Genomic DNA, 72,089 nt, shown 5'->3' with positions numbered 1-72,089 from the left:
GAGGAGGAGTCCTAGTTAAACTTACTGTACGCGAGCAAAACTGATAGCCCTAGTAGATAAGGCCACGACCAGGGGCCCGAAGGAGGGGTCCTAGTTAATCTCACTGTACAGGAGCAGAACTGATAGCCCTGGTAGCGAAAATCACGATCAGGGGCCCTAAGGAGGAGTCCTAGTTAAACCTACTTTGCTAAAGCAAAACGGATAGCCTTGATAGCAAAAGCCGCGACCAGGGGCCCTAAGTGGAAGCCCTAGTTAAACTTACTTTGCTCAAATACAACCCTAGTAGCGAGAGTCACGACCAGGGGCCCCTAGGAGGAGTCCTAGTTAAACTTACTTTGTTCAAATACAACCATGGTAGCGAGAGCCACTATCAGGGGCCCCAAGAGAAGTCCTAGTTAAACTACTAGTTCTCAAGCCGACGAAACAACCTGGTAGCGAAAGCCACGACCAGGAGCCTAAGGAAAAGTCCTCGTAAAACTAGTCGTGCCCAAGCCGATGAAACATCCCTGGTGGCGAAAGCCACGACCAGGGGCCAAGGGGAAGCCCTAGTTAAACTCCGAAGCTGCTCAAAAAATCAATTATACAGGCTAACTTGGGTTCTGTTTTGCAGAAGGAATTAGTAAGTTAGGTCATGCTAGAATAGGTATAACTTAAACTTTATTTTTTGCAGAGCGATCATTTGGAGCAAGCGTAGTAAGCTAGGAAAATTGCATTAGTAAGCTTAGGATTATACTAACCCACTAACATCTTTGTTTAAATTGAGAATTATTATGTAGAAAAAAAAAGTTCAATGAGACAACTTCCGGTTCATCATGAAAGCACATCAATCAGAAACTTCCATGGTCGGTCACATTGGAAAGTATGTCGTTTAACAACGAATTGATAAAGTCATAAAGAAATTGCATAGCGGAGAAGCCCGCTATAGCCCAGCTGAGGTCAACTGCTCAGAATCAAGTGAATAATAGGAAGTTTACTTCTCGAGACGCAGAATTAATATTTGTCATGCACAAAATCAACAAGTGGACACACCCCTCAGAATTCACCACCTAGCTCGTCCCCGACAAACGAAGTAAGTACCAACGCAGTTTGAGAGACAAGGCTCTGAAACAGCTCCGCCAAACTAGCTCAGGAGCACAGAGATTAATCACACGAAAATCAGTCCCGTAATAGGGAACTCGGGAAATTTAAAATAACGACCGAGCTTCACGAAAGAGCTCTAGTCTAGGTATATCCCTTATCTTCAGGACCATTTAATATACTTAGAGACCAGACCCAAGAGTCACTTCTACTCCTCAGTCTCTCTACTTTTGACTAAGGAGTGGCGGGACTTATGATGATGCATAAAATGTCCACGATGTTGACTGATGTCAAAAAGTCAAGATCAGACCTGAAGTCCAACGGGTCAACCCGGCTTAAGGCAGCAGGACAGTTGAATCCTTGACGATCCATCACACACTCTCCTAACTGAGAGGTCGGCTAGAGGAACCAGCCCCGTTTCGTCCCAAGCATGAACATATCATCCCTGGGATCTCTAAAGGAATGAGGGGGGTCCGTGTAAGCTAAGCCTTTGTCTCACACCCTAAACTGGAGAGGCAGGAAAGCTCTGCAGGCTTACCGACTCATTCCCGGAATCCCCTAAAAGATCCCAGTCGGTTAAAAATCTCAAGTGTTTAAGTCTGTTTGGGCTTCAAGAGTCTTAAAGGAGGAAATTTTTCTCTGAAGATCACCTCGGTAGGATATCTACGAAGTATACTTAAACTTAGGAACTTATACTTATCTTAGAAACAAGATAACTAGAAAGGAAAACCCTAATTCGGCTTATAAAAGGACCTCACATCACCTTCTTCAAGGTAAGCTCAGTAAGTCTAACAGACTCCACCACCAAAAGGATCAACCAATACTCATTCCTTTATTGCAAAGAGTAATCTGACTGTCTTGAGCTTCAGAGTGGGTTCATTTCTTTTTGCAGGTTTTCCCCTCAGGTTTCATGAAGCAAAGAGGGAACATTATCAATTTATCTAACATAACTTTTAACCTTAACGGACGCTGTCAGGCATTCAAGTCCTTATTTTTCATGCTCTTGACATCAGCAGTTACAAACAGCAAAAACATACCACAACTATCTCCTTAAAGAAAAATATGAACTTTTAGGGTCTGATACCAATTTGATGAAGGTTGTATCCTGCATTTCAGGAAGCTAGTTGACAACAAAAGAGACTAAGAGAGGCAATGAATCTTACTATACGTTGCTAATCGCGGATGCTCTCACGTGACCAAGCCACACGCTTGATTGTAGAGGAATCACTCACTCGAAACAAGATAGTTTTTGCAGAAAATAAAACCAAGAAAAAATTTCATTCATCAATTAAGAATTACAGCTATATAGAGAGGGTAGACTTCAAAAAACAAACAAACTTAACTCAATTTTAGTGCTAACATAGAAATACGGAAGGACTCTTAAACTACTTAGGAACTTAAACAAAAGGTTAAAATATTAATGCAAGATAATGATCATAAATTAGACTATAAAACATGTGCTGGTGTAAATCAAAAGTCAGCTGACTTTTGACTGCCATCAATTATACAAACTCCTCTGAAAGAGATTTTTTAGAGAGAGAAACCCATTAACGTGTAAATAGTTTCTTGCCCTAAAAATGATATAATCTTCTTTTGCTTCTTTATGTCAACCATTAAAGTATAAACAATTTTCTGCCCTAAAATGTGCCCTGATATCAGTAGATTGAAGCTTAGAAGATCTTTTAAAGCTTCCTTAAACAATCGTGTTCATATAAAACCCTATCAATGGCCATATGTCCATCAAATGCCTCTTCTCTTGACCAAGCTCCACTAGCTTTGTTTCTCAAACCCTTGATCTCTAAAAAAAAATGACGCAAAACCATTTTCCGGTTCTTCTCAAATGATTTTTCGCTTTGAAAATTTTGTCGAAGGACCTAATTCCATTAAACAACCAACATCTGAGTAAACATCAATATCATCCCCTTCCAATCTTCCATCTTTTTCTTGTTTAGCTTTCATTCTCTTCATTAAAATCTCCAAATCATCGATAATTTTATGAGTATCATCAAACATTATCCCATGATTTGAGGAAGCTACCCAAGCAGCAGGCATTCGATTCTTGTTTTGTTCTAAATTTCGATCATCGAGAATGGAGGAGGAAGAAGCTTCATAACTAGCACAACAAACGTGGTAGATGATTCAACTTTCAATTGGAGAGTGGGCGTGGAGGTCACGATCAACATCTGTGGCGCGTCCACTACCCTTTAGTGTTGCGGTTTGACACCCCTCTTAAGCCCATGAGGTCGTGAGATCGAGTCTCGATGGAAGCAGTTTGCCATCAAGATTATGTAATTTAGGCGATAAATATAGTAAATAATGTAATAAATTTGTCGGGCTTCAGGTCTCTTTCATGTTGTCGGGTTGTAGGCCTCTTTCATTAATGGTTCAAATTAGGCAGTGATCGTGCTTATCTCATCTTCATGATGTATAAATGCCTTGTAACGACTAACATAGATCGTAGTCGATTTCTCAAAAAAAAAAACATCTATGACACCATCATCGTAAGTACGGAGGAAACTGTCAAAGGTAAGATCTTTTGGTCTATTGAGAATAGGTTTCAAAAACCTCATCAAGACTGGTATTGATCTATTCCTCGCTGAATTTAACCCTACGGTTAACAACGATAACGAGGGGACCATTTCTTCTCGTTTAAGACCACCATCTTTATTCATATTGAATTCTTGAAATTTTCTCTTTACCTTCTGCCCCTTGAAGCCATCTTTACGAGAAATGAAGCAACAAAGGTAGATGTGAGAGAGAGAGGTGAAATTGGGGTTTTCTTCTATTTTATCGAATTGTTGATTCACTTTCTGGTAAAGAAGGTTTTTGGTTTCTGCATTCCTCTAAGATTTAGAGAGAGAGAGACAGTTAGGAATCGATGATTTTTTAGGGAAAAATATTTGATGGAACTAATTTTTCATCAACAAAACTACGGATAAACTCACTTCCTCTCGCTAAAAACTCTCTTACTTTCTCTCTCTAAAATAGAAGGGAGAGCGATAGAAAACTTTTTGAAAAAGATAATAATATCAAGTTTTTCGATAAACTCAATAAGGGAAGTTTTAGAATAAAAAATTAGACTTTACCGGTCCCATGACGATAACGACAAAAAGGGTAGTATGGGTATTCTCAATAAATTAAGAGGCTAGGAGGGAAACTGGTCATAAATAGAGGGCCATTAGGGAAATAACCCATATAAAATACCCTAATTTCGTTGATTGTGATCTTCTCACTTTCCCCTTAATTTTGGCCTGATTTCTGAACTTTTAGATAATCCCTAAAGGATTTCATGAGAAGAAGAATGTCAAGTATATAGGGTCAATAATTTTTTCTTCCTTATTTGTCAAATCATGTTCATCATTATCTCTTTTCTATTTCAAATTCCGAACTGATGTGTTTGGTTAAGGTTCAATATGAAGCAATCTTTTTTTAGGACTAGATTTTTACCATATTTGTAAGAATTTTAAAAGATTGATCTAATAACATATTTTGAGAATTGGGGTTTTATAATGAATTATATCTTGTTTGGGGATCTAGTTTTGAATGAGATTTGACAATGCAGGTGGATTTAGTAACAAAAACTGATAACGTGTTTAGTCATGTTAAAGAACATTTCTCTAAACACAAGGTGAGATCTTTAGTCATTAAACATAAACTGATAAATCTATCGGCGAGGGAGTAGAGAGTGATAGAGAGAAAAAGATACAATGAAAGAGCAAGAGTAAGAGAAAGAGAGAGATAATGAGTGTAAGAGAAGTAGAGAAGATCATGCCCCAAAACCGGGATCTCTAACAAAGTCACCCACGACTGTTAGTTGAAGTCAATTGGCAGTTAACATTTATGACCATATTCTTAATTAATCAAAAGATCACGTCTCTTTCACAAGATGTGGAAATCATTCAAGCTTTTTACAGAGAAAAAAAATCTTAATTAATCAAAAGATCATGTCTCTTTCACAAGATGTGGAAATCATTCAAGCCTTTGAGAGAAAAAAAAAAGAAAATTTGGTTTCATCACATTTCATTATTTTTAAAAGTTACTACCTTGGAGTCACGTGGGATGAAAGCGGTATATTTGTAAAGATTGAGTCTCATACAACAAGACATGCAAAGCAATATATTACAAAAATAGAAACGCATTGAGTAAGAAAGGTATTTCTAGAATCTAGAACCTTAGGATCCACGTCAGGCAAAGAATTATATCTTGAAACCATGGTTTTTCAAAACTAGGGGCTCATCGCCGCGGTTTGGAAAGATAACTATAGGTTTTAGGCCTATAAAAAGGCACACCATAAACACTTCTCTCTCCCATCCTAAGAAATTTCTACCTCAAATGATAGATATGACATTTGGGATACACAAAAAGCAGGTCAAGGGGCTCAAAATTGATGGTAAGTTTCTCTGATTTTGATTTTAACCAATTTCTTTGACTTTTGAATGAATTTTATCCTCTAATTTATGTTTAGATCTAAGTTCCTTCTAAAATTTTTTTACATTCTTTTTATAGAACTGAATTGCCATGACAATAGTGACGATGGTGAAGTGAAACAATCTAGGAATGTGCGGTATGGGAAAGCAACGATCAAACCCTCCTGGTTACCTCATAAATATGGTAACTAAATATCTCATAATATTTCTGGGTATTTAATTATTTTTTTATGGTAACTAAATATTTTATAATAATTCAGGGTATTTAATTATTATTTTTTTTAAAGCGAAGTTTTTTTTCTCCGCCCACTTTTCTGTTTTATTGTCAAGACGTAGGTAGTGTTTGTTTGTTTTTCTTTTCAAAATTAGATCAAAAGTCTAGTTTGATATTTGAATTGACTCAGGTATAAAAAAAAAAAAACCTACTGAAGCATGTTGCTGTTCAAACACATTAAAAAATAGACTTCTCTCAACTCAAACCAAATAAACTGAAACGTTGGCCATCAAGCTCTGTTAGCCCCATGAAGTCTGTTCCAAATATGAGAGAAAACTTGCTTCTGGTGTGTATTATCTCAAAAAGTAACTTCTGAATATAAACAAAATCTTGCAATTCGTTTTTGTAACTAACAATTTTGTCGAAATCTAATAATCATTAAATGTTTACTGTTTTTATAATTACTTTTTTACTTTCACAAAAAGATATTTTAGTTTTTATACATATTTTGACTTTTGTTATTTGATGAAATTACATATTTTGACTAGAATAATTATCACTAAATGTTTATTGTTTTTATAACTGTTTTTAATATTGTTGACGCAAATAAAAAAAATCTCTTCATTTATTATCCACCACCTTTAATTGTCTTCGTCAAAATTATTAGAACACCAAGATTATGTGCTATGTGATGCGCTATGTGTTTCATTTTTTCTCGATTTAGTACAGTTTCTTCAGGTTTTAAATCAACAATAATTTTAATTTATATTCGTTAGTTTCCAGATAAACCTTTAAAGGTTCTGATCTTGATCTTCGGGAAACATTCTAACAGGGTTTGAATCTTGGTTTATCATGGAGATTTTAGTCCGGGAGAAGTAAACATTTTATCCACCAAAAATCAACATTTTCAATTTCCAAATAATGCAATTCGCATCAATCATATATCTCCAACTAGCGATCGATGTATTCCGTTAGCAGTTTTTCAAACGATTTCGTCATCTCCAGTTCTATGCAAGATGAAAACAATATCTACAACTACTACTAACTCTCACTTAGGTCATCTTCATGCCTCTTTCTCAAAATTTAATCTTGATTAATCAAAAAAAGAATTGTGAAATTTGAATAATTTTATTTTTTATTTTTTTGATTTACAGACTGAGGACAAGAGGTTCATTCGGTGGCAATGCCGAGTGAGAGGAAATTTTCATGTTTCTTGTTTTTCTCAGTTCCGGTTGGTCTTTATGCACATTGTTTAGGATTGTTATCCGATGTCTCGCCATTGTTTTTGATCTTGATGAGACACTCAATGTTGCTAATAGTATGAAGTCATTTGGGGATAAAATTGGATTTCTTCAAAGTAGGATGGCTTATGAAACTGGCCCTCTTAGAATTTCAGAAACGTCAGCAAAATTGGAACGGTATATAGATGATAGATCACTCTTAAAGTAGTATATAGATGCATATTGTGTTATGGGTAATGGTAAATTACTTGGGGTTCAGATGGAGGAGGTTCCCGCAATACCCAGGAGACAGGACCAATTATTTCACCCTGTAATAAGATTGCAAGAAAGAAATATTGTTCTTACTTGCATTATTCCAGAGGTTAATTAAATTATTATCTTATTTGTTTGTTGCAATTATGATTTCAGATTTTAGTCTTCACTTTGAATTTTGCATTTGGGTAGACTGATAATGACAAGATTATATTTACGGTGTTTAAATTAATGGAAATTGAATGAGATAGTTTAGTAGGAAATGAGAAATTCTATTCATCCCTCCATTTTGGTCCCTCCCTCAGCCCTCCGCTAATGTGGCGACATATCACTGGAGTTTGGAGCAATTGGAGAGAAAATGGTGAGAAAATATATTCCAATGATATGTCGCCACATCAACAGAATGTTGCGGGAGGGACCAAAATGGAGGGATGGATAGAATTTTTTATTATTATGAGAAATATTTAGTACTCAATTGTTTGTCTTATATGTGTAGTTCTCCTTAGTTTGGTGAATTTTATTACAGCATTCCAAATATAATTCGGAGCTTTTGTTGTACTATTAAATCTGTAACTTCAGTATGTTGTTAACTAGCAGCCACCATAAATCTTTCTTGACGTGAAGCTTCTGAATATTTTTCAGAATTGCATTCGATTATAGGAAAACAGTTAAGCTGTAACGTGCGTTCCTTTGATTCATATGGGTATTTTGAATGTTGGGCAACATTTTTCTATATGGTGGGTGACAAAGGTATGCAGATATAGCCAATGAAAAAATGGACAAAAAGCTCGAGACCTTTAAGGGAGAAACTTTATTTAATATCTCTAAACCATACATTAATACATTAAGTGTTCACATCACCCATTTACTGCAACAACATCTTTTATTCTGGTTCTCGAAATTGACTAGATATTGTTAGATTCATTTTTGAAGACATGTAGTAAGACAGATCACCACCCCTCCAAATTACCAATAGTTTAAAAAAAAAAATATTTGGTGTTATCATCTTACCAAAGAGGAACTCTTGATCAGTTTATTCCAGTAACACACCAAAATATAAATGTCCTGTTTAGTTAAATGATAAAACTATAAACATTTTAAGAGATATTTAATTTTGGCCAGCGCTTTGGAGAAAGCTAAATAGTTTTCGGGTGTGAAGACTTGGTAAAAAAATGGTCAATTTTGTTTGACAATTTTATTTAGGGGGAAAGCAAAATACTTCTCCACCTCAGCTCTCTCTCTCTCCACCTCACCTCACTCTCTCTCCACCTCACCTCTTTATCTTCTCCGATTAGGTCGCCGGGCGGAAATTTTTCCGGCTGGCGACCATGAAAATAATAAAATAAAAAATTTTCTCTCTCTCTCCACCTCGACCATGAAGAACAGACCGGAACTCCGGCGAATGGAAACCCCTTCGCCGGAGTTTCTAGAGAGAGAGTGAAATATTTTTTTTTTCATGGTCGCAGGCCGGAAAATTTTCCGGCCGGCGACCTAATCGGAGAAGACAAAGAGGTGAGGTGAGGTGGAGTGTTTTTTTTTATTTCCCCGGAAAATTTCTAAAATTCTACATATTCCCTTTAAAATTTCACACCCCGGAAACTATTTAGCTTTCCCCAAAGCGCTGGCCTTAATTTTTGGACGGGACTCTTGATTTTCTATTAAACCATTTCAAAAGAATCCAAAAGATTTTGAGCATACCGTACTACACCAAAATAAAAATCCATAATAGTAAGTTATGTTACTTAGGGTCCATTTGGTACCTGTGAAATTTTTTTATTAGAGCATACCGTAACACTCAAATTTTTTATTAGATAATTGGACGTTGCCAAACTGGACTAAAACAAGGTGGAAAGCACTGAAAGAGAAGAAATGCAACAATTAACGATTGTGTGGGAGGATGATACTTCAAAGCTAAATTTTTCTTGCACAACTTCCTAACTCATATATCAGTTATGTCACTTAGGGTCCATTTGGTACGTGTGAAAATATTTGGTGTGAAAAAGCATCATTTTTTTATGAGAAAGAAAAAAATCATTTCCCAAATAACCCCTAGTTTCTGACCAACTTCTGATCTAACCCCCTAGCTTATCCAAAATACCTCGATGGTACCCTTTTGCCGTTTCCGTCACAAGACCGTTAACTTTAGATTTGCTATTCCTAAATTACACTTCGATGTTGTCAGATCACTCTTTTACTTTGACACTTTATCTCTTTTACCCTTAAAGAACACATAAACCCTATTATTTCTCTCTAACCTCTATCCTTCCGCCCTCTCAAAACTCTCTATTCTCACATTCTATCTCTAACCATCCCTTTATCTCTTTATTTCTCTTACAATTAGCAGAAAGTTCAAATAGAAGCACCAAATCCATGGAACATACAACCCCACGAGAAGAATGCACAACAGAAATTTAACACACCAACGATTTCATTGTTTTGGATTATACTAACTCCTCTGAAAGAGGGATTTTAGAGAGAGAGAGAGAGAAACGCATAAACATATAAACAATTTCCTGTCCTAAAATGATTTAATCTTCTTTTGCTTCTTTATGCCAACTGCTAACGTATACACAATTTTTCGCTCTAAAATGTGCCCTAATATCAGTAGGTTGAAGCTCAAAAGATCTCTTAAAGCTTATTAAAGCTTCCTTAAACAATTGGTCTTCATACAAAACCCTATCAATTGCCATATGTCCATCAAATGCCTATTTTCTTGACCTATCTCCATCAACTTTGTTTTCTCACCAAAACTCCAGAATCTCTAAAAAATGAAGCAAAATCTCTTCCAGCTTCTTCCCAAATCATTTTTTTCTCTGAAATTTTTGGCGAAGGACTTAATTCCCTTGACCAACCAAGATCTGAGTAAACATCAATATCACTACCCCACGAGAAGAACGCACACTACATATTCAACACAACAACCCTCGCAAGAACCGTCTCCATAAATATATAAGTTCAAACATCAATATTACTACCCCACGACAAGAATGCACACTACATAATGCAAGGGGAAACGGTTATAGGATGATGCGGATTAGGCTTCTGGGCTGCTAGTGGTATTGCCCGCTTTGACATTTCTAAGTCTCACGGTTTTAAAAGGCCGCACTAGAGATATGTGGTTAACCTCTTTAGAGAAGCAGTGGAGCACCACACTTTGTCTCAACAACGATGTGGAATTGTTTACAACACACCCTCGCAAGAACACGTCACAATAGAACGAATCGTGCTGATAAAATATCTCAAATTTAAGGGTTATTTCCAAAATGGCACCGTAGTTTATGACCAACTTTTCGCCTAATTCCTTAATTTATCGAAAATACCCAGATTATCCTTTTGTTTTTTTGTTACAGTCCTATAGCCGTTAAAGTCAAATTCTTTATTTCAAATTACCCATCCTCTTTGACAAGCCACGTGTTTTCAACTTGTCTTTTCAAATTATCAAGAAGAAAAGGTCATTAAGGGTGTGTTTGATATCTCCTATTTCCACCGTTTGATACGAAGTATAATTCTATGACTTTAATTCTCTAAAGAATCTATTTCCATGAAGCAGTTCATTTAATTCCTTGCTCCCCCTAGGAATGAGTTTTCGTAGAAAGTCAAAACTCAAAACTCAAAAATAAAAAATCAAAATAAAAATATTTTATTACATTCAGATACTTCAAACCTAATATTTATCTCCGCATATGTTCAAAATGATATTTTTACCCATAAAATTTAGCAAAATAAGCTTTTACTTATACATTGGGGAAATGACATTTTTGTCCTTACAAAATGACATGTTTAGAGAGTTGTCAAAATGACATTTTGGCTTTATATAGCCAAAATGACATTTTATCCTTATGTTGTCATTTTTACCCTCGTATAATATCAAAATGACATTTTTACCCTGATGTGATCTGAATGACATTCTTACATTTATCTTGTAAAAATGGTATGTCTACACTTTTACCTTTTTATATTAGTAAAATCTTTTTTTATCCATACGTTGTCAAATTTACAATTTTATCTTGTTTAATCACAGCTTGACATTCGTACTCTTAAATTGGCAAAGTGACACATGGTTAAATAATTTACAACATAGTGGTAAAAATATAATTTTGAAAACATAAGTGTAAAAATATAAATTTGACAGCATAAGGATGAAAATGTAATTTTGGCAACATAAAAGTAAAAATGTCATTTTGACTACATAAAGAGTAAATAAAAACTCTTATTTGAATATTATATTCGTAAAAGTTAGTTGTCAACCAAATAACAGAGTTCGTAATTGTCGGAAATTACATGTCTCTAAGAGTACCCTAGTCATCTAATTATTGTTGGTAGCGGAATATCACTCTTCTAATGTTTAACACTAAGTTATCCAGGATCATATACATGAACTAGCTATGAACTAGAAGGAAAGAAGAATACCTCTATTCGCTTTCCCACGAACTAAATTCCGACGAGTATTCGGAAGATAAAGAGCTTCAGGTGTAGCTTCTCTACTTGAGACACCGAATGTATAACTTGAACTCCCTCCTTTCAGTCAGTTAGGACCTTCTTGAAGGTTGAGATGAAGAACTCCTACTTCTAGACTTGATACATAGAATGGGAACTTTTTCTCTATAACCTTGTTCTCTCTCTGAGATGTATGAGAGAGATGATTTTCTTCTGAGAAAATTTCACACCTTTTCTGAACTCTAAACTGGTCCTTATTGTAACATCCCATGTTTTTTCGATTAAATATATAAAATACTACGGTTAGAAGGACTATTTGGCATTTAGAAAAAGTAAACGAAAGGTTAGTGCGGGTTATATTGTAATTAAGGGAGGTTGATTTAATGGGTTACAAAGATGATGGGTCTTAATTATGAGTTATGTAGAAGTAGGACTTAAAATGAATTAAGTAACATGGCCACTTTATAAAGTGAGACATGTCCACTAAGCCTTCTTTGATGCTTTGCACCCCACGTCCCCATCCTCTTACCCGCTTAAAATTTTGAGTTAAAGCCCAAATACTAAATTAAGCCCAACCCGAAAAATTATCCCATCAAAAACCCAATCATCCAATATTATCTCAAATCAAACCCAAATACGCATCTCTAGGCTTAATCCCTTCCCAATACGTATCTCTAAGACCTAATTTTTTTCCCTAATCCCTCTTTTACCCTTCTATATATATCCAACAATCTCTATAAACCGGACCAACCCTTCTCTCCCCAGTATCTCGAAAAACTGGAAATCCCTTCTCTCTCCAAAATCTCTCTTTAACTGAATCCATATCTTTTTCTCTCTCCAAAATCTTCTCTATCATTCTCCCTCTACCTAAACCGAAACACAAACCCAAACCCTCTTCAAGATCATAACCGAGATACATTCATCATCTTCTTCAATCATCATATTCCTTTATCATCTTTTTCTTCCTTTCTCTCTCTTAAAAAATCGAGACACCAAACCCTTTTTCTACTTTTCGTGGTTCAGTCATCACCTCCAGCCATCTTCATTCATCATATCTCCTCCAGCCATCAACTTCTTCTTTTCTAGACCGCCGTTCATCAACTTCAGCCATCACCTTCTTCGCCTATAAAACCAGGTAATGTTGATGACGGTCAGTTCTTTCCCTTTCTCTATCCTTGAATATCATGACATTTTTCCTTTTATTCATCCTTCTTTGTGATAATGTTTCTCAACTTTTTGGTTCTTCCGTATAAGTTTTGTTAATTTTAGCTAGAACTTCTGTTTTTGTTAAAAAACTGTACAGTTTATGTTGACATTTACGTGGTTTAGAGAACATTTTGTAAACATGTTAACAAAACTTTACACTATATTAAAACATTTGTTACAATGCTACCACTTTGGTTTTTGATGAAAACTTACTTCTCGGTCGTGTAACATTTTCATCACTGTCCCAACATGTTTTAAAATGCTCAGACATTTTTCCGTGAACCATATGATTTTACCACATTCTCGTAACATTCAGTAAAATGTCATTAAACATTTTACTGACATGCTCAAACATTTCCTCATAAGCAATAACATTTTACGACATATTTGTAACATTCGTTAAAATGGCAACACATTCCCCACTGAAACTAAACATTTTGAGATATTGTTAGCGATATTTGTTCATGTTCCTATTGCATATAATCATTTTGTCTCTTCCATATGCAGAAGTAGCAACTATGAAACCTGATAGGTCACTCTGTACTTCTCAAACCAATGATAAGAAGTTAGTGTGTGAATCATGGGGCGACATATTTACTGAGATTGGGCAAATATTCCCCGGTGTTGTGAACGCTTTTCGACACGCTCTTAGTCGATATACCATTGCGACAAAGAATAACTACAAATTTATCAAGAATGAACCAGGTCGTGTCACTGCCATTTGCTCAAAACCTGGATGCAATTGGAGAGTCCATGCGGTTGCACCATTGGGATGTAAATCTGTGTTTTTGTTGAAAGAGTACGAACCGAAACATGATTGTTCGGATGTTGTCCTCAAACCTTCTGATCCAAAATTGTCTAGTAAATTGGTTGCCACTTTGATCGATGAAGACATTAGAAAACACCCAGATTGGAGTACGGCGGAAGTTAAAGAGAAGTTTCGGGATGACTACGGTGTTGAGTTGAGCTATTATTTTTCTTTCGGTGGTAAGAAGGTGGCAATGGTTAAAGTGTTTGGTCAGGAGGGTGATTCATATGCAAAACTGAAGTGGTACGTAGATGCTTTGGCAACTACTAATCCTCCAAGTAGAATCAATTTGTAAATCGATCCCCATACCAATAGATTTGTTAGAGTTTTTATTGCTCTCTAAGCATCGATCCTTGGCTTTCAACACTGTCATCCTGTAATCTATATTGATGGAACTTTCGCGAAAACTCATTTTAATGGTTGCATCTTAGCTGCTGTTACCAAGGATGGAAACGACGGTATGTTTTTGCATTTTCACATCTTCTGCTGATATTATGATTTTCATGCAAACATTATATACTCTGTCGCAATCATTTAAGTGAATGTTCCGACATTCTTTGTAATGTTTCGAAATTTAAGAATTCATTTGCATTCTCAAATTCTGTTTAGACATTTGTGGAAATTCTTATGTAATGTGCTTTAATGCATCTTACAGAACTGATTTTGTATTTCTTTTTTTATTAGGTCTCTTTCCCATTGCTTACGCAGTTGTTGATATTGAAAATGATGATAATTGGGATTGGTTTCTTGGAAATCTAAAGTTGGTCGTTGATCCACTAAAATAGTAAACTTTTATTTCGGATCGACATGGTGGAATTCTGAAAGGGGTAAAGAATGTTTTCCCTACCGCTCATCACTCATTTTGGGCTTGGCGCTTACGGTGTAATCTAAACCTGATAATACGTAACGGGGCGCGCCAGTCACGTTATTTTCAGAGTCTTCTTTTTACGGCTGCCCGTGCATTACACGAAAGTGAATATCATGCAACCATTGAACAAATGGTTGAGATGGGCGGAACTAATGTTCAACGTTTCTTCGAATCCCTTAATCCGGAATCACAGGCCGATTCTTTTTTCCCCGGTGATAGGTATTTATGCTTCCTTCAACTTTGTTCATCTTCAATTGTTTCCCAATTTGCATTATACCTTCTGAACTTTCCTTAACACTCAATCAAATTCTTCTGCATAATGAGGAATGTTCTCTGTCATTTCCTTTGTGACGTGAACTTTTACTCCTGTTATTGTCGATGTTAGTATATTTCTGTTGTAGACATTCCCGTTATTATGATGACACCTTTATTTAAGTTTCAACATTATAATATTTGTTTACGTTTTAATTCTAGGTACGGCCCAATATCTTCTTAACTGTCTGAAAGCTTCAATAATATGATAAAGAAAGCCCGTGTCCTCCCTATTACAGCTCTATTAGATGCCATTCGACGGAAAATCATGAACAAGATGAGAAATCATCGAGATGCCGCTATTGGATGGAATACATTTCTTTGCCCCTCCATTAATGATGTTCAGGATGGGAAATTCAAAGTTTCTGAGACGTGGAGTTACGCCGAGGGGCCCACTTATTTATGAAGTTTATTCCACCCCACGTCATTCCCCAAATCTTGGTACTCTTACATACTCTTGTCGGCGTTGGAAAGTAGACTCCCTTCCTTGCCAACATGCAATGCTATGCATCAACAAAACTCCAGGTGATAGTACTTGTTTTTATGATCCCGTCTGGACGGTGGAGGCTTAAAAAAAACACATATCAACACTGTGTCTTGTAGGGTTATGGGTGTATCTAATACACTATCTAGTGTTCTAAGCGGAATCTCAACATATAATATGTTTACACTAGTTTCCAGGATCGTTGTATACATGAACTAGAATAGGGATAAATACTTTTTCGCGTTTTTCCCTCGAATCATTCCAATTTGCGTGTGAAGATCGAGATCTCCAATTGTCAGTCCTCTACTTGAGACACCGAGATGGTTAACTTGATCTCCCTTCATTAATGTCTACTAGGACTTCAATGGAAGGTTGAGAAGAACCTTTCTTCTTGATTAGATTTTAGAGAAAACTCACTTTTCTCTTTCTTGCTTTTTCTCTCTTTAAAAAGCTCTCACAAACTTATGAATTTTGGCTCTTGACTTGTGTATAAAATTTTGGCTCTTGACTTGTGTATAGAATTATGTCTAAGTTGTTTGGATGTTGTTGTATGGATGTTTATGAGGCTTTTGTAGTTTTTTTTGTGGTTCGGGTTTCGACCCGAAACTGAGTTGAGTTTGTTTAGCTTCCGCTCCATAGTTTATTTCTGTGTATGCGAATGTATGGTTTGCATGACAGATTTTACAGGTACGACCGGTTCGATTTACTAAGGAGACTCTGCCGGATTTTTGTCTCGTCTGTGAATTGTCGGGGCGTGGTCGTGTCTATATTGGGACACGGGGCATCAAACTTATATAGGTATTACCTTAGTGGAGTCTCACTCAAATAAGAAATCCTAAAAGTCCCTCAGAAAAGATAAGCTTTAGTTAGAGTCCTATCTAACTGGGATTCCTAATTAGGACCAAAGTCCTGTTAGGGTTTCCCCTTCATGTGGCCGGCCAGACTATCTCTTAATGGGCTTAGTCTGTCCGGCCCATATCCCTCTTATGGCCGGCCAGGGATCTCCCTTTAAGGGATTTCCTTTGTCGGCCTAAAAAGTGGCTTTAGCTCCTTTTCAGACTTCCCTTTCGAGCCAAATTCTTTTCTATCTTTTAAGCACTATTAGACTGGATCATATCCATCTATAAGCTAGTTCCCATCAGTCTATTCTCGTTGTACAAGTTACCATTCTTATGTGTAACCCGTTGTAGGATCCGGTCTATGTTAGTCGCGGATAGTCGAAGTGATCCGACAATCGTAAGCGGCTTCTAGCTAAGCATTACGACTCCTAATTGAACCGGATTGATTGATCTCCCAAATAAGGTCATCATTATCCTATGAGCCAAATCGTACGCATTGCCATCCTTGTCGAAGGGCATTCCTTTAGAAGGATATTCCTTCAGACCTTAAGGATATATCCATCAGTCTCCCATTTCTACTTAGAACAAGTGCAATGCTCGATTCCCATGTCTTTTCATATCTCATCTGATACGTCGCACTTATCAGACTTTCTTGATCGGGATTACAACTATCAAATAAAATGATTAACTATTAATCTATTTGAGCACGGCCATGCATTTCTATTTGAACACTCTCACTTGGTGGGTTTCCAGTGTATCTCATACACCCATGAAGTTGACTTGAATACTCTTATTCCCATAGCCCAAGAAACAACGCTATCTTGTCAATCACTCATGCTAGCTAGTCTTCTTAAGTCATTGTTGTCCAACCAATGACCTGGACTAAGAATAATACAATGGAATGTTTCCATGTCCACTTAGTAAGGCTTGTTTCATTAGATCACGTATCTAATAAACCTATCTCGAACTTTCCATTATTTTGGAATGTCGTCTAAATTCTAAACCACAATTTTAGATGATGAAATAAACTAATTTTATTTCGGATAATAAGAGTTTGTAAAAGTGAGTTCCCCACGTAAATTCCTTTACGTGCCCAATTTTACAAGTCTCTTAGGGCAGTCTTTCATGACCCTAACTCCTTAAATTCGTACATCTTTCATGTAACAAAACAAAAGAACAACAAATGTGAGTCTGGTTCTGCTATAGTTTTGTGGGTCTTCTTAAGACTCACTGGGGTTTTTGAACAATATCGCAAAACTTCTTGACTCTTCTAAGAAGTTGCATGGCGAGTTTCTCGTCCTCCTATTTCTTGTTCTTTTATTGCTTGGTTCGAATCAGAATCGGATATTTCTCCCACTTGTCTTCTCGAACAACTCCTTTCAAGGAAGACACCATCGAGAGCAACAACCTAATTTTGTTCCGATGTTGTGAGGGAAAAACCCCATATTTTTTCTTTTGAAGAAGAAACTGTGTTTAAAGTTCTCAGACATAAATAAAAGACTTTTTAGAACTTCTTCTAAAACCCATACACGTATGGAGTTCTTTTCATTTCTATAGCAGTTTTAGGTTTAGTTGGTATGCAGCTTGTTTTAGACACTTTTGGTTCGGGAGACTTGTCATGACTAAGACTTTTGATCTCATCAGAATCTTCAGTCATGTGGATTCATTACCTGATTAGTTCAAGTTTCTAAAACTTTTCTAAATTCGAGTACTTTAGTTGATTTTAGTCAGATTAACTATAATCTTATGTCTAACATAAGTATTAATTGACCACTGTTTTGTCATAAGAGATCTTGTCAGACTAGTTAGTTTGAACCATGTTCATTCTAGTTGTCTGACTAGATTAAAATAACAGATTGAATCGTTTGGTATTTATGTTTGTAAATTGAAATAGACACCTTTCTAAGAACATCATAAAATATTGAAACCAAATACTTTATTTTCTCATAAATCCAATTTTAGAGATGATGTTCAAAAGGAAAATACTAAAATCTAATAAAAGTAATGCCTATAGGAGACTAAAATCCTTCTTGAGCCTTCTCAACAACCAGAAATCGGAAAAACAATATCACGTCTATCAAAAGAGAAGATAACTCTTGGAGCTCTGATACCAAAGAGATTTATAATATCTTCACCCTCAATTTGAGAAAAATCTCCTCCACCACCCCCCAATCTTCCCCGGGCATCATTAAACACTTATTCACTAACCAGATTTCAATTTCCCAAAATTCCATCCTCCTAGTGGCTCCCTGCGATGAGGAAATTCGAAAAGCTACTCTTTCCCTTAAACCCGAGGCAGCCCCCGGCCCAGACGGCTACCCCCCTTTCTTTTACCAGTCCAACTGGGACACGGTGAAAATGGACATTGTCCTGATAGTGAGATCCTTCTTTCAAACTTCCATTCTTCCACCCTCCACTAATCACACTCATATCTGTCTCATTCCCAAAACCAAGTCCCTGCAATCCACGACAGATTTCAGACCTATTAGCCTACTCAATACCACCTATAAAATTATTACCAAAATCCTAGCTAATCGTTTGAAATCTACCCTCTCGGATATTATATCCCCCTTTCAAGCGGCCTACGTCCCGGGTCGCCAAATCACTGACAATATTATCATGAGCCAGGAGATAGCCCACTCATTCAAAAATAAGAGAGGTTCTAAAGGCTTCTTTGGTTTAAAACTGGATATGTCAAAAGCTTTCGATCGGGTAGAATGGCACTACCTTGAGGACATCATGGTTAACTTGGGTTTTGACATTTATTGGATACAGATGATTCATTCTTGCATTTCTTCCTCTTCTATGGCCGTGCTTATCAATGGTAGACCGGGTCCTTCCTTCAACGTTTCTAGAGGCTTAAGACAAGGAGATCCGCTTTCTCCATTCCTTTTTGCTCTTGCCATGGAAGGCCTAAGCCGGTTGTTGGATTCCCCGGACAGCCCTCACAAATTCACTGGTTTCTCTATCCCTCGTACGTCATTCACAATCAATCACTTACTCTTCGCCGATGACTGTATCATTTTTGGGCGGAACACCCTCGATAATATCACCAATCTCATCAACATTCTTACTCTTTTCGGGGCAGAATCAGGTCAAACCATCAACTATAACAAATCCACCATCTTCTTCTCCAAAAACACCCATCCCAAATTCAAGCGTTTGATCACCAAATCCCTCAAAGTGCACCAAGCCTCTTCCCTTGACAAATATTTGGGCACTAAACTCTTCATTGGAGCCAAGAAAACACAAGCTTTTGAGTCACTGATTGATCAAATTCAAGGTAAACTTTCTAAGTGGCAAACTAATCTCCTCTCTCAAGCAGGCCGCACAGTAGTCATTTCGAATATTACTGCGGCGATTCCCCGATATCAGATGCAATGCTTCGCCATTCCAAAAGGCATCAGCAGCCGCATAGAGACCATTCAAAGGTCATTCTGGTGGGGAAAATCGAAATCCATTCACACTATCAATTGGGCGGCCATCTGCCGTTCTCGTAAGACGGGAGGCCTTGGCCTTCGGAATCCTCTCTTTGACAATGAAGCTTTCCTATGCAAATTGGGATGGCGTCTCCTTAAATTTCCTCAAGCGCCCTGGTCTCAACTACTTAAAGCCAAATACTTCTCCAAATCGGCCAAACCCAATCCTCCTAAACAAAACCATTCGTGGGTCTGGAAATCGCTGGCGGAACCTCTCGAAAAGATCGCCGATCTCACCTTCTGGGATGTCAACAAAGGTACTAATGTTAGTATCTGGGATGACTACTGGATTCCTAATCATAAGCCGCCTATACCTAATCTCAATAACTGTCCTTTCAACACGGTGAACCATTTGATTTCAAATAACACTTGGAACGAGAATCTGCTACAGCGTTACTTTAATGGAGATATTTGCAGGGCCATCCTTAGTATCAACCTTCACCATTCGGCAGATGATACAATGATATGGACTCTCACCAGCTCAAGTAATTTCACTGTTAAATCCATGTACAAATTTTTGAGTAACGACAATCGGGAAAATGATACGGTCGAATGGTCTTTTATCTGGAACATTAGAACTATACCCAGAATTGAACTCTTCCTTTGGAAGTGCTGCACTAATAGTCTTCCGGTTAAAGACAAGATTGGTAAATACATCGGTCACAGTTATCAATGTGCGTTCTGCGAGGAGCGGGAAACCTTGCCTCATTTACTTCTTCATTGCACCTTTGCGCGATCTATTTGGTTTCACTTCCATGTTCGAACGGATGGTGTGATCTCGGTGCTGGAATGGATTAAGTCCTGGCCGTCCTTGGACGAATCAACTATGGCGCTTCTCGCCAAAATCATGTGGTTTATCTGGAAAGCAAGATGTGAAAAATGTTTTGGAAGAACAGACAGTGCGCCTCAGCAGGTAATTAGAAAGATTCAATGTTATACTACCAGTGTCCAGGACATACAAACTCTTACACGCAAGGCCCCCCCTCGATTTGGCGACCTCCACCCCATTCCTTCCTCAAAATAAATGTTGACGCCTCCTTCAGCATATACTCAGATCCGGCTGGAATAGGTTGCATCATTCATGATGAAAACGGAGACTTCATTATAGCAAAAGCAGAGCCTGTTAGGGGACAGACAGCGGAGGAATGCGAATGTTTGGCTATTCTGAAGGCAGTTCAATGGGCGGCGGAACTCAAAATCTCTCATCTCTTCATCGAAAGTGATAATAACAATCTGATAAAACATATCAAGGATAACAACACGACAATAAACTGGCAGTCTCTTCATCACATGGAAAATATAAAAGCCCTCTGTATCCACTTTGAGCACATTCAATTTCACTACAGCACGAGACAGACAAATATGTTAGCGGATGCTTTAGCAAAGTGGGGTAGAAAACAGGGAGTCAGCCGTACGTGGCATTCGAAGGAGAGAATGAAGTTCGAGCTGAAGGTGTACTAGCTTGTGGTTTCGTTTTGTGTTTTTCTTCAACAAAAAAAAAACAACCATTGCTTCTTCTGCTTTTGACAGGTTCGCCTCCTTTCAGTTAAATACTTAGCTCCCACTTGCTCCTGTCATTCATAATGAAATGAGCATTAGGTATCCAATACCTTTAAAGGAATTGTATTTAATTGAATCAACTTTTAACATTTTTACCTAATTGGTCAGCTCTTCTTGGTAGCGTGAGCAATCTTATCCACATATGAGATTTGCTACAACAGAATGTACAACTAATGTTAGGAAGGATGGTACCTTCTTGAATAATAAGAATTTCTTTTGTATTTTCAGGTAGTCCGTTTTTGGATTCGTCTTCTTCCAGAATTGTGAGCAGTCTTTCGAGGGATACTATGCCGAACTTTTTGTCAAAGTTGCATCTTACTTCGCTAAATCCATCATGTAAGGAAAGTAAGATCAAGTCGACTGCAAAGTAGACTTCCATAGTTGCTCCCAACCACTTCAAGTCATTGATATGATCAATCTTTTCTAAAACATGAAGACAGATAGGTTTCCCTTTTTTCTGTCGCTTTGTCAGTACAATTCTGGATATCATATATCTTTTTATTCGACATTGTGTGCTAAACACTTCTCTTCGTGGTTGAATAATGCTTTATGCATCCATGTCAATGAAATTATCTTGATATTCTTTTTCCATGGAACTAGCGTCAGTCCTGTGACTGGTGCTGACTTTATCATGATAATGTCAGCTTGCTCACGTTCCTCTTTAAAAGAGGTTTCTGTATGTACCAGGATTGGTGTCTAATACTTCTGCTCTTTTCCCGAGAACCTTTCTCAGATTTCTTTCCCATTGAACGTAGTTTGTGTGGTTCAATTTTTCCATCACCATGTAGAGGTTGAAGATATCGTCGAATGTCATAATTAAACTACATGTTAAGAAGGCAAAGTGAGTTAAACTTGTTATCCTAGCAAGATTCTAATTCTGCCATATTATTCAAGAATCTTTTCCTTATTTGAATATTACGATTCCAAGATCCCAATTCTTCGAAGTTAAGCATACTAGAGCACTGCCATTAAATCCATCATCTTGGGTGAGTAACATCTACTGATCATACTCCTACGACTCTTGGTTGATTAGTTTCACACATGAGTGTCAAACTAACCCTTTGCCTCAAAGTCCAAAACCCTTTTGCTGACTCGTCGAGAATAACCACTTAGACACGTAAACCTTTTCATAGATCTACCCGTATTGTCCTGAGGTAAAAGATGGCACCCTGCGGATGCAGACCCACCATCGACGAACAAGGGCTCAACAGATGTCCTATGCTAGGTAGGCTTATACTCGAAATTCTTTTAGGGATTATTACGTGTTTTATCAAGTTTGCGTTATTGTGAACTGTATCGTAACCATTCGTGACGTATAGGAAAGTGTTTTATGTGAATTATCGCAAGGTTTCAACTAAACCCTAGTATAGCCTCTTAAAAGACCTAATCTACTTTTAGCTTATTTCTTGTTCGCCTAATGGTTCGTTCGGGTTTTCATCCTTGAACCACCATTCATCACTCCCACTCGAATCATGATCTCATTATTCGATTCATCAATGGTTACTATAGACACTATACTCTAAGTATTATTCAGACACATACTCGTTTGTGCTAAGAAACAAGAATCGATAACGTATCTAAAGGCAATACTATTCTACGCATTCACATATATACATACATACAAAAATATGACATTCATAAGATAAAGTATGTTTCCTAAATTCGTTTCTAGGTTTTGCTATGTTCCATATAGCTATTCGTGGGATATTGTGGCATCTCTATGTCTTATGGGCTTTTAAGTCTATTTTCATGAATTTCGGACTAATGGCCCATTTTGTTTCTTCCTTAGTGATTTTTAAAATTGATTTGGAAAAAACTCCGTTTTGGGCCCTCGGATGGCCCGGGTCAATGTCGGAAAAATATGTTTGGAACCGGAAGAAAAGGTAAGAAAAATTTCCCACTCGAGTCATGGCCCAATGTGCCCAAGCTAAACTCGAAAAGACTCAAGTCAAACTTGGTAAAAAGTCCTTTGACTAGTCCTATGTTAAGGTTAGTCAAATTTCCGGATTTTAGGGACGGATGCCTAGACCATCTCGGATTTGACATGCTAGACGTGTCCTAGCATGGGACGATACTTGGCCATCTCGGACTCGAGATGCCTAAGTGCACCATGGACGCGTCCTAGACGCGTCCTGTGCATGGGACGGCATGGGCCGTCTAGGACTCTAAGTCTGAGACGCCTTTGGACGCACTAGACACGTCTGGACGTTCCAACCGCATCTTAGGTGCGTTTGGAAGCTTCCACACGCATCCTAGATGCATCTGGTCGCTCCAGACGCATCTACATGTGTCTGGACTCGCGTCCATGGTCTCGGTCTAGGACCGAGGCCAACTAGGAATCCCCAGACGCGTCTGGGACGTCCGAGATTTAGAAATCTTGGACTCTCAGTCCAATATGGACTAGGAATCCCGGTCCTACTCGGACCGGGATTTCCCTGTCTCGCGCGTCCCGTGTCTCGGGATGCTGTCCCGAGACCTGCTGGACCGGTCTGGACGCGTCCTACACGCGTCCTGCCCGGTCCGGACAGTGGGTTTTTAGATTTTTCTAAAACCCCCAACCGACCTTGGTCCCGTTTTTCAAAATTTATAATCCATTACATCCGTTTTCGAAAATCTTTTTCAAAAGAATCAAAATGTAATGATTTTATGCTTTGAATCTCTTTCAAATACGTGTTTGATTACGTTTAAATTAATTCAAACTAATCATGAATATGTCCGAATCTTTATTCAAACAATTATATCTGTGTATTTCTAATTCGTTCTAGCCAAAGATTGTTTCATGCAAACGACTCGTGATGCCACTGTTAGGAATTACATGTCTCTAAGACTACCCTAATCATCTAACTAATGTTGGTAGCAGAATCTCAAACATCCAATGTTTAATACTAAGTTATCCGGGATCATATACATGAACTAACTATGAACTAGAAGGAAAGAAGAATACCTCTATTCGCTTTCCCAGGAATCAAATTCCGACCAGTATTCGGAAGATAAAGAGCATCAAGTGTAGCTCCTCTACTTGAGACACCGAATGTATAACTTGAACTCCCTCCTTTCCGTCAGCTCGGATCTTCTTGAAGGTTGAGATGAAGAACTCCTTCTAGACTTGATAGATAGAATGGGAACCTTTCTCTAAAATCTTCTTCTCTCTCTGAGATGTATGAGAGAGATGATTTTCTTCTCAGAAAATTCCACACCTTTTCTGAACTCTAAACTGGTCCTTATAGAGGCATTACCTTATTAGAGCCCCACTCAAATAAGGAATCCTAAAAGTCCCTCAGAAAAGATAAGCTTTAGTTAGAGTCTTATCTAACTGGGATTCTTAATTAGGACCAAAGTCCTATTAGGGTTTCCCCTTCATGTGGCCGGCCAGACTAGCCCTTAATGGGCTTCGTATGTCCGACCTATATCCCTCTTATGGCCGGCCAAGGATCTCCCTCTAAGGGATCTCCTTTGTCGGCCTAAAAAGTGGGTTTTTTTCGGGCTTCCCTTTCGAGCCCAATTCTTTTCGATCTTTTAAGTACTATTAGACTGGATCATATCCATCTATATGCTAGTTCCCATCAGTCTATTCTCACTGTATAAGTTACCATTCTTATGCGTAATCCATTGTAGGATCCGGCTTATGTCAGCGGCTTCCAGCTAAGCATTACGACTCCTAATTGAACCAGATTGATTGATCTTCCAAATAAGGTCATCATTATCCTATGAGTCAAATCGTACGCATTTCCATCTTTGTCGAAGGACATTCCTTCAGAAGGTTATACCTTCTGACCTTAAGGATATATATCCTTTAGTAATTTCACCGAATAATAAATGACTACCAAAAGAATGAGTTTTTATTTCCACGGAATAAGTTCCGTGGAAGACTTTCCATAAATTTTTATTTATTTTCATGGAATTATTTCTCTGATATCAAACACAACCTAAGTTTATTATTTATGATTTACTTTCTCAGTCAGAAAAAGAATGTTCTAGAGAGGTAAAGTGAGTTCCTAGTGATAGGTTTCATCAAGACTTGGTTTAAATGAAGTCAAAATGGTTTCCTTTTTTGAAGGTGAGAAGATGAAATGGTTTAATGAAACTCTTTAGTCTATTTAAGATGATGAAACTGAAGGATTAGAGACTTCATCAAGAGCTTCAAGCATGATTAATGGAAACTCCTAGGTCTTTGATCAAATTGATGAATCCCTTATTTGATTCTTATTAAATCCCTGGAAAACCGAATACCCATCATCATTTCGATTTTGATCCAGTTTTCCGATTCATTTGATAATAATCACAAATTGGTGGTTGTTGATCAAGTTTGAATTTCATTTGGTTCTTAACGATGGTAAAATTTCACTTTCATTCACTCTCTGGATTGAATCTGATGATAATGATGAGATGCTGAAGACGAACAATTTATCTCTCTAGGTCTATGATGAACTCAGTGAAGATTTTCATTTCTCTATTTCCAATTAGACTTGAATAATTAAATCCTTTGAAGGAAGATTGAAAAAATAACTCTTATCTTAGAACTCAAAAAATAAGGTTGAAAAACCAAATTAGGGCTTATCAGTGCAACTACATCACATAATATTCATGATATTTTATCAACTTAAAGAGAGAAGGAAAGAGAATGAGAAAGATAAATTTAAAAGAAAGAGAGTGTTAGAGGGGGAGTATTAGAGAGAGAGAGAGAGAGTGTTAGAGGGGGAGTATTAGAGAGAGAGAGGTTTAAGTTGGGTAGTTTTGAAAATGACAAAAAGTTTATTTTGGAAAATGAATCAAACAGATTTGAAGTGACACATCGAAAATAGGGTGACAACATGGAAGGGTAAGTTTGGAAATGAAAATCTGACTTTAACAGTCTTATGACGTTAAAATCTAAAAGGAGGTCATCTGAGTATTTTCGATAAACTAGGAGGCTAAGTTGGAAGTTGGTCATAAATTAGGGGACAATTTGGGAAAAAACCCAAAATTTAATCCGGAAATGAGTTGGAGCCCAAAATACTAGGTGGTTAATAAGTTTCTGCCCCAGCAAAGAAAAAAATAAGGTGCAGGTTCAAATGCATAGAAAAGCGTCACTTTTTCTATTTTTTTACATCCCGACATATCCTTTACAGTACAAAAAAAATAAAGCTTCCACTTTTCTGACAAAAGTAAATATTTTCATTTACTGCATGTCCCATCTGAGAAGGAAACCTTCATTTTCCTTTATTTCTCTCTATATTTCCTTCATCATTTCTCTCTCTAAAATTTACAAAAATTTTATTTATTCTCCCTCTAAAACCTTATCTATAAATCAATAAAGCAAAGTTGATAGGGTTTTAAGGAGAAATCTGAAGGATTCATCATCAAAATTACATGAAGTGTTTGAACAATTTGGATTTTTTTCTTGAACAAGTTTGAGTTTATTTTCTTGAACAGATTTGATGAAAATTTAATGGTGAAGAAATTTCCGATTTGAGTTCAGAATCCCAAGGATCATTGATGATTCTGGATTCATGGATCTTAAAATCAAGATCTAAGATTTCTTAAAAATTAGATCGAATAATAACAATTTTGGTATCTTTAAACCAGATTGAAGTACATAAAAAATGTCCAGTACATAAAAAAAATGTCTAGTACATAAAAATTGTCCAGTACATAAACAAAATATCTTATAAATTTTCAGTGAAATAGTTTACGTATTGGAAGGAATGTGTAGGAAATTTTGTTATGTATTTTACATAACAAAATATCTTATTAATATTCAATATTATAGTTTACCTCTTGGAAAGAATGTAGATGAATTTTTTTTATGTTTTGTACAAAACATTATGTACTGTACATAACAAAATGTACAGTACATATTAAACACGAGATTTTAGTTCATGGACGGGCACATTAATTTACAGGAAAAGAAAGAAAAAATTGACGTGTCATTATCTCAATGGATGACAGATTTGTAATTTTACTGGAAAATGAAGGAAAAAATGACGTGTCAATATCTTAATGAAGGAAACAAATGACGTGGAAAATTAAGTAACGACATAACAACGTTGTCAACAACATATTGCTATCAAATCTTTTATGGACCACATGTCTACGTTACAAATAAATTGTCGGAAACGAGAATATTATCTGCGCCGATACATAGTCACCCACGATAAGTCGATAACAAAGACAGTTGAAGAATTCGTCACAAGTATTCGTCACTAATAATTTTCTCATTAATATTATTCGCAAGCAACACTGTTTTTATTAGCAACAAAATTAATCCATCTCTAATAATCTGTTCGTTGTAGTGTTTTTATGTCTTTTCCAGTTCTTGAGTTGAAGATTTGTCTTCATGAGACAAAGTAGGTAGACATTCGCTCACTATGTTTAATATTCTTGTCGGTATAATATGACAACAGATTACGTTTTCAAAATCGAAACTAACTTGAAATAAGCGGTGAGATGTTTAATCTCATTTTATCTTTTTTGGAGACTTTAGTCATCCTCTATTGATGCATTGTTGTGCTAATTAGATTTGTGAAGGGTATAAAGTAATTGCATAAAGGTACGCAGATATAGCCAATGAAAAAATGGAGAAAAAGCTCCAGACATTGAAGGGAGATACTTTAATTAATATCGCGAAATCATACATTGATAAATTAAGGGTTCACATCACCCATTTACTGCACCAAGAGCTTTTTATTCTGGTTCTCCAAGTTGCTAGATACATTTTTGAAGACATGTAGTAAGACACATCACTGCCCCTGCAAATTACCAGAGTTTAAAAAAAATATATTTAGTGATACATCCACATTACTTACAAACATTTTTCATAATAGTTAATATATTAATATGATCACACATGGAGAGATCTAGCCTATACCACTGGATCGGGGGTAGCACATTTCTTAACGCAATCTGCAATACAACTTAGGTTATGTGCTGGATCGGGGTAGCACATTTCTTAACGCAATCTGCAATCCAACATCATAAGTACTGCCATGAAAAAAATAGCCACGTTGAACATCTTTCTAACAATTTTACCGTCCAGATTTTTTTAAAGCAACAAATACTTATTCTTTGGCTTTCTGTTCTTCTCTAAAGTTTGATGGGATAGACTAATTTATAGGATATGAATCCAAATAGAATTGTAGTTGTTAATTGTGAGAATAAACTCTAGAGAGTAGCAAAATCTCCAAGAATATGCTTATTTAAAATAAAATTCAAAAGATTTATGAAGTCCTCTTTGATAAGACAATAATATACATCCTTTTAAACAAATTAGGTGAAATCCAATTCTTGGACGGGAGGTGTGCCTGGAATTTCGAAGAGAGAAGTATCTGAGTGAAGTTATGAACATTCAAGAGTCTAAAAGATCACATTCAAGTGTCTAGAAGATTCATTCACATCAGTCCAAGAGCTCATATTATTTTTGAAGGTTCGTCCGCTTCAGAAACATTGAAATACCATTCAAACTCTGAAAGGATAGTCATTGTGTTCCACTGGCCTACATCCTAACTGTTGGTACTGTTACAGGGGTGTAAAGTGTCTTCTGAAAAAAGAATTTATTCTCCTCGACTACATAAATTGTTCCTTTTATCCCCTAATTTTTTTCTTTATTTTTGTCTATCCTTGTTATCCCGAAAGAAGGATTACTGATAAGTCAGTATTATTCGCTTATTGTCTATCTGTCTAAAACATAGAAAAAGAAAGTTTCCTACTTTAACTCAGACTCTGTCTTACGCAAGACAAAACAGAGAAAGATCGCAACATCGACTTCTAACCAGAGGAACAACATATATATACATATATTTCTTTCTCTAATTTTCTTGTTGGTGTTCTCTCTAGTTACTTCACTTACTAAACGTTTTCCCATTATCTCCTTGTTAAGTATAAATGTTTCTTGATCAATTTCTATGTAATATCATATGCGACAAATAACTAAATATGCTTTTATTTGCCAGGTTTCTAACTCATTTTCTTCTGAAGATTGGTCGGGTATTTCTCCATCGAAGAAAATTTGGAGGGTCACTTTGGAACCTTTTGGCTCTTCTCTTAGGAAGTCCAAAGCCTTCTGTTAAGGTTTTAATTCCTATCTTCACCAATTCTGGGAGAGGTTATGTTTGTCTTTGTCTTTAAAGCATATTTGAATTAACAGGATCATCAATAGATTAGGGTTGGTTGTTTATTGTAAGTATAAACAAGTTAGAGACTTAATGACTTCCTGCTTCGGGTTTGGTTAGGATGTAACTACCGGTAAGATCACCGCTCCACAAGAAGTTTGGGAAGAATGATTTACGGTACTTAAACATCAAATTTAACTTAACTAATTGCAATAAATTTTTTAATCAAATATTGATTCACCTAGTTTATTTCAAAAGCGCCCTAATACTAAAGATTATGGGAATAAAAAAGTATCCAAAATACGAAGATTGATGCATGATATTTGACGGGTCTTTAGCTGTTAGACGTAATGTCTGTGAAGCATTAGTCGGCGGATTACAAGGGATTGACATCGACAACTTCGATGTCGACTTAGACCCTTTTCTCGACGTGATTAACTATGACCAACCTTATGAGCTTCCAACTGCAGAGGACAATAAATGTAGATCAAACAAAGCTAATAGGAACAAATTACATGTCCAATGAAAAGGAGCAAAGACACAATATGACGATGTTGGTGAAAGAACCTTCGAGTCTTGAAGAACTTGTTCAAACTACAAAGAGTGCAAATGGTTGGTGTTGAACATTTCATGATATTCCTGGTTTGGAACTTTGGACTACTCAATGAAACTGAAAGGAGTACAACTTTTAAATCACCGGAGCACAAACGATGTTTGCCATGATGAATCTAGATGAGCAAAAAATTAGATACTACTTGAGCTTGAAAAATGAGACTTTAGAGTTTAGGGTTTAAGATTTGTTTTGGTTTATTTGGTTTATGCTTCAAAGACATTAGATAATGCTTTATTTATGTTACTGCAACAACATATTGTTTTATTGTGACTACTTTATGTTTTTTGTTATGTTTTTTTATATTGATCAATCTTACAAGTGTTGTGCTATAAAAAAATTTAACGTATTTTATTTATATGTTTATTCATTAGGAGTTTCAAATGGATTATGAAGATCATGGTGAAGGTGAGGAACACGTACAAAAATTAATAATAACAATGACATTATTCGTGCAATCGCATTCTTTTGCAATTACTATATACATACGTATACATAATGTTCAAAGAAAGTCCATCACTGGTAAAAAATTTGTTTATATGCAACAAAAAATAAGTGATTTTTTTGACGAGTTTCATGAGATTTATAGGATATATATGTATCATAATCCATTCCTCGTATCCTATCGAACTTTAAAATTTTCAAAGTTGCTTTGTTTTTTCCTTTCAAATCACAAACACAATTAGTTTTAGCACGTGCAGGATTGCACAACAATATTCGAAGAGAATGCAGTTCAAACAAATTTGCTCCAGATGAAGAAGAAACTGGCTAGTGTACCCCAGATAAAGATTACGATGAAGAGATTCGAACTCAAGAACAACATAGACAACTAGCTAGTGATTGGAGATAGTATTGCTGAAATAATGTGGAACGACAGAGTCATATAGTTATGTCAAACATTTGGCTGTTTTTTTCTGTATTCGAATTTTAGTAGTTATTATCATGTTTTATGGACAAGAAAACTTAGAATATTTGATTTTTTCTATAGCATTCTATGTTTACAGAAGAATTATGAGATATGAGATATATATATATATATATACTAGGGTATATCCCGTGCCCTAGGGCACGGACACTTGTATCAATCAAATGTTACGAAATTTATTATTATATTTTATTGAGAGAGAGATTTTTATTAGTTATTATTTTTTGTATTATTTTTTTTGTTTCTTTTCTCTTAAATTAGTTATTCTTTTTTGGAGAGAGAGAGAGATTTTAATTTCTTTTTTTAACCCTTGAAATTTATTTTGTTTCTTTTCTTGTTAAATTAGAATTTTTATTTCTAAGAAGGAAGTGATTGTTATTTTTTAAATAGGTAACTTTATTTCTACGAAGGACTATATTTTAAATTTTGAGAAGGGCTTCTAGACAATATCCTTTATTAAAGAAGGATGTTTGTCCCAGTCATCGTTTGCCCTTCTGTTTTATTATATAACAATAAGAGAATAAGAGAATAAGAGAATAAGCAAATAAAAAATAAATTTAATTTTTCTTGTGTTTACATAAGAGTAAGATAGAGAGGGGAGCAGAGAGAGAGTAAAACAACAAATATTTAAATTTGGCCGCGACTTTGGGAAATAAAAAAAATTCTGAGAAATCCATGTTTCATTGTTAAATCTCTAAGACATATTTTTGCGCGAAGAATACAGAAAAAATTTACATTTTACAAAATTTTTTTTTGAGAATTCGACTACGGTCTTCGTTAGTCGTTACAAGGCATTGATGCATCATGGAGATGTAATGAGCACGATAACCGCCTAATATAAACTGAGAATGAAAGAGGCTTGAAGCCCGACAACGAAGAGGCCTAAAGCCCGAAAAATTATTACATTATTCATAGCCTAAATTACTACAAAATTAACTTTAAGTAATTTTCTTTTAATTCCTTTTCCCCCTTTCTTCTTCCCCCTCTTCTTTCTTCTTCAATGGAGAAAAACTCATCCATCTCATCTCCTCCATAACTTCTAGTCAAACTTTTTGTTGTTACTTCTCCGTCACTTCTATTCCCCAAAATCTCCAACCGCTACTATCCTTACTTCTCTAAAATCAATAGAAAAAAAGTTAGAGAGATAAAGAGGGGAAAACATTCTAAACCCTAGAAATCATAAAAAAAAACTCTTTAAGCTCTAAATACATCTTCCATGGGACGCCCAAAACAAGTTTCTTCATCCATTAATCCTCTCCAAAAGAGATAAGCACATTTTAAATTATAGAAATTTGTTAATTTTGAGCCCTAAAATATATTTTTTATCACTTCTAATCATATTAGGCTTGTTCTCCATGTTTTTAGGAGTTGGTGATTAGAGAAAACAAAACTTTGCAGAAGAAGATGAAAAAAATGAAGGAGTTTAGGGTTTAGATCCGTAGAAAGATTTTGTTTAAGTTATAAAAGTTCCTTCTAAATTCCTTTATGAGATCTCCTAAATTTTGTTTTAACTCCCAAAATTGGAACCCTGTAACAACGAATTGTGACGCCCCGTATCCCAAAATAGACACGACCACGCCCCGGCAATTCACAGACGAGACAGAAATCCGACAGAGTCTCCTCTATAAATCGAACCGGTCGCACCTGTAAAACCTGTCATGCAACCCATACATTTACATACACAAAGAAATAAACTATCGAGCGGAAGCTAAACAAACTCAACTCTGTTTTGGGTCGAAACCCGAACCACAAACATACAAACGCCTCATAAAACACCGATACAACTTATAAACAACTCTAAGTTTTACGTATATACATATTAGAGTTTGGTTTCTGCAATAAATACATAACTTTAAAATAACGGAAAACCAACAAACAAAACCAAAGACAACGACATAACCCTGCTAGCCTCGTTAGACAAGATCACCGGCTGGAATACACACTCCGCCTCGAGGCTACAACCAAGAACCTGCACACTAACAACTGGTAGGGGGTCAGAATACTCACCGACACGAGTTATTCTGGTAGAAGACCAATCCAAAACCCATCATGCACGTTTTCAAAAAGTTCCTTTAATAAGTTGTAAACATCATGACAAAACGAGTTATTAAACCAGTTACTGTATATACTATATACAAAACCATTTTCCTTAATCAAGCAAGCAATAGCAGTGATTAGCTGCTCACCCATAGTGCGCTCCCAATAAGAGGAGAGTACCTGTAGCGCCCCAAATCTCAAATCTCAAGTCGCCTTGAAATCGAAGATTTGAGACCTTCAAACTGGATCCACGAGCGACGCCTACCATGAGTGCACAATTAGTACCTGAAAAATGAAATAGCTGGGTTAAAACCCAACTGCAGTAGATTTCCTCAAACCTAAGTCTCGGGTAGGCAAGCTCAATCCCCAATCAAGGAAGTATTTCATTCATATTCATTATTGGCGTGATCTGAAATTTAACGTGACAACTAACATAATACAACGAGATTTACCACACGCATGTAGAAATTAGTAATTTATGTTCTTGGTTATTAGGCTTTCAACGTCCTCGTATTCTAGTCCAATATTAACTCTTGGGATAATAATCTTTCTCTTTTTCAATAGATATAAAAAGATCACACTATTCACCAAGATAGACTATTATAGAACCCTAACTTGACAATTAAGTCGACAAAACATTATGCCAAAAGACACAATCATCCAACTCTCGTCGAATGATATGACAAGTTGGTGTCCAAGTTGTATGAGAGTGTGGTCCACAAGGTCATCCATTGTGTTAGCGCCGACCCCATACGCTCCATACCTCGATCACATCCGGTAGAGAGGGCCGAACCAACCACATAAACTCATACAACCCTCCATCAACTCCATCATCACACACATAATAGTATCATACAACATACATAAGTTGAATGAGAGTGTGGTCCACAAGGTCATCCATTGTGTTAGCGCCGACCCCATACGCTCCATACCTCGATCACATCCGGTAGAGAGGGCCGAACCAACCACATAAACTCATACAACCCTCCATCAACTCCATCATCACACACATAATAACATCATACAACAAACATAAGTCGAATGAGAGTGTGGTCCACAAGGTCATCCATTGTGTTAGCGTCGACCCCATACGCTCCATACCTACATCACCTTCGGTAGAGAGGGTCGAACCAACCACATAAACTCATACAACCCTCCATCACATCACACACATAATAGCATCATACAACAAACATAAGTCGAATGAGAGTGTGGTCCACAAGGTCATCCATTGTGTTAGCGCCGACCCCATACGCTCCATACCTACATCACCTTCGGTAGAGAGGGTCGAACCAACCACATAAACTCATTCAACCCTCCATCACATCCATCGCATCACACACATAATAGCATCATACAATCATAATAGCATCACACCACAAATATTGGTTCTAATAAATAATTACAAACAAGTTCACCAAACCATTCAAGCCAACAACACATGGCAAGTCAAAATGAATGATGCTCATAATAGATCCCCACGTGGATCACAACCTCAAACAAACAAATAACAATAATAGTTAACAAATATAGACTCACCAATATAAGGTATCATATACCTAGGAAATACATTTCTTAAAGAATAGAAACCATGTCAATTATCTCAATCAATTCGCTCATTGGAGATTGTATCGACACCTCGTACAAAAACTACTATAACTCCTCGCTCAGAACTCCAATTAACTCACCGTTTGAACCACTAGAAAGTAGTCAAACAAACCTTTCCAACCATATAAGATAGACACCTAGATTCGTTACCAATAAATATCAGATTAACTTTTAATCTAGACAGAAATACAGTAGGGACTGCTCTGACACCTCGTACGAAAACTATTGTAACTCCTCGCTCGGAACACCAATTAACTCACCGTTTGAACCTCTAGAAAGTAGACAAACAGACCTTTCCAACCATATAAAATACACACCGAGATTCGTTACCAATAAATCCAGATCTAATTTTGAAGTTAGATCAAAACAGTGTCCTATATAGATATTTTATGGAATTCAAGATAGAACTAATATCTAAATCATTCAATCATTCTTTATAGAACTTTATGTGATTAACAATACTAAACCTATCATGGAATCAATTGAAAAAGCCTAAAAAAGAATTAGGAGATAAGAAATCTACTTCTTTTGCCTTAGATGACATCAAAACCACAATCATGCCTCTTTCTCTCTCTAGAGAACTCCATCTCTACCTGTTTTCTTCTTTATCCATTGTTCATTCACTAAGAGTGGCTTGTTGAAGATTAAGAAGATATACTAACTATAACATAAACTATACATAGATTTCTTCAACTTATTCATCAAAATCTTCTCCAAAGAATACCATTTCTCTTTCTCTCTCTAAGTTTTGTTTTAGATCTACAAAAAGAGCTCTAGACCCCTTTTTATATAATTATCTCAAGCAACCCTAGTTTTTCCTTCTAACCCACTTCTATTTTATGATGCTAAGCCCACACTAACTTACTCTTCATATTAGGCCCAACCCCAAATTGACCTAGAGTTTGGTTATTTCCACCTAATGTGATATATATAGAAAATAGGGGTGTTACAATACCTCAGGAGAACCTAAAGTGCGTTAGATAGTACCAACCCATTTAGGCACTAGCTAATGCACTACGTCTCTTGGAGAAAGAGACTTACCCCTAGCCGGTAAGTCCCTCTCCCACTAAGGGACTCCGCAATCATTGAAGAGTTTACCTCATGATACATATATACCTTAAGTATCTAAATACGTTTTTTTGATCACCGAGTTCGAATAAGAGAGTCGTCCCCCAATTACCATGGAAGGACCTGAACCTCATTCTCTTCGGTACCCTGTCATGCATCTAATGCGATCTTTCAAAATCAATTTCATTCGTATATCAAAACCACCATTCTCATATTCGATTCAAATCAATTTCATTTGTATATCAAAACCAATATTCTAATTCGATTCATTATCTTATCAAACACGGAAGTGGAACAACCAAGAGTCATATCGCCACTAAGCAGAGGGATTCCCAATCAATGTCACCTCCTAGGCGAGCGGTCAGGGTGTACGGCCCTGAGCCTCGAGCTGGAGGCACGAACACCAATGGCCAGCAAGTGAAGCACTCTACTCCCACAGGTCTCATGACTAGTGTCGCCCACCTCACCGGTCTCACACGGATCACAACCGTGTCCACATGTCATCTTACCCTCAATGGCTACATGCCTGTAGGTTGACAAAATCTGCAGTCGGGTACATACAAGAAATTCCCCAGTAGTTCACAATCATCGTAAAATCAGTTCGAAAACATTTCTCATATCGCATCAAAACATTTCAAGCATATTTCAGTTCCTCACATAAATCGAGTTTCATGCTACCTAAACTCTAGTTATAATGGCGCATATATAACTATAGAATCAAACATATTCATTATCTATAAAACCATGCTGGATAAAGGATTCAAAACCCCTACCTCAGTCCTTGCATCACCAAAGACCTCCCGCCTACCAGACGACCAAATTCCTCCTCATTCGCATACTCTGGGATAAGGAAGAGTAACCAAAACCGAAAAGAAACATTAGGTTCTTATACTAGATTTTACTAGATTTTTTTACTAGATTTTTACTAGATTTTTTTTGTTCCGGACTTTCAAAGATCTCATAACTTCTAAGTGTTCTGGCACATAAATGTTCAAAACTTTATAGGTTCAGAAACTTTAAAGTTTGAAACTCTTAAAAGTCCGGGACATTAAAGTTTTTAATCATGAAGTTCGGAAATCTTTTTATTAAAAACTTTGAAAATCAGGATTTTTTTTGTCAAAATCAAATTATATTATTTCAAATCTTAGCCGTCCAAACTAATGTTTGATATTACAATGAACGTTTATTATTTTAAGAGCTAAACTTGATTTTAAAATGAAAGCTCAGGACGTTCCCATATTACTAGCTATAATATTCCAATAAATAAAGTTTAATTTCTATATACAAAGTATTATTTTAGAATTTAAGAAGAAAATAAAAAGGTAGGCTCCGAAAATAAATACTAAACACATAGACGTCTTCGACTCGCGTAAAAAGAATTAAAAGTAAAAAAAAAAAATCAATTGCTTATATAGAAAAATAAATTTTTTTTACGGGCGATGGATTTAAGTCCAAAATCGCATGATCAACGAGTCTAGAGACCAAAGATAATCTGAAATAGAAAATAAATCCACTCAAAGTAAATTACATGTCTATCCTCTCTTTTACTGCCTAACCTATCCTAAGTAAAAAAAAAAAAAAAACAACCCAAAATAAAAGGTATCATAATATATAGAAATTCATTAAATTATTTCTTAAAAAACAAACTTTCTTTCTCCGGAAAAATTTGCCTTTTCCATTTAGTTTAACTAAAAAAGTAGCCTTTTCTGTTTAAAAAAAATAACCAAAAAAAAAAGTTGTCTTTTCCTCAAATATCAAACCGAAGAGAGAGAGAGAGGGAAACTCTTATCTTAAACACACCCAATATAAACCTAACAGAGAGAGAAAGCATCGAGTAGGAGAGAGGAGGAATCCATTGTTGGTTTCGTTCATCATCATCAACAGTAAAGAATAACTTATTTTGGTTTTCATCATTTTTGTTGTTCCTTCAACTTTGTTTATGATTTAGATTGATTTCTACAACACAAAACGAATTAGGTTTTGATTTTTACAACTTTAACTATGATTTATTTTTCTGAAATTGATTAGCTAATAAGAAATTTCTAAGGTTTAGTTGTTTCGAAGTGGTTTAATGGAAGTTATTTTCAAACCCTAAATCTGTTCAAAGTGAAGAGTATGTTTCTTTTTTGCATGCAACAAAAAATTTGTATGGTTACCTTGTCTCTGTTGTTGTGCAATTTCTTTGAAGAAATAACATATGAAGCTTGAACTCTTTATAAATTGTAGTTACTACTACATCTTCTGCTTAAATTTTTTATTTTAGAACGACAATTTAAGGTTTTGTATTGTAGAGTTTCAAGCATAGTGTTAGATCCAGAATATAGTTACTTTCAATAAAAACTTAATATTTTGTCTAGCATTATTAAGTTTCATATAAAACTTTATCAATGGTTACCTGTCAAACCTGATTTTTTGACAACCATAGAACATTACATGGTGTAATATGGGAAAAAAAATGAGAAAATAAATTGGAAAAACAATGTCATATTTTTGTCTAGCATTTTTGAAGTTTATCATAGAACCTTGAAATGGTTACTGTTCAAAACTGGTTTCATAAGAAAAATGACTTGTTTGACTAGCATTTTTTAGTTTCTTATAGGAACGCATAAATGGTTACAACCCAAAGATGTTGAATTGGTTTTTTGTTTAAACTTTGACAAGCCTGATTGTGGGTCGTATGTGATTTTGCATATGGAAGAACTTTATATCGAATTGAACTATAAACATTTTCCTAACGGGATTCCAAAAGATGATTGGACAAAACTAGCGCAAAGGAAGAGGGGTGAACTAACTTGGTTGTTGCTGAATGAATCAAAGGATATATGGAGAAAAAATGTTTTAGTACTTTAACTTGTATTTTGTAACGGGCTATGTGATAAAACGTAACAAACATGTTTATGTTTTAAGTTTGAATAACATCTTGAGCAGTTATGAGATTATTTATCAATGTTTTATAATACCACAATTATATTATATTTTAGATGTCGTTCAACAGGTTTATAGATACGATAAAGATGTTACTCAAATTTCTTGGGCACTACTGAAACTATACAATTATAATACGTGGTAGGGTAAAGGCATGATGAACTCAAACACTTAATGCTGAATCCATTGATAACATATATAACTAAGGAAACAAATAGTTCGTACAAAAATATATCAAAAATCTGGACATTTTGATTAAAATATAACACAGGCTAAAACCAACCTGCTTTGATTGTATTGAAAATTGCTAGAAACATCAAACAAATTTTTCTAGCATGGTCCAATGGGTATAAAGATACCAGTAAGATGTTGACAAAATTTCTCCAACACTACCAGCATTTTTTCAGTTTTTCGACATTTTGTAACTTACTCTAGCCAAATCATAATACAAACTGAAACATTGATCCAAATACATATGAGTATAACTACGATAATATCGTAACCATTGATAAAATTTAATAGGAAATAGGAAAATCCTCTTGTTTAAATACGATAATCTGGTAACGTTGATCAAATTCTCTAAACATATAAAAGACATAAGTAGAATATTTATGTTTCTAGCAGAATAAGTAAAACCTGCATAATCAAAATTTAAGTTAGTTACTATATAGCTGTCGTGCATGAGGCACTATTGTGATATGCCGGTTTTTTACACCCACCGCAACCCCTCATTTTTTGGGTATGTTTCCTGAGCTCTCTCTTCTTACTGTCCTTGGTCTTCCCGGTTTTCTCTTTGTTAATGGAGGTAGTATTCTTGTTTCATCGATGTACTTCATTGGCTCATTATAATTTGGTATTGGGTAGACATAATATTGATAAATGTTGACGAACGCTTGTTTGGGGAAGATGATCAAAAAAACTTGTCGTATCACCATCATAATTCTTGATGCACAACATGGCATATTGACAAGGGATACCATCTATCGACCACCAACCGCAACTACATGTGAGATCAATGAGATTGACAAAGTGGGTAGGAAATGAGCATACCTCATACACAAGCTACTGTAACAAATTCATAATAGATGTCACTAGAATCGATAAAATGCTAGTAGAATACGGAAAATGTAACAAAAACAATTTCACCTTATACATTTTAATTACTAAAAAGTATTTGTTAACCTACTGTAACAAATTCATTCAACAGATACTGATAGAATGTAGAATATGCTAGTAGAATCAATAGGATGCTAGAAAAATAGTATTTGCATTTTAACCTACTGTAATAAATACATTCAACAGATGCTAATAGAATGTAAAAAATGTTATTAGAATCAATAAGATGCTAACAAGATAGTATTTGCTTTTTAACCTATTGTAACAAATTCATAACAGATGTTAATAGAATGTAGAAAATGCTAGTAGAGTACAGAAAATGTAACAAACACAGTTTCACTTTATAAAACTTTTTTATGGAAAAAAAATATTGAATTGATAGAGATTCCAACATTCACTTTTTACCCAAAAGTGATAAAAAATGTTACATATAAATTTTTTGTTAGAATAAATAATTTTTTTAAGAAAATTGTAGTAATAGAGATTTATAGGTTCTAACGATCAATTTAAGGTGGACATACCTCACAAACGAATTTGTAGATGTCTAATTAGATCGAGGTAGAGATAAAACGCAAATCACAACTTCATACTTTCTTGAAGTTCAAAGAACAAAGAGTTACAGAGAGAGAAATTTGTTTTTGGGATTGAGCATCTCGTTTTAGGTAAATATCCATCGATTTGGTAGGTTACTTTAATCAAATACAACGGATTTAGAAATAATATACTTACTTGAATTCAAAGAATATAGAGTTACATAGATAGAAACTCGTAATTTTGAGAGGTCAACTCGTTTTTGTTAAATATCCACTGCTTTGGTTAAATATTTATGGAGTTTATGGAAGTAAATGTTGGTATTAAATATCCAACATAAATATTCTTTCATAAAATTTATGGAAAGAGTTATTAACTTAACCAGTATAAACCTTTGGTTTACCAATGATTAAAAATATTTATGAAAGGGCAAAAATGAGAGATAATTAAGGGATTGATGCATGGAGCCCACCAAATAGTTAATTTTTGGACTTATTTTACATTTTCGGTTTATTTTGGTTTTATTTTATTTATTGATTTAGGAGTGGATATATGATTCATTACCCCCCTATTTTTGGACCTTAAACTCAAAATTCCTTTTTTTTTATAAGAGGTAGATGCTATGGAGACAAACAAATTATATTAGGAGTTCGAGGGGGAGAGAGATTTGGGATAAGGAGAAATCAACAACATTAAAGAGATAAGAAAAAAAAAACATTTTTAGGTACACCCAAAGTAGGAATTCAAAGATCCACCTGTTTAACTGGATCTTTAAATTTGACTAATTTATGAGTAAATTTGTCTCGGAAAGTCCTTGGGCCAGATCTTTGATTAAAAGTTCTTAATTTTTCATAAAAAAATGAATAACGCGTTCTTTTAAAATTCTTAAAAAAAGATCTGAACCAATAACACGAAACTTTAAAGTTCTTATATAAAGGTCTGAACTAATAACACAAAACTTCGAAGCTCTTAAAAAAAAGGCCGAAACCAATAACGCCAAACTTCAAAGGTCTTAAGAACTTTGAAGATCTGTTAAAAGGTCTGAATGAATAACCCCCACTAACAACCTTCGTAAATAAAAAGAATCATTAAAACAAAACCATGAAAACTTAAAAGCAAATTTGCTAAATTTGGAAGACTTCGAGTATCTGTCGAATCGATCTCTAACTTTCCTAACCAAGTCCATTGAATACTTGAAATGCATAGAAACCAACGAACCAATTTCTCAAACACTCTATTTTTCATTTTAGAGTCTTCATAAGCTGACAAATCATATAATGAACTTTATAATATAAATCTATAATCGAAATTGTCCATTTATATGAAATATGACAAAATTTGGGTAACAATCTCTATTCCAATTCATTTCCAAACTATTCAAATATGAAATTCGAGCCGTAAAATAATTCGGCAGCACCCCGTCTATATATGGTCACCCCAAAATAGTCCGTAACATTCTAAACATGATCCTGAACGTAAACCATTAGAAGAAATCGAATAATAATCGTCTAAATAGCTCCAAATTTCGATCCCAAATGAAATTAGTACAATTATACAGTTATCGAAATAACCATCATAAATTCACCAAATACGGACAAAATTGAAAATTCTAAACGGATAGATATGTAGAACAAGTCAAATGGAATTACCTGAAACAAATTTCGTTAAATTCCGACAACCGAACGCGAATTAATTGACGAAAGAATTTCATAGCCGTTAAGTCCTATATTTCTTTGACTTCCCACGGCTAAGTCTCAATGCCGTCTATTTGATTCTCAAATCAATTTGAGACAAAGATGGAAAGGGGAATAAAAGATGGGTCAGTGGGGATACGTGGCAACGTGGGTGGTGGAAGTTTTTTTTATGCTGCCAAGTGTTATAAAACAAAGTGGCCATAGATTTAATCCATTTTTAGTCCTTCAATTTATACACACTTCATGAATAAGTCCCACCAATATTTGTACCCAATTAATTCAATCTCCTTTAATTACCCTTTAACCCCCAGTTTGACCTTTTCTAATTGCCAAATGACCCCTCTTCTAACCGTAGTCATTTGTTTCTTCAACCGAAAACATGGGATGTTACAATCCTCCCCCCTTAAGAGAAATTTCGTCCCCGAAATTTTGATCAACTCGCTTATTTTTGCCCTGTTCTTTCTACCAACTCTGAATTTGAGAGAACCTGACCCATTTCGAAAATCACAAACTCACTGCCTCTAACAAAAATTAATCTGGCTAAACTCTATAAACCAACTAGATTCAATCCTTCATGTCCCCAATTCTTCTACCTAACCACAGGACCCAAGAATATTCTATGACAATGACTATCCACGATATGAAGAGATAAAGAAAAAATGAAGACCTCTATAATCTATATATAAGAATAAGTTCTCGTTGATCCCATATCCTCAAAGAAAATTTCATTCTCGATAATATAAGAAAATACTGTTGTCCATAATATAATAAAATAAAGAATGAAGACCTCCATAATCTATCTAGTGAATCCCACATCCTCAGAAAATATCGTTCTCAATAATATAAGAAAATACCGTTGACTCGATAAAATAATAAAATGAATGAATACATCTATAATAAATTCAAGTCAATGTTGGCGTTGACACTATAATCTCAAGAAAAATATAGTTGTTGTTGATAAGATGATAAAATGAAAATAGATATCCGCTATAATATCTATACATGTCATAGATAAACCAATCATCGAAAAACATTCTACAATAACTTAAGAATCTCCGATACTTCTAATCCCAACACCAACTCAATCCATATAACCTCTAATATAGAAACATTCTGTCAACCCACTAATCCAGACCCATACTTATCTGTAATCAAACTGAAACAATACACGCTCGAAACAACCTGATCAAAGTCAATCTCAACTATCTCTGACGGATCTGATCGACATTCATAAATGAAGTAATGTGTATAACTACCATAAGGTCCACAATATCAAGTCTAACTCATCTCCTCATCTACTATTGCCTTAGATAATTCCACAACATCGATATGTCGACTTGCCTAAAATTTACGTCTGAAACCTCTTAACCCTTGACTGTCCTCCCATAACATCTTGTACAACATTGCAAGAAATCTACAACAATCTTAAACCATCCGTCGAGTCTTCCTCTAGCGAGTAAAACGAATCAAGAAACAAAAATCGAAAGAAACAAATACATATATATAGCATCTTTTATTCTTGGTCGCTTTTAATCTTGAAGCTTTTAGACACCTAGTCTTGATCATTTTTATCTTTCCCTAAAGACTAGAGTAGCCAATGCTCTACACTATACACGACTTATAGGTCACCAGAACTCATGCTCTGATATAGGTCACCAGAACTAACTGCTCTGATACCAACTGTGACGCTCCGTGTCCCAAAATAGCCACGACCACGCCCCGAAAATTCACAAACGAGACAGAAATCCGACAGAGTCTCCTCTATAAATCGAACCGGTCGCACCTGTAAAACCTGTCATGCAAACCATACATTTACATACACAAAGAAATAAACTATCGAGCGGAAGCTAAACAAACTCAACTCAGTTTCGGGTCGAAACCCGAACCACAAACATACAAACGCCTCATAAAACACCGATACAACTTATAAACAACTCTAAGTTTTACGTATATACATATTAGAGTTTGGTTTCTGCAATAAATACATAATTTTAAACTAACGGAAAACAAATAAACAAAACCAAAGACAACGACATAACCCTGCTAGCCTCGTTAGACAAGATCACCGGCTGGAATACACACTCCGCCTCGAGGCTACAACCAAGAACCTGCACACTAACAACTGGTAGTGGGTCAGAATACTCACCGACACGAGTTATTCTGGTAGAAGACCAATCCAAAACACATCACGTTTTCAAAAGTTCCTTTAATAAGTTGTAAACGTCATGACAAAACGAGTTATCAAACTAGTTACTGTATATACTATATACAAAACCATTTTCCTTAATCTAGCAAGCAATAGCAGTGATTAGCTGCCCACCCATAGTGCGCTCCCAATAAGAGGAGAGTACCTCAGGAGAACCTAGAGTTCGTTAGATAGTACCAGCCCATTTAGGCACTAGCTAATGCACTACGTCTCCTCGAGAAAGAGACTTACCCCTAGCCGGTAAGTCCCTCTCTCACTAAGGGACTCCGCAATCATTGAAGAGTTTACCTCATGATACATATATACCTTAAGTATCTAAATACGTTTTTTTGATCTAATGCGATCTTTCAAAATCAATTTCATTCGTATATCAAAACCACCATTCTCATATTCGATTCAAATCAATTTCATTTGTATATCAAAACCAATATTCTCATTCGATTCATTATCTTATCAAACACAAAAGTGGAACAACCAAGAGTCATATCGCCACAAAGCAGAGGGATTCCCAATCAATGTCACCTTCTAGGCGAGCGGTCAGGGTGTACGGCCCTGAGCCTCGAGCTGGAGGCACGAGCACCAATGGCCAGCAAGTGAAGCACTCTACTCCCACAGGTCTCATGAGTAGTGTCGCCCACCTCACCGGTCTCACACGGATCACAACCGTGTCCACATGTCATCCTACCCTCATTGGCTACATGCCCGTAGGTTGACAAAATCCGCAGTCGGGTACATACAAGAAGATCCCCAGTAGTTCACAATCATCGTAAAATCAGTTCGAAAACATTTCTCATATCGCATCAAAACATTTCAAGCATATTTCAGTTCCTCACATAAATCAAGTTTCATGCTACCTAAACTCTAGTTATAATGGCGCGTATATAACTATAGAATCTGGCATATTCATTATCTATAAAACCATGCTGGATAAAGGATTCAAAACCCCTACCTCAGTCCTTGCATCACCAAAGACCTCCCGCCTACCAGACGACCAAATTCCTCCTCATTCGCATACTCTGGGATAAGGAAGAATAACCAAAATCGAAAAGAAACATTAGGTTCATATACTAAGAACCTTCGTAAATAAAAAGATTCATTAAAACAAAACCATGAAAACTTAAAAGCAAATTCGCTAAATTCGGAAGACTTCAAGTATCTGTCGAATCGATCTCTAACTTTCATAACCAAGTCCTCTGAATACTTGAAATGCATAGAAACCAACTAACCAATTTCCCAAAAACTATATTTTTCATTTTAGAGTCTTCATAAGCTGACAAATCATATAATGAACTTTATAATATAAATCTATAACCGAAATTGTCCATTTATATGAAATATGACAAAATTTGGGTAACAATTTCTATTCCAATTCATTTCCAAATTATTCCAAATATGAAATTCGAGCCGTAAAATAATTCGGCAGCACCCTGTCTATATATGATCACCCCAAAATAGTCCATAACATTCTAAACATGATCCTGAACATAAACCATTAGAAGAAATCGAATAATAATCGTCTAAATAACTCCAAATTTCGATCCCAAATGAAATTAGTATAACTATACAGTTATCGAAATAACCATCATAAATCCACCAAATGAAAATTCTAAATGGATAGATATGTAAAACAAGTCGAATGAAATTACCTGAAACAAATTTCGTTGAATTCCGACAAGCGAGCGCGAAGTAATTGACGAAAGAATTTCATAGCCGTTAAGCCTTATATTTCTTTCACTTCCCACGGCTAAGTCTCAATGCCGTTTATTTGATTCTCAAATCAATTTGAGACAAAGATGGAAAGGGGAATAAAAGGTGGGTTAGTGGGGATACGTGGCAACGTGGGGGTGGAAGTTTTTTTTATGCTGCCAAGTGTTACAAAACAAAGTAGCCATAGATTTAATTTATTTTTAATCCTTCAATTTATACAAACTTCATGAATAAGTCCCATCAATATTTGTACCCAATTAATTCAATCTCCTTTAATTACCCTTTAACCCCCAGTTTGACTTTTTCTAATTGCTAAATAGCCCCTCTTCTAACCGTAGTCATTTGTTTCTTCAACCGAAAACATGGAATGTTACACGAATAGAAATGAAAAAGTCAATCTTAGTTGACCAATTTTGTAGACAAATTTAATTCCTAGAAATTTTTCTTTATTCCCCAAAGTGCGACCTTGAATTTTAACTATTAAAAGAATATAACTATTGTTTTAAATCTTAACCATTTGTTTGGGCGACTTAGATTTAAAGGGGATCTTTTAAAAGCTCTAACAAAAAAGGTTTTGGAACTTCAAAGTTTTAATAAAATAGGTTCGAGAATTTAATGATCTAGCACTTTTGATGTCCTATAACATAAAAGTTTCAGAAGTTAAAAGTTTCTAGATCTTCATAGTTTTAATAAAAGAATTCTAGAACTCATAAAATCTTTCTTTCGCCAGTTTGTATGATTTAATGGTTATTTGAAGAATTCAAGTAGTTAGTGCATGCTATTATATTTATGTCTTAGATGATTTGATCTAGTCTTTGACGAACATTTAGTTAACTTTTGATCGATCAAAAGGCCCTTAGCATTCTTCTAATATAATTTTTTTTCTTTTACTCCTACAATAACTATTTTTTTTTTTGGAAGACGACTACGATCTACAATAACTATTCTTCATCAAACTATTAATTTATTTTTCCTCTCTAATATGTAATTGGCTTGATAATTGTTTCTTCATAATTATTTATTGGTTATCACATTTCTCTATTTTCTTCCTCTTTTAGGGTTAACATATTACTCCTACGATTGAGTCTATGACACTTTGTCCTCCACGTGGTTGAATATACTTTTTTTTTTGATGAAAGATGGTTGAATATACTTTCTTCCTTATTTGCCTTCCCTTAATCCAAATAATATTTTTTTTCAGGAGAGAAAACTAGATTAGTTTCAAGCGTATGAAATAATGTGTTTCGTCGGGAATAGGTAAATGTTGTTTAACAATATTCTTAAGGTTTCATTGGTAAATAATTTTTTTAATTTGTTTTTTCTGTAACGAAATTATTTCCAAACTAGGTATGGCGCGACAGATTTTTTTTTATTAACGCCGTTATATATAAATAGAGTTGGAGTTGTGACTATGTAACTGTCACGATTAATCTTGTCTCGGTGATGCATGAGAACTTACTCATCGAGGTCGACATATACTGAAGTACACAATTTAAAAAGGAGTAGTTGTTGACTTTAAACTAATACAAAACTATATGAGCAAGTAATGTTTACCTAAGGGTTTTGACTTTCACTTTGGTCCATTAGTAAAGTTCATATGATAGTTAGGGTGAGTTAGCTAGATTTTGGAAAAGAAAATTTTAATTAAAGAAGATTTTGAGTTGATTTCGTGGGGAAACTGGAATTTCTTAAGTAGGTGATATTGAGATGTATTATCATGGTTGTAAGAACTTTTAATTTCTCTTTCTAGAATGTTATAATTTTATAATTTTGGGTTTTAATGGGGGATTTCACTTGCAAATTGAAGAATCCCTGGACTTAAAAGGAAATAAAACAGGTCAGTAAAGGCAAACAATAATTCTATTCATCCCTCCATTTTGGTCCCTCCTCCGGCCCTCTGTTGATGTGGCGACATATCACTAGAGTATAGTTTTTTCACCATACTCTCCAATTGCTCCACATTCAAGTGGTATATATGTCGCAGATCAGCGGAGGGCTGTGGGAACGACCAAAATGGAGGGATGAAATAACTCAAAGGAAAACTATCTTAAAAGATATTCATCCAAATCAAGGTGAAAAATCAACTAGCTAGATGATAATAGAGGCTATTATGGTTTTTATTGTTTAAAAATTGAAAATCTTGGAGATTTCTTTAATTGTATGCATAAAAGGGTGCGGTTTTAGGATTGTTTTGCTCAAACGGTTGTAAACATGGATAAAATATGGATGTGTAAATGTTTATGAGTTTTTCAAGTGGATTTACAATGTATTGGTATCTTGTCAATTGACGACTTAACAATGTCATTACAAACGTATTGGGTCAACTTTTTTAGGGACCCCAGATGTCTACGCTACAAATCAATTATTGTAAATGATAATATTATCTGCGCCCTTACATACCCACCCAGGATAATAGAGACATTGAAGAACTCGTCACCACCTTTCGTCACAAATATTTTTCACATCAATATTATAGGTAAACAACAATGTTTTTTTATTAGCAACAGAACTACATATGCCATCTAGAATAATCCCCTAGTTGTAGTGTTTTTATGTCTTTCGTGGTCTTTCATGGTCTTTGAGGTGAAGATTTGTATTCATGGCAGAGAGTAGGTAAACATTCAGTCATTAGGTTTAATATTGTTGTGGTATAATAAGAAACCAGAATACGTTTTCAATATCGGACTCGAAACCGACTTGAAGTAAGCCGTGACGCCTTGAATCTCATTTGTCTTTTCCCGAGGCTTTCATCAGCCTATATGCATTAACATTGTTGTGACAATTAGATTTGTGAAGGGTCTAAAGTAATTGTAAAAAGCATAGAGATTTAGCTGAGGAAAAAGTAGACAAGAAGCTTGACACATTTAAGGAGATACTTTACTTAAGATAACAAAATGGGACAAATTAAGTGTTCAAATCACTCAATTAATGTAACATCTTTATTCTTTTTTTTTTTGTTGAACGGTAACATCTTTATTCTGGTTCTCGAAAATGATTATATATTGTTACACACAGTGTTTAAGACATTCAGAAATACACGCCACCGCCCCTGCAAATCACCAAAGTTTAAAAAAAAACATTTAGTATATTATAGTAAATATATTATATAACCAAGAACACAAATGGAGTGAGTGAGAGAATATGCTAGATGAGCTATACCTGGATCTGGGTGAACACATTTCTGAAGGCAACCCATAGCACAACCTATGTCAACTGCTGAAACTTGTTGATTAAACATCCCCAACATCATAAATACTACCATGAACAGAATAGCTACATTCAGCATCTTCATAACAATTTTACCTTCCATATTTGTTGAACCAACAAAAAGACTAATTTCTTATTCTTTGGAATTTTGTTAACCTAACTTATTTTGCTCTCTAAAGTTTGATGCAACAAACTTATTTATAGGATATGAATCCAAAAAGTATTATAGCTGTTTGAATAAACTCTTTTGGGTTACAAAATCTCAAAGATTTTGTCTATTTAAAATACAACAAGTGTTATTTGGTAAGATGATAACACATATTCTTTTGGTGAGATTCAATTCTTGGATGGAGTTGTGGATCTTCTATTAAACCGTTTGTCCAAAAATATATTTTTGACATCTATTATATGAGGCGTAAAGTTTTTTTACTGATTAGGACAAACCGAAAGACAAATCTGATAGTTCGTTGGCTTTTTTGTTAAATCTAGGCCACTAGATCTATTACCTATCTATTAAAAAAATACTTAGTTCACCCACTCAATGCAACATAACTTTGTTCACCCTCATGAAATACTAATATCAATACACCTCATGAAATGAAATTGAATACTATTAAAATAAAGAGGGCAGTTTTTTGTTGTTGAAAGAAGAAAGAGGATTATTAACAAAATGGTTCAACTCTCTCCTTTAGCCCTCACTTACTAATATCAATGCACCTCATAAAATGAAATTGAATACCATTAAATGATAAAGAGGGCTGTTTTTTTTTTGTCCAACTAACAGCATATGCATGTGTTTTCTTTATCTCTACCGTTTTCTATCCCACTTAATCACCACTTGAAAATATAAACCTCCCCTCATCCTCATGCATCCTCTCTCCCTCTTAATTCATGATAAATTCACCTTCCATCTTCCTATAATCTTACCTATCTATCTCCATAATCACTCTTTCACATGCAAACATCTATTTTCTTCCTTCTCTTTAAATACTAACTTATCTTTAGATTCCTCTAACGAAACATGGAAGTGGATTCGAGGTACGAATTAACAACCAAGGTGGACATTCGAGGTAAGAACTAACAAATCTTTATACTACCACTATGGTGATTATTTCATGTGGAATAACTTAAATTTTATGTGTTTATAGGACTGCCTAAAGGAAAAAAATGTTTGCGTCTTCAAATTGCAAGAAAGAGAACTCTTGTAATTCTCCATAGCTTTCATTTATCTTTTCTTCTTTTTCTTTAAAAGAGGGGTTTACTTAAATATGATTTTTTTAATTGTATAATGATAGTAAGCAATTGAAATTTTTTTTGTTTGGATACTGAAATTCTAATAATTAGGTAATTTATTTAGATTGTAAACTATTTTTAATGGTTCAACTTACGCGAAGGTCTTTTAGTAACCGCAGGATTCCCGTGCCGGAAGCACGGGTTATGCCTAGTAGAATATCTATTATATAAAACGCAATGTTTTTTGCTGACTAGGACAAACCAAAAGATAAATCCAACCGTTTGTTCAATTTGATATTAAATCTTGACGGTTAGATCTATTACCTCCCTAAAAATAACATAATTTTTTCACCCACCCATTATCACGGTTATCTGTTTTATGTATCTCAAAATCATGACCGTCTGATTCAAATCTTCAAATCTCAACCCTAACATATTTTACCCTCACAAACCACTCATAAAACCTCCTTTAAATGTCCTCTACTAAATGATTATTATATATAATAAATGTCATTAAAAAATTTATCTAACTCATACTCTCTATAAAAATCTGAAAAGTTTAAAAAGGAATATGAGAAATTGGGTCTAACATAGCCTTTAGATGTTTAGAGTTAATTGTGATTTAGTATACCCTTTACACTTAGAAATACGAAAGGTCCCATCATTTTTCATATTATAAAGCATGTTTTTTCGTATAATATGAAACAACTAGCCATCCAATATTTTATCTTCTAACCATAGCTTAGGTCATTAAAATTGAAATAAAACCTCTCACTTCTACTCCTGTTTCTCCCTCTAATTTTTAATTCTGTTTTTTTTTCTCATTACTAAATTGTAGTTGTCCCCTTTCTTCCCCTTCATCATTAGTGTAACTTATTACTCCCTCCGTCCCATTTTGTTTGGTTGTTATTCCTTTTATGGATGTCCCAAAATATTTGGTCACGTTCCTTTTATAACATTCATTTCATTATTAAAACTAGTATATCCCGGACACTTGTATCAATAAAATGTTACGAAATTTATTGTTATATTTTATTGAAAAAGAGAGATTTTTATTAGTTATTATTTTTTTGTTTATTTTCTCTTAAATTAGTAATTATTTAATTGAGAGAGAGAGAGATTTTAATTTCTTTTTTTAACCCTTGAAAATTATTTTGTTTATCTTTTTCTTAAATTAGAATTTTTATTTCTAAGAAGGAAAGGATTATTGTTTTTTAAATAGGTAACTTTTTTTCTACGAAGGACTATATTTTAAATTTTGAGAAGGGCTTCTAGACAATATCCTTTATTAAAGAAGGATGTTTGTCCCATTCATCCTTTATTAAAGAAGGATGTTTATCCTCTATTATATAAAACGCAATGTTTTTTGCTGACTAGGACAAACCAAAAGATAAATCCAACCGTTTGTTCAATTTGATATTAAATCTTGACGGTTAGATCTATTACCTCCCTAAAAATAACATAATTTTTTCACCCACCCATTATCACGGTTATCTGTTTTATGTATCTCAAAATCATGACCGTCTGATTCAAATCTTCAAATCTCAACCCTAACATATTTTACCCTCACAAACCACTCATAAAACCTCCTTTAAATGTCCTCTACTAAATGATTATTATATATAATAAATGTCATTAAAAAATTTATCTAACTCATACTCTCTATAAAAATCTGAAAAGTTTAAAAAGGAATATGAGAAATTGGGTCTAACATAGCCTTTAGATGTTTAGAGTTAATTGTGATTTAGTATACCCTTTACACTTAGAAATACGAAAGGTCCCATCATTTTTCATATTATAAAGCATGTTTTTTCGTATAATATGAAACAACTAGCCATCCAATATTTTATCTTCTAACCATAGCTTAGGTCATTAAAATTGAAATAAAACCTCTCACTTCTACTCCTGTTTCTCCCTCTAATTTTTAATTCTGTTTTTTTTTCTCATTACTAAATTGTAGTTGTCCCCTTTCTTCCCCTTCATCATTAGTGTAACTTATTACTCCCTCCGTCCCATTTTGTTTGGTTGTTATTCCTTTTATGGATGTCCCAAAATATTTGGTCACGTTCCTTTTATAACATTCATTTCATTATTAAAACTAGTATATCCCGGACACTTGTATCAATAAAATGTTACGAAATTTATTGTTATATTTTATTGAAAAAGAGAGATTTTTATTAGTTATTATTTTTTTGTTTATTTTCTCTTAAATTAGTAATTATTTAATTGAGAGAGAGAGAGATTTTAATTTCTTTTTTTAACCCTTGAAAATTATTTTGTTTATCTTTTTCTTAAATTAGAATTTTTATTTCTAAGAAGGAAAGGATTATTGTTTTTTAAATAGGTAACTTTTTTTCTACGAAGGACTATATTTTAAATTTTGAGAAGGGCTTCTAGACAATATCCTTTATTAAAGAAGGATGTTTGTCCCATTCATCGTTTTCCCTTCTGTTTTATTATATAGATGATGAAACTTCTAAGACTACCCTTTAGTTTGAATACCATTCAAAGGTTCTAAATTGGTTCTACGCTTCTACCAATGCTCTATTTAATGAAATTTCTATATTAATTGAGAGTAGTTTAGGGGAAGTCTTTATATTTGTCAACAACAAATACCATTCCTTAATAAGTTGAATTCCCCAAAACTACAAACAAAATGGGACGGAGGGAGTATAATCCGCGGATTCATGATTCCGTCATCCAAACACCCCATAAGTTTATTTATAATCGAACTCATTTCAATTAAAATAAGTTTATTTGAACTCTTCTTTTTTAGTTTCTTATGAGTAATCTTGATTCGAACTTTGTGTTGGAACAAAGCTTTAGGGCGCCGAAAGCTACACAATATGGTGTCACTGTTGCAAAGAGCATATAGTCAAGGACATGGACCCAAGCCTTGTAAAGGAGGTAGCATATGCAAGCAATGACGTGGGTTGTGAACTTGTGATGGTAAGACTTCGTTGTACATTACATTATAAGGATTTGTATTATCCTGTGTGGGTGCAAGCATATGATGATTGGGGAATATCTTGCTTTTCTTTCCCTTGGAATTAAGGTTTGAGATGCCCTTGTGTAAGAAATAGTCAAACAGTCTTGGTTAGAATTGAAAATCCAAAATAAGTTAGCGAAATTTGTTTAGTTGATTTAGTATTTCCAACTTTAATCAATGTTATGTTCATAGTTGACTCATTTCTCTAATTGTCATCCCGATACATATATTATAGAATTTTACTTCATCACTGTCTTATAGTTGGTGTGTTAATGTCTTTTGGATGATGAACTTCTCTCTTATTTGTTCTCTTAGGCCCAAATTGATAATGGTTGCTCTGACAAGTTGAGGTGAAGGTTGGTAGTTTACAATCACCGCATCTTCTTTTTTCTCACACTCATGTTTGGATAAATAATAGGAAGTTGTTTAAAGAGTAGTTGACGTGAACATCGGTGTGAGTCCTTTGGCAGAAGGTGTTAAGGACAATGAAGGTGTTGATGATCAAGTTTTCAAGGTCATCAATGCCATTGTATGTCGAGACAGTCAGACTACGATACATGACATGCATTTTTTTTCAGCAAGTTTAAAACCCTATGTTTCTTTGTAGAAGTCTGAAGTTAAGCGATGAGAATCTTGTAGCATTTGTAGAAACAACCTCCATCCGTCGAAAAATAGTTGGCAAGAACGAAAGGATAAGGAAACGATATAAAGTTGGTTCTTGTCCTTCCGGATTCATTATGAAGTTGGTAATGAGTTTTACATGTTTTTTTGTGCAGATTCAACGAGGATACCATAAAAGATGATGTCAGTTGGTCTTTGCTTACAACAAGGTGCAGTTGATCCCACATTTCTCTACTCATATGGATTAAAGGTAATTAAGTCTTGAGTATTCGTGATATGATATTTGTTGTTTTGTGTGAACTTATGATTTAGTTTATACGAGTTAATCTTTGAACTGATCCCACGTTTCTCTACTCTTATGGGTTAAAGGTAATTAAGTGTCGAGTATTAATTTATTATATTTCATAGTATAGTTGTTTGGTGTGGACTTATAATTTAGATTATACGAGTTAATCTTTAAACTAAGATATCGTTTAAATTAAGCCTCCCGTTTAGTTTTGATTATGTTTCTGGATAGGCTAATCTAATAATCTATAAGAATTTTCCTTTTTCCTTTTTGGCAAATGAACTAATATTGAATAAGGACAACTTGAGGGTCGTTTTTGGAGATGATTTTAGAACTTGGCTTCCAGAGGAGAAATTAAATGTTACACATTTGTCCTACATGCGTCACACACAGTGTCTGTAAATAATATGTGCCCATGCTACTTGAGATCCCTTTTCTTTTTTGTTCTTGTTGAAAGAGATTCCAATTCTTTTTTTGTTGGAAGAGTTTCCTATTATATTGGTAAATCAAAATCCATACTTAATAATGTCTGTATATGGCAAACCATAATGGTAGTTGACAAACATTAACTTATTTTACCTTTCAATATAACTTGTGTTCATTTCAGGATTAAGGGAATTATATGATGACTTAGTTGGGCAAGTTTTTCCAGGTGGTGGAAAAGTTAGATGAGAGGTCGATGAACTTGGCATAGATGTTGATGAAATTCTCTTACTCTTTTGATCATTTTGTGGTTCTAACCCACTTGGAACGGCAGTTCAACATTGACTATATAATTTGTTGGAGTGGGTTTATTCTCCAATTTTGCTTGTGAAAATGATTAGCAAAGATGGTGAGCAAATTAGAAGAATGATGTGATTGATTTTCAATATTTATGTATGATTTTCTTATACTTCAACAGAATTTAATAAACTGCGAAACAAATATCATTAACTTTCGTAACTCGTGGAATCAATTTGTTGGACTACTTTTATAAAAAGTTTTGTAATTTACCACTCCGCTCATCTGTTTTGCAGTCGAACAGTAAAGGATATGAGTGTTGAAACGATCGAATTTTTTTTCTTCCTATAGTTTGGTGTAACCGCATTATCTGTTGACATTTGAGATTGCACCGTGCCCGAGGCACGGGCTATGTCTAGTTAAATACAAAATTGAGATTCAATGTGCCTTTTATGTAAAGATTTTGGCCTCAATAAAAGGTAGCAAATACATCCGATCTTAATGAATTTTGGGTAAAAAACTGAAAGATTCAACTGAATGACTAATGCCTTCAATAATGTGCCTATGAAGCACACCCAGCTAAGGGCAAGGTTGTTGGATAGAATCCTCAAAGTTTCATTGTCTCAACATTTTAATAAGATTGATATATGTTTGATAAATCATAAATCATCGACAGTCGCTTATTTTTCCAAGTCAATTTAATTAATGTGTATACAAGTAGAAATGGTTGTTAATGATGTCGAAAATTGGGTATCTTGGTTATCACACATTAATGATCAAATTCGGATTGCTCCGAATTGCTCCAATGAAGGCTTGTAAGTTAGGGGCAGCGTCGTGTTTGAGGTTGGACGAGCAGGGCGTCCGCCCTGGCCCCCCACCAAACATGGGTCCAATCTCAAATATTCGTATTAAGTATTATTAATACTAAGCTACTTACACTAGTAACGTGTATGGATGAACGGAGAGAAGGTTGTTTCGTGTGTTAATGGTCACCGACACGTAAGGCACTATTTTTTACTATAAGCGCCCCCACTTATTGTTGTTGGTACCCTTAAGAATTGCAGGTTCTTCTTGTATTTAATGAAGTTTCAAATATTCTAAGGTTTCATGGTTTTGAGGATACATTCAACGTTGTTTTTTAAACTAGTACAAGTCAAATTAGACGCATGACTATCTCTCTTATTTTAAATTTTTTTTATACCGAAGTGTTTAGACAGTTTTCAGTTTTATACCAAAATAATTTGCACAACATTATCAAATTTTATGTTAGTCTATTCTGACTTGAAATCTTAGTTCTACATGTACTGGTTATCATCTCTAACATTTATTATGTTTTCTTTGATCATCTAAGAGTCTATTACTTAGTTGGTGTAATTACTTAGTTGGTATATACTGCTTGCTTAACAAAGAAACTTTACTAGAAATTATTTGAAGCGATCATTAAAAACTTCATGCTACGAGTTTGGTTTTGTGAACAGTTTAATGTCATCTATATTATTAAATAATTTTGGATATTTATATATTGATGTGTTAAATACATTTTCAACCTTATGTTAACGTACTAGATGGCCTCCCATAAAATTTGGCACCAGACCCTCAAATTCTCAGCCACGACTCTAGTTGGGGGCGGGGTCGCAGGGGTGAAAACGGTGGTTCTTGGAAGATGTTGGTACTAAAAGTTGCGGAAGCTATCGAACCTATCCTAGAAATTGATCTGATTATGAAAATTAATCGAATAGCTAAGCCAAAATTTAATATGCGAACAGAATTAACGAGGTTCGGCTTTAAAGCCTACGTCCTCGGACGGACAAGAAATCTTTATTGAAGGATAGATGGAGACGACTCACACAACCCGCAAGTTCGTCCCAAGATGGTACCGTATAGAAATTAATCTTCTATACTAAATCTTCGACGATCGAGAAATTAAACACCGCTCAAAACTATGAACAAAATTTCTCTCACTTGCCCTCTCTCTAGCTCTCTCTAAAGAAGAGTTGTTGTTGAGTTGTTGTGTTGATGTTGTTGTTGATTTGTTGTTACAAAGCACTTAACCCCTTTTTTATATTATTATAAGCCGGTGGGAATTGAACCAAAAATTGGAAACAATCCAAAATTGGAAACCGCCATAAGCAAGCAAACCGCCAATTAAGTTCCAAGTTTTCTCAAATTCGCCTATACCAAGCAAACCGTCATAAGCAAGTTTGATACCAACCGCCTCTTACAATTCTCCACCTCGTACACAATTTGATATACTTCAAATTTTGAACGAACACCAGGATACTCCTTGTAAGATATATCTGCTTTTTGTAAGTTCATCCGACTGCACCATTTGTCCATGGCTACCTACATAACCTTTTATAGGATCAAGCCTACCGTAGTTCTACCAACCCTTCACATAAAAAATTTACCTTGTCACCATTACGCTCTTTCGGGCAACTTAACACGAGCAGATTTGTAGCAATTCTAAGCAATGCTGAAACTTGCTACACGTCACCACTTTAGTCAACATGTCCGCGAGATTCTCATCTGTGTGTACCTTCATGAGAGAAACATCACCTTCCTCTATGACATCTCGTACAAAGTGATACCTGACATCGATATGCTTAGTATGAGCATGATGAACCTGATTCTTCGCCAAGTGGATCGCACTTTGACTATCACACCATACATCTACGCTCTCCTGCTTAATCCCTAGATCATCCAGAAGACCCCACAACCACAATGCTTCCTTCACACCCTCGGCCATAGATATATACTCGACCTCTGTAGTAGATAACGCAACTGTAGATTGTAACATCGATCGCCAACTAACTGGAGCACCATGTTGAAGGAGTTGAAGGAGATGTCCTTCGACCAAGGTGACAATGCGAACAATTTTTCGGATAGGATAATTGATGTGGAAGATCATCAAATCCGATTGATTTAGGGATCGTAGAGTTGTAGCTAGAGACCAACTACGATCGTCGAATTACGAAGTAATTCGCGGCTAACTTCGATCGGATCCTACAACGGGTTACAAATAAGAGTGACAAATTGATCTAGGATATGACTAGTGGGAGTGAGATATAATCATGGGAGTGTCCCATAAACCTATCTCATAGGCCTAAAAAGGAATTAGGCAAAGATAGTACAAAAAGGCCAAAAACAGGGTTTTTGGGCCTAGACCGGTTCGGGTACTTCTAAGACTCGGATTGGGCTGAATTTTGGAGGGTTAGTTGCTGATATAATAAACATTATATCTGCCAATTTTCGTGGTGTTTGGGCACCTCCTCCTTAGGGAATTGAGAAAATACCAATAGTTGCTATTTTCGACTATTTCCCTAAATCTTATTCTAAAGGGTGTTTTAGGAAACCTAAAAGGAGGTGGATTCTTATTAGGGTTCTATATAAACACTCTTAGGGCAGAGAATAAGGTGTGGAATTTCTCTCTAAGCTTTCTTACTCTACCACATCAAGTAGAGAGGAGAAAGTGAGCTAATTCCCATTACTATCAATCTAGTCAAAGAAGAAGGTGTTCTTCTATCCAACCACCATTGGTGTGCTAGCTATACAACAAGGTGGGAGATCAAATTGATTGCTCGTGTCCCAAGTAGAGGAGCTACACTTGAAGCTCTTGGTCTTCTTCAATCAATTCAACTAGTTCGAGGGAAAAGCGATTAAGGTAATCTACTATCTCCATTAGATTAATTACTAGTTTTGCATGTGATCCTGGGAATACTAGTGTTGACATTAGATGTCATATTTCCGCTATAAACACTAGTAGAAGGGTGTAAATCCCTACAGTGGCGTCAGAGCCTCTTGCTATTAACTAGTTTTTGCTAAGAATCGAACTAATTCATATGCTTAATAGTTTGAAAATTGAGTTTATAAAAGTATTTTAAAAAGATGTTTTTAAAAGTATTTTAAACTCATAATTTGATGGGATTCAATAAATTTTCAAATTGAGAATCAAATTGATGATTAAAAGTGTTTTAAAAGACTCAATTTCATTGAATTTCAAACTAATCCATGCTTGATTATGTTGATAGTTATATTTAAAAAGGTTTTAAACATAAAATTTGATTAAATATGAATTGGATTCAAAGATTTTTCAAATTGATTTCAAAATTGTTCTTTGAAAAATTTCAAAAACCTAGATTTTGATCCAAAATTGGTTTGATTAAGAGTTGTTTTTTAAATTTTGGAAACTTTTGAAAAACAAAGATTTGGAATTTTAGAAGTGTTCTAAAAAGAGTAGTTTTGAGTTTGGGAAACTCTCAAAACAAATTTGGAAAAATTTAAAAAGTTTCTAAAAGTTTTGAAAAATTTTAGAAGTGTTCTAAAAGGAATTTCAAAAATTTAAGAAAAGTTTTAATATTGGAAAATAGCAACTTAAAGTTGCATAAGAAAAAAAAAAAATTTTCCTTTTTGGAAACTAGGGTTTTGAAAAACGCTAGTGTCCGGCCAGGAAGCTTCCTGGCCGGACCAGAAGCTCCTAGATGCGTCCTCTGGACGCGTCCAGAGCAGCTGCTGAGACGCGTCTTGAAGACGCGACCAGCAGCTGCGACAGAAGCTTCTGGACGCGTCATGAAGACGCGTCCAGAGCAGCTACTAAGGACGCGTCTTGAAGAAGCGTCCAGGTCGCGTCTAAGACGCGACCAGCAGCTGCGAAGGAGCTTCCTGGACGCGCGTCCATAGCACTCGACCAGACGCGTCTGGGAGGTTCGGGGTGTCTCGGACTAGTCCGAGACACCTAGTGCTGGTCCGGTCCAGTACCAGACACGTCTAGAACGCGTCTGGTACATGGACTAGCGTCCTGGCTCCGGCCAGGACGAGACTAGGCCTTGATAGGCCTCGGCCAGGACATGCCGGCCCTATGGGCCGTGCTATGTCCGGACCTTGTCCGAGCCCTTTTTGGGCTTGGGCCGAGACTTGTCTAGGACTTGTCCCGGGCTTTTTCGAGGCTTTTCGGACCACGAAAAGGGATCATCATTCGAGTGGGAGTTTTTGCCAAAAATTATTTTCCGATTCCAACCAAATAATTCCAAAATCAATCCGGGCCATCCAATAGCCCAAAACGGATTTCTCTTTAAATTGATTTATGAAATCATTAAGAATCGAACCAATATTTTTTCCGAAATTGACCCGGGCTTTCTCGAGCCCAAAACGGAGTTTTTCTTAAAGATGATTTTAGAAATCATAAAAGATAAAACCGGAAAGCACCACTAGTAGAATTCTTCGAATTTAGACTTAAGGTCCGTAATGTGACATGTGATGTCAACAAAAGTATCTCCCAAGATAATCATGCATATATAATTCTTAGCCTTGATATATTATATGATTGCATGTGATGTGAATGCGGGAAACTAGTATGGCCATAGATTTATTTCTTTATTCTTGTTTTAAGCACGGATGGGTGCATGCTTTGTAATTAATTTTAATTTCAAGTTTATACGATCTGCGAATCGTTAGAGTCTTGTAATTAGAGTTTAGGGTCTATGAGTCCATTGAAGAAACTCGAGGATGAAATCCAAAGGCGAGTGGGAGAAATCAATGGAGGTTCAAAGATGGCGATCTAAGACGAACCAAAAGGCGAAACAAGAAGAAAACCAAGGGTGATTAGATCTTCTAGGTTAGGGGCCATACTAGGATCCATGTCTGCTTGATTTACTTTCTTGCGCGCATTTACTTACTTATTTACGCTTTATGTCGTGGATGTTAGTTAGGCTAAATAGTTCACTATAACAAACGCCAGACTAGCGTAAAAGTCCCCAAAAGTAATCTTGAGTAATCGCATATCCAGATTAAGACACTCGTTGCGCCCTTGTTCGAGGAAGGTGGGTCGGCCTTCGCAGAGTACCTCCTCTACCTTGGGACAATGCGGGTAGGTCTATAGAAGAGGCCTACACGTCTAAATGGTTCTACTCAACGAGATCAGCAAGAGAGTCTTGGATACTCAAGGCAAAAGGATAGATTAGTCATTCATTAATGAAATCTATTAACCAAGAGTCATAAGGTATGATCAGTGAAGGAATTCACTCACCCGGAACGACGGAGTCAAAGGGTAGGGCCTCGTCCGCTTTACTTCGAAGAACTGGGGTCTTGGAATCACTTATTCAATCGGGGACGATTTTTTATTGAATAATGTGGGAAAACTAATGTTTTTCAAAAACGATAACGAGTTTTAAAACTTTGCCATTTCTTTATGTAGTTTTAAGATGACACAAACGATTTCAACATTGAATCACACCTAAGGGAGGTGCTGATCCACTTCCTAGAATGGAAGAATGAATCCGAGAATAATTCTCAGATTCAAAAGGAAGGTCACTAGAATACCCAATCCCAATGTTGACTCATACAAGAGAAGGTCAAAAGCCATTTGCAAGCAATCGTATAACATTCTCTTTGGAAGAATAATGAATGCTAGCATAACCATTAAGACAAACTGAGGAAGAATTTCCCACAGAAGTCATAAATGGAGAGGTACGAGACCTCCAAGGCAATCTGAAAGTCATCCTAAACGGAAGACAACAGAATACATCTATCACCCAATTCAATATTGATTGAACAAAGATAGATAAGACCTTAGATGAGTCACTCAGGTTGTTACAAACAAACTGAGCAGAACATACGGGAATATCCAGTCTAAGAAAGGTTCTTGAGATTTGGTACAAAGAATCTAAGAAATAGATTCAAAAGGGCAAAAGGATCAGTCAAGTGAGACAAACATTTGATCAAAGAAAAGCAGCTACCGAGTACATGATCAAGAGTATTTCTCATTACTGTGAATGTTTCTGAACAATGGCTAGACCATTTAAAAGGAAACTACCTTTAGCACCTGGAGGACAAAAGGAATGGAATTATGAATTCCGATTCCGTATCCTTGTTAACAAAGTTAAAAACAAGTATCGTAAAATTCCTTCATCAGGTATTTAAGACCAGATGAGCGGCTCAGTGGGAGCTCAAGGAAATCACATACTTGACTAAAAGAAGTAAAGATCCAAGAGGGAGCTGAAGCAGTAATGCTAGGGATGCTGAAAGGGATCGAAGTCTTCTTTTAGACACTGATCTAGCTTAGAACTTAATAGTGATTATTTTGTTCTTCTAGAAACGTCTGATGTTTTAAACCAGTGATAAAATTAACTGAAGGTTAACATTGATAATGGCTAAAATCAAGAGATTCAAACTCATTAAACTTCAGCATTGTCAATTGGGTCTTAAGGACTAATTGACAAAGTCACCCTTTTCAAAAGGCATAAAGACTAGTAATCTATTAGGACTCATACGGTGTTATGCAGACCTATAAGTTTACTTGCAGAAGCTAACGAGAGAAACTTCAAATACGTACTCTGACAACTTCATGAAGTATGGAAACGTACAAATCATAAAGTATAAGTCAGAATGTTTGAAAGGTTCAAACAAAGTACAAACCGAAGTAAAGAATCACTTTGACAAGATAGTGAAAACTCGAGTCAAACACTTGATAACCATCAAAGGAGTTGAGAAACAGTTTCCCAACTCTGCTCCATGGAACACATCCGACGGATGGTGGATTCAGTGGGAGCAATCGAACATTGTTATGCATAATTCGATCAAAGATGGGTTTAAGCCAGTCTTCCGAATATTTTGGGACATATTCTATAAACGATTGTTTTCACACTTACCAAAATTCCGTCTAAAGCTAAATTTGTAAAAGCATTACAAAACTAGCTAATATCTGACGCAATTTCCTTTTGAAAGAAATTTGGGCTTCTTCCACAACCAATCAAGAGAACAAAGTGTTTGTTGCTCATGATAGTATTCTTCTAATAATTAGCACACCTGGTCGTCTGGGAGAAAAACACTAATTATTACAAGAATAAGTGGGAGAAAAGTACAAGTCGATTTAATTCGATCATGAGAAAAATCATGGAGGGTCATGAAGAACAATCATGAAACTTGTACAAGACGATTAAAAGTCGACCAAGAGCAACAAACTGCGGCTCCTCGGAAAAGGAAAGGTTAAAGACATGATCTTATAAACCCACCGCACAAAAGCGAATGTCATTCGCCGGAGAACTCTCAAAACAAGTGAAAGTGTCTCTAAAGGAATATATTAAAGTAATTGAGAAAATTCCAAATTGTTGTTCAAAAGCCCTAAAAGGTCAAATCTCAAAGACACAGAAAATAAAGGTTATTTCTGAAGAGATAAAAGACCTGCGCAGAAACGGAAACTGACTCTAGATTTTGGCTAGAACCCAAAATCATCGTGGAATCCAAAAATCGTCAAGACATGAAGCTTGATAATTTAAGTCAACAAAAGACCTAAATTGGTTTTCCAAAATAGAAAACTGAGAAGGATGGAAACATTCGTGTTTCCTGAAACGAGACAAGAAGAATAAAGATTCTTCCAATCAAGTTATGTCCACAAGCATGCTTCAGAAATCTATCGACGGATTAAAAGCACGCAAGAGTTAGAATCTTCGATTCAAAAGGCAATCAGAGAAATTTGATTCCTGGAGAATGAAGAAAATCTTGAATCACGAGTTTCAAGAAGGTAAGTGGGAGTAAACAAACCTTCCGGGTCCGTATGCAGAGTACATACAAAAGATTGAGTACGACATAAGGTGTTGTATAACAGTAACGAACTGACTCAATAAAGGACCACACACAAAAGGATAAAATGCCATTTTGGGCATCTGAAGATCTATAAGCATAGATCAAAAGGATGATAGGATTAGAGAGACTCAGTACGCTGAGATGCTTGAGATCCGAAACAGAAAATCTAAGACTCGGAAAGTCTAAAAGAATTTCGACCCAAAAACTCATGACAGAGGGCGTTGCAAAACTCGGAGTCTAAAAGACACCGATGAGCTAGCACGCATGAGAGAGACATTTATGTTTGAAAACATAAAGTCAATCATGTTGGACATGATTAGCATTTAAACATCCGAATTCGGATTGGAAAACCGAAACACTACTTAGTACATCCTAGAAGGCTAAAGGATGAAGTAGTACAAAGTTGAACATGTCATCGTAGCAAACTTCCAGACATGGAAGGAAAGTAGGCTAAAAGTGTTTTAAGCCGGGAACTGTTGCAAATACTACACAAAGAATTAAAGGCCTTAACTCTAGTAAAGATTACTAGATATTATCAAGGTTGAAGATAGTAATCTTCAAATTAATTGATAATAAGCAAAGTTTAAAACCGACTACCACGGTAGTCAAACTAAACTGTCACCTTAGACATAGTATGAGATTCATACACAGTCTAAGGCATGAGGTATAATTTTAAACCTCGACAAGTAAAACTGAGTGGGTAAAAGGAGTTTTACGGAAGAGGCTCAGATTTACAACTCTCGTTATCAGAAATAATAAGAATTATTTCACCAGTCGTCTAAACTTGGTTTAGTGTTTAAACGACAGTCCATCGATAATAAAACGTTCCGAATAGGTTTGTCAGATACGCGATCTGATGAATGAAACCCTATTAAGTGAACTTGGAATAATTATTATCAAAAATCCCTGGTCCAGGTCATTGCATGGACAACAATGACTCACGAAGACTAGCACGGGAGTCGATGGGATAGCGCAGTTTCATGGGCTATATGAATAGTATATTCTATTCGACTACGTGGGTGTGTAAAAGGTTTATACACTGGATAACCCTCAAATGAGAAGTACATCATTCGTGATGAACGTCAATACTTCTCATAAAGACAATTGGAGAGATTCCTCAAAACATGAGTGCTCCACTCATCTTGTGTAAGGAATGCCCGACTTTGGTTCCGTTAAACGCCGCGCCGTAAAAGGAGGTTATAAAGACGGATACTGGGAAGGACAGGATAGACATGAAGTTAAGTGGGAGCGCAAGAATGGATTGTGTCACCCTAATCACATTAGGTACAAAGTGTCTCAAGGCCACTTGATGAGTAGCAACTGAAAATGCGTGGCCGCGCTTAAACGGATTAAAAGTTAATCGTTTGTCTTTTACAGTTGTACTCGGATATCAAGAAAGTCTGAATGATGTGACGTATCAGATGGGATACTAAATTGACACGGGAATCGAGGCATTGCACTTGTTCTAAGTCCAAGTGGGAGTCTGAAGGAGTTGAAGGAGATGTCCTTCGACCAAGGTGACAATGCGAACAATTTGTCGGATAGGATAATTGATGTGGAAGATCATCAAATCCGATTGATTTAGGGATCGTAGAGTTGTAGCTAGAGACCAACTACGATCGTCGAATTACGAAGTAATTCGCGGCTAACTTCGATCGGATCCTACAACGGGTTACACATAAGAGTGACAAATTGATCTAGGATATGACTAGTGGGAGTGAGATATAATCATGGGAGTGTCCCATAAACATATCTCATAGGCCTAAAAAGGAATTAGGCAAAGATAGTACAAAAAGGCCAAAAACAGGGTTTTTGGGCCTAGACCGGTTCGGGTACTTCTAGGACTGGGATTGGGCTGAATTTTGGAAGGTTAGTTGCTGATATAATAAACATTATATCTGCCAATTTTTGTGGTGTTTGGGCACCTCCTCCTTAGGGAATTGAGAAAATACCAATAGTTGCTATTTTCGACTATTTCCCTAAATCTTATTCTAAAGGGTGTTTTAGGAAACCTAAAAGGAGGTGGATTCTTATTAGGGTTCTATATAAACACTCTTAGGGCAGAGAATAAGGTGTGGAATTTCTCTCTAAGCTTTCTTACTCTACCACATCAAGTAGAGAGGAGAAAGTGAGCTAATTCCCATTACTATCAATCTAGTCAAAGAAGAAGGTGTTCTTTTATCCAACCACCATTGGTGTGCTAGCTATACAACAAGGTGGGAGATCAAATTGATTGCTCGTGTCCCAAGTAGAGGAGCTACACTTGAAGCTCTTGGTCTTCTTCAATCAATTCAACTAGTTCGAGGGAAAAGCGATTAAGGTAATCTACTATCTCCATTAGATTAATTACTAGTTTTGCATGTGATCCTGGGAATACTAGTGTAGACATTAGATGTCATATTTCCGCTATAAACACTAGTAGAAGGGTGTAAATCCCTACACATGTACCCTAAATACATAACCAGTAGTAGATCGTCTTCTATCTAGATCGCCAGCATAATCTGAGTCAACATACCCGCTTACCTGAGATGTGTCTCCACCAAAGCACAAACCCGTATCAGCAGTACTCTTCAAGTACCTCAAGACCCACTTCACAGCTTCCCAATGCGTCTTCCCCGGGTTTGCCATAAACCTACTAACAACACTGACCGCCTGTGAAATATCCGGACGAGTACACACCATAGCGTACATCAAACTGCCAACTGCACTAGCATACGGTACAAGATCCATATAATCCTTCTCCACCGTAGTAGTGGGAGATTGTCTTCCCGAGAGCCTGAAGTGTGGTGCCAAAGGTGTTGACACCGCCTTCACATACTGCATCCCGAACCGAGAAACTACTCGTTCGATGTAACCTTTTTGACTCAAGTACAGTTTCTTACTTGATCGCTCTCTCTTAATATCCATTCCCAGTATCTTCTTTGCAGCGCCCATGTCTTTCATCTCAAACTCTTGACTGAGTTGAGATTTCAACTTATCTATCTCCACCATGCTTCGAGAAGCAATAAGCATGTCATCCACATACAAGAGGAGATAAATAAATTCACCTTCGCGAAGCTTCTTGATGGATACACAACAATCATAGTCACTTCTGCGAAAACCATGCTTTAGCATGAAAAAGTCAAATCGTTTGTACCATTGGCGAGGGGATTGTTTCAATCCCTAAAGAGACTTCCTCAAACGACATACTTGATTTTATTTGCCCTCAACCTTGTATCCCTCAGGTTGAGCCATATAATTTCTTCTTTCAAATGTCCGTGCAAGAAGGCGGTTTTAAAGAAAAGTTGTTGTTGATTTGTTGTTACAAAGCCCTTAACCCCCTTTTTATATTATTATAAGCCGGTGGGAATTGAACCCAAAATTGGAAACAATCCAAAATTGGAAACCGCCATAAGCAAGGAAACCGCCAATTGAGTTTCCAAGTTTTCTCAAAACCGCCTATACCAAGCAAACCGCCATAAGCAAGTTTGATACCAACGGCCTCTTACAGAAGATATTTTGCCAATCTGGTCAGTAGTGACGAAATATGAATATGAAGGATTAAAAAAGATCACATTGTATATTTATAACTTTCCGTGGTCTCGATCGACCGACTGAGAGTTATTGATGGCTGAGTACCTTTAAAATGGGAGACACTTGTTATAGATAAAAATAGGGCATTGGTCGAAATTGTAAAGTAAGAAATTTGGCTCTAAACCAAGTTTCATGTTGGTCTTGTTTAATAAGATATGCCAATAATTGTTTAGACGACGGCCTGTTCAATAGTTTTAGGGTTGGTTACAGGCCCGGCCCTGGGCCCAAAGCGAGCAAAGCCTCGCTTTGGGCCACCAAATTTAGGGGCCCCCAACCTCTAATTTTCTCTTGAGCATCAACCACGGGCCAAACCTATTACATTGCCAGTTAAGGGCCCCCAACTCAATTTTTGTTTATCAAATGGGCCACAATTTACGGGATTGGGAAGCCCACATTCTTTAGTTGGTGAACAATAGTAACGTGGGACCCACGTGATTCATTAGTTCAAGAAAACTAGTTACCTATACGGCTAAAAGGGCAAAGTTATTCCCTTTGTTATTTGATTGTTTCTTGTTCTGTGCCAATTATCACTTTTGTCCTTTAATTTCACACTATACCCAAACAGGTACTGTAATGAAAAGAAAACATAAAGTATTATGGAACAAAAACTCTAAATGAACTGCCCAAACAAACCGCCACCCAAACCGCCTGACAGGGAAACAGGCTGTTTGTTTCGGCGGTTCATTTAGCGTTACTGTTATAGGAACATTACCAGAACAGATTTATTAAAAAAAAGTTGAACTCCCACTACAATGTACCAGGAGGGTTAAAGAAATGATTAACCAAAGAGAAAACTAAACTTGCCCTTAATTGGTAGCTTCTTAAGCTTCCAACTATGTAGTGAGTCAACTCAAATATATCATGTTAACGTACCATATGAAAATTGGACTCTAAAAAGTAGCATTTTCACTATTTTTCTCTCATTGAGTTGTCCGTCCATTCTTATATAACTTCTACTTTAAAATTGGTCTCTAAAAACTAATATTGTCATCCATTTTCACTTATTAAGGTATATGTCTATTCTTATACGACCTCTAGTTTAAAATTAGTTTCTTGCTTGACCCTTATATGCTCTCTTTCGATTACGTTCTTATCTTTTTTTGTCTCTTTCTATAATTTATTTTTCCATTTCAATTCTTCGTTGTTATCTTAAGAAATATAGCGAACATATTTTTATTTATTTTTCATCTCTCCTTTCTCACTTCCTCTTCGTCTTCGTAAAGTCACATTTGCTCAATTTCTTCCCGATTCATACTGCATGTATACAAAAGTCTGTGAGAATATCTCAAATTATTAGTTGGTTTGGAGGGGATTCACCCAAACCACACAATTTTGGAGGATCTTTTCCGTCGTCGGAACAGATATAGAGAACAAGAAGAGAGAGAAGGGGAGAAGAGAGGAAAGATAAATAGTGGTGGTGGTCGGAGATTGTGGTTAGAGGATTAGAGGAGACGAAGAAGAAAAAAAAAAGTTTTGTTGTCCTAGAAAATGAGACAAAATCCATAACATTCATTCATAAGTTAGTGCCCTAAAAGATTTTCTTGTTTCTCGAAGCGTCGATCAAAATTTTACTTGGATGACATACCACATTTAAAAAGTTTTTTAAAGGGCCTCAAAATATGAGTTCGCTTCGGGCCACCAAAAACTCAGGACCGGCCCTGGTTGGTTAGTTTTTTTTTCTAGAAAAAATTGACTACGATCAACGATAGTCAATACATTTGGCATTGATACATCAAAGATGCGATAAGTTCGAGACCGCCCATTCTAACTCTTATAAGACCGAGCCTATAGCCCAACTAAACTATGACCTAAAGCCCAACTACATTATATGTACTTTAATAATCCCAATTCAAATAAACAAAGATTTCACCTTCTCTGGGATTCGAGCCTGAGACCTCCAGGACTTTCTGGAGTGTATGTCAACACCTTGGAACCACTTGGGCTACCAACTGTTGACTTAGGCTTGGTTAGGTTGTTTTCCTGTGCGAACTTGGTGCAAACATGTGCTGACTAAATGTGAAACCCAAGCCACTCCGACCACCAAATCATCATGCACCACAACTAGTGGATCAAGATGTTTTCCTTAGTATATCCCTGAATGTTAATAAGGCATGACAATCTCATTTTCATAAAGGCAGTGTGATAAAATTGCCTACTCCCCCATTCCCCATCTCTTTATTAGTAAGACACCAAAGATTTTGGTACATGGGAGAATCATTTTGCATGTTAGATAGGGGTTGGAAGAAAAAACTTAATCAAAAGAAAAATTGAGTGGATTTCAAATGGGAAACAAGATTTTCTTCTAAAGTATGTGTTATGGAGATTTATTATCTGTTGAGAAAAACATGCTACTCCAAATCGGTGATCAATCTAATTAGAGTTTTTGGTTAGTGAGGGAAACACTAAGATCTTAGGATGCAATGGCGAATAAATACAACTATACCACGAAGCAAATAAAGAGTAATAACATGCAAGATTTATAGTAGTTAGAAGCAAGTCCTATGACCTCTTTGAGTCGCACTAAACTAATCCACTATGAATATGAAATTACAAAATTTCCGAGTTATCGTACAATCCCCGGTTAAAATGTCTCACAACAACCCAAAGTCGTGGCTGAGAATTTGAGGGTCATGTGCGAAATTTGATTTTGGATCGTACGAGCAAAAAATTGAACGAAATGCGAGATGATTGATCAGTTCATGATGAAAATAATAGATGATTCCAAATATATTTTGAAAAAGATAGTCACAGGACAACTTTTCCGTTCCAAAATTTCATTTTTGTAAGAAATAGAGTCTAAGAATCCAGAATTATTTGTGAGTAAGAAGGTTTGTTTATTCTATTTTAGATTAAAAATTTATAACTGCGAATAACATAATGAAGTTTTAAAATTTCATAGAATGTATAGATCTCAATATAAAATAACATTAAATATTCAGTTTCGAACTTATCAAAATATGACCACGACCCGATCAAAGACTTTTATTGAGCATGACTAACTTAAAAATGAAATAGATGCACCCAAACAACAAATTAGTTAAAAGTGAAAGTGTAACGGAGAAAATAAAAGGATTTATTTAGCAGTAATCCTCTCAACCTCAACGGGATTTGAACCCGTCCAACTTGGAATGCAGAAACCTATACTAGTAGAGCTAGGCTTAATAATATATCTTAACTTATATATAGCGGAAATGTCATCTTCATAAGAAATACCAATAAGTTAGGATATATAATTAAGCGTGGAAAGACACCAGTAGAGCCACGGTCGTTTTTTTTTTCAGTTTTAGCTTGAGTGAAAGTCGAACCAATAAGTGACGGTTTCACTAAATCGTCGGCCGAAGTCGAGTCGATTATTTGACCAACCGACATAGTTCGACCCGATTTGGTTCGGCTCGGTTGAGTTCGATTAATCGATTTAAACCGAACACAATTTCATTGCATAAAAAATAAATTTCTTATTCTTGATTAGGGTTCTTTTAATTTCCTTTCCTTTTCAGTTTAACACTTTTAACTTTATTAAATTATTATTAACTTAAGATAATAAAGATTGTAGACGGTGAGAAGTCTACGGGTCGGAAGTCAGAAGGTCAGAAGCGTGAACATCTTCTGGAATTCGAAACGTCGAGATCTTGATTGATGGGCACCATCAACGTCTAGAAGAAACCTGCAAAAGAAGGTGAACAGACACGAACAAACCCGTGAAGACTTGGGGGACACCGGGATGGTGCCTGCCAAGGGCCCTCCGACGGTCAAGTCAGCAAACTGTAATAAAATATAACAAATGGAATGCTGGAGATGTCACCGCTGACGTGTACTTGGGAATGGCTAGGCTTGTAGAATGGCCGGAGCTCGAGTATACGAGAGTGAAATGATCAGAAGTGTAAGAGTACATGTTACCAGAAGCGTCGAGAAATTTTGTTCTCCTTGAGGATCTCTGGAAGCGTCGAGCAAGAAGATAGCTTTAATACCCCTGAGGGCGTCTACTAATGCCAACGACCAGGACAAGAAGAATGTGTAAAATAAAGGAGGTAAAGCGTCTAGGGACCAGGTAACTCGTATGCAAACGTCCCAAGAACAATCAAAAAACAGTGAGCGAGTGGAGAAGAATAAGCATGGGTGCTTTGTTCTGCTTTCGATTCTCTGAGAAATGAAAGTGCTCCTCTTTATATAGGCATGAGGAGTGATCTGTTGGAAGGAGTAAAGGCTGATCGTTACGAAGTAAATGTACGACGTGATACCTGGGATAGTTGACGTGTACACTGGTTGTACATGCACAACGGTTGTTCATGTTATCTGGTAATTACTCTCAGTGTGCATGTACATGATCTCATATTTATGTTAGACGTTACCATGCTATAAATGTCATCAATAGGGGGAATATTTCTCTCTAGAGTTACGTTAACCAAGTCTGAGATCTTTGTCTTTATGGGTATATTTGACATGTACAAGATCTCTTCATTAAGTGATCTCTTAAACATGGTGCGTGGAGATCCAGACGTGTCAAGCACTAGATTGTAGAGATCAGGACGTGTGAAATTTTGTGCACGTGGAAACTCTTTGCACGTGACTGAGCTTTGACATGAGTTTAGAGGGTCTAGTCGACGAGGGCCCATTAAGAGACTTCTGGGCTGGGCCCGAATGCGTTGCGCTGGGCTTGACATCTTAATGGGCACTCCAACGCTGAGTGATCTGGTGTGGTTTTTGGTCAACACAGTTTGTCCCCCACTCTCTAAGTAAATATTTTATTTTCTTAGAGAGTAGATGAGTATCCGAAGAGATGGCAATTGTGGCCTCGTAAGTCAGATAGTTCCCGTGTCAGTCACATAGGCCAAATAACAATATGACATTGTCTTGTGTGGGTCAGTTCGGGAACTTTGTCCAGAGTCGGTTCCGTAGAGCCAGGAGCTTTGTGAACGCGATGTGGGTCCTTTGTGCGAAAGAATGGATTGAAGGTCTCTCCGCGTCGCCAGGCAGCGTGAGAAATCCTTAACGATGCCTGGTAGCATGGAGACCCTTACACGTTGCAGGGCAGCAAGAAGGCTATCTTCCGTTCATCGAGAAGTCACGGGGTTGGTCCCTGTTGTTCCGGAACGCGGCGTTGTCCGCGTGGAGTTGGCTCTGAGACAAACGTGTATGGAGGCAAGGGAGATCGACATCTGTTATGG

General features: G+C 35.9%; 3 long non-coding RNA genes across 3 annotated transcripts; 1 reads left to right on the top strand and 2 right to left on the bottom strand.

Moving 5' to 3' along the window:
- Nucleotides 1–32,589: 32,589 nt before the first annotated feature.
- On the bottom strand, nt 32,590–41,811 carry LOC147566238 (uncharacterized). The gene is made up of 3 exons (XR_015230408.1): nt 41,761–41,811; nt 36,313–36,379; nt 32,590–32,809 (listed from the first exon to the last, which is right to left on the bottom strand). It is a non-coding gene; the product is annotated as an uncharacterized LOC147566238 (long non-coding RNA).
- A 1,811-nt stretch (nt 41,812–43,622) lies between these two features.
- On the bottom strand, nt 43,623–45,729 carry LOC147566237 (uncharacterized). Its single transcript, XR_015230407.1, has 3 exons — nt 45,658–45,729; nt 44,961–45,027; nt 43,623–43,927 (listed from the first exon to the last, which is right to left on the bottom strand). It is a non-coding gene; the product is annotated as an uncharacterized LOC147566237 (long non-coding RNA).
- Nucleotides 45,730–53,192: 7,463 nt separating this feature from the next.
- On the top strand, nt 53,193–54,764 carry LOC147566236 (uncharacterized). Its single transcript, XR_015237402.1, has 3 exons — nt 53,193–53,278; nt 53,924–54,018; nt 54,662–54,764. It is a non-coding gene; the product is annotated as an uncharacterized LOC147566236 (long non-coding RNA).
- Nucleotides 54,765–72,089: the final 17,325 nt, after the last annotated feature.

Source organism: Eschscholzia californica, unplaced genomic scaffold (assembly GCF_041429995.1).
Source record: "Eschscholzia californica isolate CP2 unplaced genomic scaffold, dmEscCali1.0.p SCAF_1, whole genome shotgun sequence".
Taxonomy (NCBI): Eukaryota; Viridiplantae; Streptophyta; class Magnoliopsida; order Ranunculales; family Papaveraceae; genus Eschscholzia; species Eschscholzia californica.
This window is presented reverse-complemented; position numbering and strand designations above follow the sequence as displayed.